At 42.6% G+C, this 53,888-nt stretch overlaps 2 protein-coding genes and 1 long non-coding RNA gene across 4 annotated transcripts in view; all 3 read right to left on the bottom strand.

Annotated features, from left to right (window-relative positions):
- Positions 1-896: 896 nt before the first annotated feature.
- On the bottom strand, positions 897-41,294 carry LOC124009481 (lysine-specific demethylase 4A-like). The gene is given in 23 exon segments (XM_046321300.1): positions 897-2,804; positions 6,323-6,415; positions 6,894-7,013; positions 7,695-7,865; positions 11,873-12,061; positions 13,381-13,489; positions 16,086-16,141; positions 19,871-19,947; positions 20,971-21,190; positions 21,435-21,613; positions 25,566-25,806; positions 26,041-26,705; positions 27,143-27,294; positions 27,427-27,647; positions 32,367-32,504; positions 32,604-32,707; positions 32,819-32,868; positions 33,088-33,281; positions 33,564-33,592; positions 33,595-33,677; positions 33,995-34,170; positions 34,275-34,431; positions 39,768-41,294. Coding segments are annotated over 22 exon segments (3,549 nt in total). The 5' UTR covers positions 34,416-34,431; positions 39,768-41,294; the 3' UTR covers positions 897-2,663.
- On the bottom strand, positions 19,108-19,524 carry LOC124009483. The gene is made up of 3 exons (XR_006834294.1): positions 19,471-19,524; positions 19,191-19,352; positions 19,108-19,150 (listed from the first exon to the last, which is right to left on the bottom strand). It is a non-coding gene; the product is annotated as an uncharacterized LOC124009483 (long non-coding RNA).
- Positions 41,295-45,871: 4,577 nt separating the features above from the next.
- Positions 45,872-53,888, bottom strand: part of LOC124010221 (protein ABHD8-like) — a 20,719-nt gene continuing 12,702 nt past the window's right edge. For both annotated transcript variants that reach the window (XM_046322657.1, XM_046322658.1), the window contains 3 exons: positions 53,668-53,838; positions 48,825-49,041; positions 45,872-48,593 (listed from right to left, as the gene is read on the bottom strand). In XM_046322657.1, the coding sequence (XP_046178613.1) occupies positions 48,378-48,593; positions 48,825-49,041; positions 53,668-53,838 (604 nt within the window). In that variant the 3' untranslated portion in view covers positions 45,872-48,377. The remainder of the gene's footprint in view (positions 48,594-48,824; positions 49,042-53,667; positions 53,839-53,888) is intronic.

The following is a 53,888-nucleotide window of genomic DNA, read 5'->3' as shown; positions in this document are numbered from 1 at the left end:
GCACCAACTGTCAGAGCAGCTCACATATTACTGCACCTGTACATAGCCCACCTATAATTTAGCCCAAACGACTACCTCTTTCCCTACTGTATTTAATTTATTTATTTTGCCTCTTTGCACCCCATTATTTTTATTTCTACTTTGCACATTCTTCCATTGCAAATCTACCATTCCAGTGTTTTACTTGCTATATTGTATTTACTTTGCCACCATGGCCTTTTTTTGCCTTTACCTCCCTTATCTCACCTCATTTGCTCACATCGTATATAGACTTGTTTATACTGTATTATTGACTGTATGTTTGTTTTACTCCATGTGTAACTCTGTGTCGTTGTATGTGTCAAACTGCTATGCTTTATCTTGGCCAGGTCACAATTGTAAATGAGAACTTGTTCTCAACTTGCCTACCTGGTTAAATAAAGGTGAAAAAAAAAATGAAATGTATTCCAGGTAACTACCTCATGAAGTTGGTTGAGATAATGCCAAGAGTGTGCCAAGACTTGTGCAAAACTGTCAAGGCAAAGAGTGGCTACTATAAAGAAATCTAAAATCTATTTTTGTAACACTTTTTTTGCTTACTACATGATTCCATGTGTTATTTCATAGTTTTTATGTCTTCAATATTATTCAACAATGTAGAAAATAGTAGTAAAAACCATTGAATGAGTAAGTCCATAGATATGGGCCAAACACATTAATTTAAATTGACTGAATTCCTCATGAACTGTAACTCAGTAAAATCTTTGAAATGGTTGCATATATATTTTTGTTCAGTATAGACCGGTAGACGTAATAAACTGGCCGGTGAGTGTATATCTTTCAATAGGATCTTACTCAAGTGAACTATGTCTGACAGGATGTTTGAAATTAGTGTATAAAGGGGACAGGAAACAAGATTTCTTAGTCCGGTCTTTACTGCAACAGTTGATGTTTACAAATGTAATGCACAGAGTTGACACTTCCCGTGTTCATACCAAATCAATCCAAGCGCTTCAAACAGTAGCTATGGAAACAAAACGTAAATCGGCGGTGCGGCTCAAGAGGTGGAGGGGGAGGTGTGTGTGTGTGTGTGTGTGTGTGTGTGTGTGTGTGTGTCCTCCTGAGATAGACTTTACAGCTTTAAATTAGCTACATATACAATACTATCCAAAGATGGGAACGATTTATGTCAACAAGAAACTTCGACAAAGCATTAGGAGGAAGAACATTCTTCTAATGATATGAAAATATATTTTTTCCTATAAAAACTTTATGCAGTTTTCTCACTGGTTGTGATAGGACCACAAACCAACTAGTATACACCTAGGCTGTAATTGACCAACTAACTTTTCTGCACATGCTCAGTTATGTACCTGAACTTAACAGCCACCTGCAAAAGCAATGATAGACATGCCATGGGTACTTTAGGGAGAGAAATAAGTGCTTTTTTCTGCAGGGAGTAGGAGGTTGACCCATGTTGGCATATTACTATAGAGAATGAGAGAGCCCTCTAGCAGCCACAGGGCCATTTTAGCATGGGCCTCACCAAAATGTATTGAACTGAGTGGGACTTCGAACTTCATTGGCCGATTCCTCCTCGTGAACCTGTTGGAGTCATGTCCAGCCAGGTCATCAGGAGGGATCAGCCAATCGGGAAGAAGAAAATGTACTACTTCAAAATGGAGATTGCACGGGGAACACCATTGAGGCAATCTAAGATGCTATAATGGGAACTATGTAGGAAAGCTCTCGTTCATTCTCTATGGCATATATACACACACACACACACTACCAATGCAACCCAGGATGGCTTAGAAAAAAAACAATAACAAGAATCGAGAACCAACTTGCGTCCAAAAACCTATCCACATAACAAATAAATACATCTTGGGGATTTTCTGAGATTGTAAGCACAGTGAGCTGTGGTATCAAACAGTTTCTCAAACTCATACAACTTACATAAATTAAATGCAATAAATCCAAAACTTTAAAGTTGTAAAGCTAAACTTAACAAGAAAACACTGCCCTTTGAACTTAAGGCTTGGGCTACTAACTTCTTCCTATTGTCACAGTAGACACTATCAAACCTGCACATTCCTATGAAGTCCATAAATGTATGTATTGCAAAGAGAATAAAGCAAAACATGTTTGGGGGATTAAAAATCAATCACTCAACAGCATATTACTGAAAATCGGATTGAATAATGGCCTGCATTGTGAAATACCATTGTTTTCATCGACCAATTAATGCTTTTGGATGGGTAAAGCTAGAGATTAAAATGCCACCTCAAGTTCAGAGGAGAAACACATTGTCCAAAGAGGGCAGGAGATAATGCAGGAATGAAATTCTAGAGTTGAGCAGGTCGTCATCGAAATATGTATATAAATAAAAACCTGCGGTTCCGGTTCAATGAGTCGTTCCAAATCCAACTTGTATATTTTATTGAACTATTTCAGCAGAATAGGATAAAGATAGCATTCACAGAAATAAGGGGAGGGTTCATGATGAGCAGAAACTCCCTTAAAGTCCCAGCCCTGGTTTACAAAAATGCCCAAGGGACATGGGAGAGTTTGTTCATACTGGTACCCAGAGTTGGAGCCACTTGTCAAGGCTGTGGGTGCCCAGAGATGCCCCACTCTCTGGGTGTGTGGTGAGTTTATAAGGAAGTAGAGAAAGAGGAGGGTTATTCCATGATAGCTCTGTATATGAGAGGCTCGATATAGTCCTCTCTGTAACGGGAGTTGATGACTCTCTGTCTTTTGGAGCCCTGCTTCACCTCCTTCTCCGTGAAGATGCCGTCGAAGCGCATGTCTGATGCCTTGGACTGAAGGAGTGAGAGAGACAGGCAATGAGAACGTTAGTGACGGCTTAGCTATGAGGTGGCGCCATTAAAAAAGGTAGTATCAACACAGTGGGGCAAAAAAGTATTTAGTCAGCCACCAATTGTGCATGTTCTCCCACTTAAAAAGATGAGGCCTGTAATTTTCATCATAGGTACACTTCAACTATGACAGACAAAATGAGAGAAAAAATCCAGAAAATCACATTGTAGGATTTTTTATGAATTTATTTGCAAATTATGGTGGAATATAAATATTTGGTCACCTACAAACAAGCAAGATTTCTGGCTCTCACAGACCTTCTTTAAGAGGCTCCTATGTCTTCCACTCGTTACCTGTATTAATGGCACCTGTTTGAACTTGTTATCAGTATAAAAGACAACTGTCCACAACAGTCACACTCCAAACTCCACTATGGCCAAGACCAAAGAGCTGTAAAAGGACACCAGAAACAAAATTGTAGACCTGCACCAGGCTGGGAAGACTGAATCTGCAATAGGTAAGCAGCTTGGTTTGAAGAAATCAACTGTGGGAGCAATTATTAGGAAATGGAAGACATACAAGACCACTGATAATCTCCCTCGATCTGGGGCTCCACGCAAGATCTCACCCCGTGGGGTCAAAATGATCACAAGAACAGTGAGCAAAAATGCCAGAACCACACGGGGGGCCCTAGTGAATGGCCTGCAGAGAGCTGGGATCAAAGTAACAAAGCCTACCATCAGTAATGCTCTAGTCGGCTGGCCCTCGCTACATATTCGTCGCCAGACCCACTGGCTCCAGGTCATCTACAAGTCCATGCTAGGTAAAGCTCCGCCTTATCTCAGTTCACTGGTCACGATGGCAACACCCATCCGTAGCACTCGCTCCAGCAGGTGTATCTCGCTGATCATCCCTAAAGCCAACACCTCAATTGGCCGCCTTTCGTTCCAGTTCTCTGCTGCCTGTGTCCCCCTGCTTAAGCCAGTACATGTCCAGGCCCGTCTGAAGTTTGCTAGAGAGCGTTTGGATGATCCAGAAGAAGATTGGGAGAATGTTATATGGACAGATGAAACCAAAATATAACTTTTTTTGGTAAAAACTCAACTCGTCGTGTTTGGAGGACAAAGAATGCTGAGTTGCATCAAAAGAACACCATACCTACTGTGAAGCGTGGGGGTGGAAACATCATGCTTTGGGGCTGTTTTTCTGCAAAGGGACCAGGACGACTGATCCGTGTAAAGGAAAGAATGAATGGGGCCATGTATCGTGAGATTTTGAGTGAAAACCTCCTTCCATCAGCAAGGGCATTGAAGATGAAACGTGGCTGGGTCTTTCAGCATGACAATGATCCCAAACACACCGCCCGGGCAACGAAGGAGTGGCTTCGTAAGAAGCATTTCAAGGTCCTGGAGTGGCCCAGCCAGTCTCCAGATCTCAACCCCATAGAAAATCTTTGGAGGGAGTTGAAAGTCTGTGTCGCCCAGCAACAGCCCCAAAACATCACTGCTCTAGAGGAGATCTGCATGGAGGAATGGGCCAAAATACCAGCAACAGTGTGTGAAAACCTTGTGAAGACTTACAGAAAACATTTGACCTCTGTTATATGCCCTTTGTTGGCAATGACAAAGTATTGAGAAACTTTTGTTTTTGACCAAATACTTATTTTCCACCATAATTTGCAAATAAATTCATAAAAAATCCTACAATGTGATTTTCTGGATTTTTTTTCTCATTTTGTCTGTCATAGTTGAAGTCTAACTATGATGAAAAATTACAGGCCTCTCATCTTTTTAAGTGGGAGAACTTGCACAAATGGCAGCTGACTAAATACTTTTTTGCCCCACTGTAAATAGAATTGAAGAAATACATTTACAGACAGTACCAGTCAAAAGTTTGGACACCTACTCATTCCAGGATTTTCTTTATTTTTACTATTTTCTACATGGTAGAATAATAGTGAAGACATCACAACTATGAAATTACACATATGGAATCATGTAGGAAAAGTGTTAAACAAACAGAATAGATTCTTCAAAGTAGCCACCCTTTAACTTCATGACAGCTTTGAACACTAAGCATTCTCTCAACCAGCTTCACGTGGTAGTCACCTGGAATGCATTTCAATTAAAAGGTGTGCCTTGTTAAAAAGTTAAATTCCACAAATGATTTCCTTCTTAATGTGTTTGAGCCAATCAGTTGTGTTGTGACATGGTAGGGGTGGTATACAGAAGATAGCCCTATTTGGTAAAAGACCAAGTCCATATTATGGCAAGAACAGCTCAAATAAGTCCATCAGTACTTTAAGACATGAAGGTCAGTCAATATGGAACATTTCAAGAACTTTTAAAGTTTCTTCAAGTGCAGTCACAAACCAATCAAGCACTATGATGAAACTGGCTCTCATGAGGACCGCCACAGGAAAGGAAGACCAGAGTTACCTCTGACGCAAAGGATAAGTTCATAAGAGTTACCAGCCTCAGAAATTGCAGCCCAAATAAATGCTTCAGAGTTCAAGCAACAGACACATTAACATAAACTGTTCAGAGGAGACTGAGTGAATCAGGCCTTCATGGTCGAATTGCTGCAAAGAAACCACTCCTAAAGGACAACAATAAGAAGAGACTTGCTTGGGCCAAGAAACACAAGCAAAGGGCATTAGACCGATAGAAATCTGTCCTTTGGTCTGATGAGTCCAAATGAGGTTTTTGGTCTTTGTGAGACGCAGAGTAGGTGAACGGATTATCTCTGCATGTGTGGTTCCCACCGTGAAGCATGGAGGAGGTGTGATGGAGCTTTGCTGGTGACATGGTTTGATTTATTTAGAATTCAAGGCACACTTAACCATCATGGCTACCACAGCATTCTGCAGCGATACGCCATCCCATCTGGTTTGCGCTTAGTGTGACTATCATTTGTTTTTCAACAGGACAATGACCCAACACACCTCCAGGTAGTGTAAGAGCAATTTGACCAAGGAGAGTGATGAGTGCTGCATCAGATGACCTGGCCTCCACAATTACCCACCTCAACCCAATTGAGATGGTTTGGAATGAGTCGGACCGCAGAGTGAAGGAAAAGCAGCCAACAAGTGCTCAGCATATTTGGGAACTAATTCAAGACGGTTGGAAAAGCATTCCTTATGAAGCTGGTTGAGAGAATGCCAAGAGTGTGCAAAGCTGTCATCAAGGCAAAGGGTGGCTACTTTGAAGAATCTAAAAACTCAAATAAATATTTTTGATTTGTTTAGCACCTTTTTGGTTACTACATGATACCATATGTGTTATTTCATAGTTTGGATGTCTTCTATTATTCTACAATGTAGAAAATAGTAAAAAATAAAGCAAAACCCTTGAATGAGTAGGTGTGTCCAAGCTTTTGACTGGTACTGTAGTGGGTATTATAAACAGGGACCGGATCCAATATTCCTTTGATAAATCGATGATTTGTGATCTCATTTCATATGACCTAATCTGATATAAATCAGTTCATATAAAGGAACATTGGGAGAGGCGCGTCTCACCATTCGGGACTTGACTCGTTTGGGCAGCTCCTCGTCTAGACTGTAGACTTCTTCCCTCTTGGCAGACAGCGACGACCCGTCCTCAAACTCCATCTGAGTCAGCGCACAAAACAATGATGACGTCGCGCAACAATTTCATATTTATTTTAATGCATGTGTTGTGTATGAAGTGCATGTAAAATATGGGAATTCGTATGTGAAAAGAGTAGCAAGAATAAGCTAAATGTTTACATTAAAGACGAAAACAACCCTGTTTCTGGAGAGCTACCCTCCTTGAGGTTTCCTCCAACCCCAGTTGTAACTAACAGCTTATCAACCAGCCAATTATTAGAATCAGGTGCGCTAGATTAGGGCTGGAGTGAAAACCTACAGGACCGTAACTCTACAGCAACAGGGTTGGAGAGCGCTGCTACAGAGCTTGAAACTGTGGACCACATCTGTGTTTGATGTGTTATTAGAACACCTGTACTTGCCACCCTTATTACAACCCACGCTTTCCCTGTAAAAGCTCAAACCCCGTAAATCTGATGAACGTGTTTGAGGCGAGGCAAGTTAATGTGGTCCCTATTACCTGGTACATAGGGATGGAGTGCGACGCGACAAACTTGGCCCCGTAAAGCAGGTTGTCGGTCCAGCGCACCTGCACTACGTCGCCCACTGTTGGCGGGCCCAGCCTCACGCAGTCCCGATTCTGAAACCAAACCATAGACAGGGTCATCATATAGGCCATATAAATACACCAGAGACGTAACACTAAAAAGCAGGATCAATGAGTCAGCTAGCTAACTGCTGAACAACCAACTATTGATTTTCTGGTTTGTTAATAAAAGCTAAACATAGATATGAGTTTTAGTTGTTGAGACAATGAGACCATACCGGTTTCAAAAATATATTTCAAAACATTTAAGCAAGATATCTGGCTAACTCATTGATCCTGCTTTGTAGTATACCTGTCTGGACCATTAAAGCATGTCAATATAGTCAACAGCCCAAATGGATTGATTTGTTGCCACTTTTTAGGATTGGTGAATTTCTATGATCAATACTACCACTGTTTTTGCCATACCACAGTAGCTCACAGCTTGTACTGATAAAAACAGATTGATCTATTGGCACTGTTGCATTAGGGCTCCTAATTGTAATACAATGACATTGAGAAAGGTAGAGTTACAGAAACGGTGTAGCATTTGTTGCCATGGCGACTGCAGCTCATTAAGCAGATATATATATATATATATATATTTTATATTCAATAAAACTTTACGGTCCATTTGTTACAGCGAACAAAAAATGTGTCTTTTGCTCCTTGTCAACACCTCCAGATAACATTTTATGACACCAGCAACCAACGATACCGGTGACGCTTCCTCACCTCAATGTCCTCTGGGAAGAGGTTGTCGCTGTAGGAGCCGTCATCGAAGACGACCTCGTAGAAGGTGGCGATGGTCAGCTCCAGCACCTCACACTGGTAGTAGCGGCCATTTTTGTGCTTACAGATAACATTCTGGCCAACCTCTAGCTCTCGCATGGCCGCCTTATTGCGCTAGGAGATAAGAGGACAATAAATCATACACCACTCCAAATAGCAAGGATGTTAGCCCCCAACAAAAACTGCTCCCCGGTGGCGATGATGTGGATTAAGGCAACCCCCCCCGCAGCTTTCTGTTTAATGTGCAGCCCACTGCACTGACTACATCAGAGCAGCCAAAGGCACAGAGACAACCAGCAGAGCAGAAGTGTTGATATTCGCTCCAACCAATTACAAGGAGTGTTAGTATAAAAGAAACATAAACCGTCCGGAATATTCTATCGTTCATAGATACAGCTTTTTAATACAGAACACATACACACATTGTGATATCTGTCTAACGTATGAGATTCTGAAAGTGTTTTCTGTATACTATATAATCATATTTGTAACCAGACTTACCTTTTGTAATGGCTCGAGGAGATAAAGTTGTACTGAATTGAATATAGTGTTGCGTTACAGCACTGAATGAACATAGAGGTTTAAACCGATGGCCTATACGACTGTAAACAAACCTTAGAACTCTAACCCGAGCTGAGAATGAATGACAGGCTAACCCCCCCCCACACACACACACACACACACACACACACACACACACACACAACCTTTTTTGGACTCACTCATGCAAATGCTCGCAACAACACTTCGCATAAGGTGGCTGACATAAAATAAGAATGTAAATGTTCCAAGAGTCACAGAATTCTTTCTTCATCATGTCAAAGTGTCTGTACCTGCTTGCAGGCATTCTAGGTCTCACTGTAAGGGATAGGACATCATGTTTCTATATGGTCACATGGTCTCTGGTTTGGAGTTTGTTGTTGCTGCGCAACATTTAGATGGGTATTTCATTAGGGAAGTGCGTTTTGATTTGTTTCGTCTAGTTTCAAACTGGCAACATTTAGATGGGTATTTCATTAGGGAAGTGCGTTTTGATTTGTTTCGTCTAGTTTCAAACTGGCAACATTTAGATGGGTATTTCATTAGGGAAGTGCGTTTTGATTTGTTTCGTCTAGTTTCAAACTGGCTTTCAACCTGAACACTAAGCTGCAGGTATTGTCTGCTGTGCAAACAACAGTGTCTTCAGAAAGTATCGACTTATTCCACATTTTGTAGTGTTACAGCCTGAATTCAAAATAGATTTGTTTTCCTCGCCCATCTACACACACACACACACACACACACACACAATACCCCATAACGACTAAGTCAAGTCAACCATGTCGACCATGTTTTTCAAAAAGTTTTCACATTTATTGAAAATGAAATACAGAAATACTTCATTTACATATGTATTCACGCCCTAGAGTCACAGATGTTAGAATCACTTTTGGCATTGATTAAAGCTGTGAGTCTTTTTGGGTATGTCTTTAATAAGAGTTTTGCACACCTGGAGAGCAGAATATTTGCATTTTTACAATTCTTCAAGCTCTGTCAATTTGGTTGCTGATCATTGATAGACAGCCATTTTCAAGTCTTGCAATAGCTTTTCAAGCTGAATTAAGCCAACATTCAGTGTGGTCTTGGTAAGCAACTCCAGTGTATATTTGGCATTGTCTTTTAGATTATTGTCCTGCTGAAAAGTGAATTTGTCTGCCAGTGTCTGTTGGAAAGCAGACTGAACCAGGTTTTCACTCTCTGATTTTGCCTGTGCTTAGCTATATTCATTTATTTTTATCAGCTCAAAAGACAGTCCTTGCCAATGACAAGCATACCCATAACATGATGCAGCCACCATCATGCTTGAAAATATGAAGTGGTAATTGGATTTAGTAACTTTCTGTAAACAAGTTGCATGTTTTGGAAAATTTGGATTCCGTACTGGCTGCCTTCTTTTCACTCTGTCATTTAGGTTAGTATTGTGGGTTAACTACAATGTTGTTGACCCATCCTCAGTTCTCTCCGATCACAGCTATTAAACTAAATGTTTGAAAGTCACCATTGGCCTCATGGTGAAAACCATGAGAGGTTTCCTTCCTCTCCGGCAACTGAGTTGGGAAGAACACCAGCGACTGGGTGTACAAAGTGCAATTAATACATTTACCATGCTCAAATGGACATTCAATGTCTGCTTTATTTTTACCCATCAACCAATAGGTGCCCTTCTTTGCGAGGCATTGGAAAACCTCCCTGGCCTTCATGGTTGAATCTGTACTTACAGATAACTGTAGTCCATGCAACCAATTATGCGACTTAAGCAAAGTTGGACTCCTGAACTTACTTAGGCTTGCAATAACAAAGGAGTAGAACACTTATTGACTCTAAAAATGCCTAAATAAATAAATCCACTGACATTATGGGGTATTGTGTGTGATAAATCCTCAATTTAATCAATTTTAAATTCAGGCTGTAACAAAATGTGGAAAAAGTCAAAGGGAAGGAATACTTACTGAAGGTACTTGATTGTGGAGGCAATAGAAAATGGCAACAAACTCAATATGCAGAGGTAAACCTGTGTGTAGGAATAATTGCTGATATATATGCTGATATATATACACACACACACACTGCTCAAAAATAACATCCTAGATCTAAATGAATGAAATATTCAAAATTAAAGTGGAAAATCACACTACAGGTTCATCCAACTTTGATGTAATGTCCTTAAAACAAGTCAAAATGAGGCTCCCTACAACGCCTGGGCATGCTCCTGATGAGGTGGCGGATGGTCTCCTGAGGGATCTCCTCCCAGACCTGGACTAAAGCATCCGCCAACTCCTGGACAGTCTGTGGTGCCTCGTGGCGTTGGTGGATGGAGCAAGACATGATGTCCCAGATGTGCTCAATTGGATTCAGGTCTGGGGAACAGGCGGGCCAGTCCATAGCATCAATGCCTTCCTCTTGCAGGAACTGCTGACACACTCCAGCCACATGAGGTCTAGCATTGTCTTGCATTAGGAGGAACCCAGGGCCAACCGCACCAGCATATGGTCTCACAAGGGGTCTGAAGATCTCATCTCGGTACCTAATGGCAGTCAGGCTACCTCTGGCGAGCACATGGACTGTACGGCCCCCCCAAAGAAATGCCACCCCACACCATGACTGACCCACCGCCAAACCGGTCATGCTGGAGGATGTTGCAGGCAGCAGAACGTTCTCCACGGCGTCTCCAGACTCTGTCACATGTGCTCAGTGTGAACCTGCTTTCATCTGTGAAGAGCACAGGGCGCCATTGGTGAATTTGCCAATCTTGGTGTTCTCTGGCAAATGCCAAACGTCCTGCACGGTGTTGGGCTGTAAGCACAACCCCCACCTGTGGATGTCAGGCCCTCATACCACCCTCATGGAGTCTATTTCTGACCGTTTGAGCAGACACATGCACATTTGTGGCCTGCTGGAGGTCATTTTGCAAGGCTCTGGCAGTGCTCCTCCTGCTCCTCCTTGCACAAAGGCGGAGGTAGCGGTCCTGCTGCTGGGTTGTTGCCCTCCTACGGCCTCCTCCACGTCTCCTGATGTACTGGCCTGTCTCCTGGTAGCGCCTCCATGCTCTGGACACTACGCTGACAAACACAGCAAACCTTCTTGCCACAGCTCGCATTGATGTGCCATCCTGGATGAGCTGCACTACCTGAGCCACTTGGGTGGGTTGTAGACTCCGTCTCATGCTACCACTAGAGTGAAAGCACCGCCAGCATTCAAAAGTGACCAAAACATCAGCCAGGAAGCATAGGAACTGAGAAGTGGTCTGTGGTCACCACCTGCAGAACCACTCCTTTATTGGGGGTGTCTTGCTAATTGCCTATAATTTCCACCTGTTGTCTATTCCATTTGCACAACAGCATGTGAAATTTATTGTCAATCAGTGTTGCTTCCTAAGTGGACAGTTTGATTTCACAGAAGTGTGATTGACTTGGAGTTACATTGTGTTGTTTAAGTGTTCCCTTTATTTTTTGAGCAGTGTATATATATATTTTTTTTAAAGAGTTAGAAAACTCTTATATAACCCTCTAGAAATATGTAATGCCCCAAAAGCGTATCATCATATGTTTGCACTACATGAACCCCTCCCCTGTAATAGCTACCTCCGGCAGGACGGGTGTCTTGTGCCTGTAGCAGGTGACGTGGACGATGAAGGGCCAGTCGTCAGGCTGCATGAGCTGGCCAGCAGCCTGGGCGCAGGTGGGGTGGACGGCGGTGGTGCAGCGGCCATGGGAACACTGCACACAACAGCCCACGTCCCTCTTCACCCGGCGCTTACAGTAGAAACACTTCTGCGGGGGGGGTTGGAAAAGGAGAAGAGGAACAGCAGTCGGAGGAGGAGAGAGAAGAGGGTCAGAGGGAGGGTGGGAAAAAACAAAAGAGGGGAGGTGGAAGGAGACATGGGAATTGAGAAGATTACAATGTCTCCTTTCTCACTGTTTCAAACTCCCAGGTGCCACCATTTCTGTCATTCCCAGTCCAGTCAGAAAATGGCCTTTTCTCATCTGGGCAAAAGCCTGTCGTCCGCGAGCCGATAAGTGGTCAAAGAGATGTCAGTTAGTTAGTAGGCAAACGGAAGAGTGTCCTCCCCGCCTTGATAGCAATCTTTCATAGAAGATACTCTTGTTTATCCTACACCGGAGTCCTCCGCAGAAGAGTTGAAATCTGCCACATTTAAAGACATTTTATCTATAAAAATGTCCTGCACAACAAAATTTTTAGCACTTTGCACATTTATTTGGGGCCCCACCCATGTAAACCTAATTTTCTCGATGATGTGCGAGTGGAGAAGGAGAGTAATTTCATACAAGCATACTTTCAATCAAGTTCCCTCTCCTAGATTACCTTTGACCTTTTTCAAAAAGGAGGCGAGAGAGGATGCACTGTAGACTAACATGGACAATCAAGTTCCCTCTCCTCGCCGGCTCTCTTCCATTGACCTTTGACCTTTTTCAAAAAGGAGGCGAGAGAAGACGCACTGTAGACTAACATGGACAATCAAAGGAACCATACAGAAGGGGTCAGGACCAGAGTGAGAAGTGAAAGCCATGAAAAAAAGACTTAAAACCAACTTGGCAGAAGTATGATTTTAGTATGAAAAAATGTAAGTTCGTGGTCATATGTACATCTTTAAAAACAGAGGTGCTGGGCTCATGAAGAATACTGAAGAAACAACAACAAACAGAAAGAACAGAGTGTACTACACTCATAATAAGGAAAACCAGTAGTCCTAAACTCACAACAGACAGTCTATACGGAACTTGAATTCAGTATCTCTCAACAGTTGAAAAAGAAACTGTGTCAAATGACTCAACACCGAAACTGCAATAACAGGAAGTTGATACACATCAGTCACGTAACCTTTATTTAACCAGGCAAGTCAGTTAAGAACATATTCTTATTTTCAATGACGGCCTGGGAACAGTGGGTTAACTGCCTGTTCAGGGGCAGAACGACAGATTTGTACCTTGTCAGCTCGGGGGTTTGAACTCACAACCTTACGGTTACTAGTCCAACGCTCTAACCACTAGGCTACATCACCATGTTTGGGCCCTGTAGTCTTGACTGTGTCTGTGGTGGAATAGTAGTAATAGTAATAATAGTAGCTCACCAGTTGGAACCTGGCCAGAGGGATGTAGCTGAGGTCCACGGGATTGCGGTGGGCGATGTTCACGAACCGCGCCTCCAGGACCGCGAGCGCACACAGCACATGCACCCACCTGTGTCACAGGAAACAGGACAGCACATCAAACACAGAGTATGTGTGTGACAGCAGGGGAGAGTATCCACCGAGGAATTTTACTGGGCTTTCATTCCACCACTCAAGGAAACGACAACGTAGAAACGTTATTAATAACTATCAGTATGGATCGGCTATATTAAAACATTTATTTGTATAAATACAAAAACGTTTGCGTCACATGTAGTCTAGACAAAAATGGTTTCATATTAGATCTTGTATATAGGACATCGCCCTCATGCTAAGCTACAGGACTGTTTTGATAGCACAGACTGGAATATATTCCATGATTCTTCCGATGGCATTGAGAGTACACCACATCAGTCACTGGCTTTATCAATAAGTGCATCAATGACGTCGTCCCCACAGTGACTGTACATACATACCCCAACCAGAAGCCATGGATTACAGACAACATCCACACTGAGATAAAGGGTAGAGCTGCCGGTTTCAAGGAGCGGGACTCTAACCCAGAAGCTTATAAGAAATCCTGTGGCAGGGCTTGCAAACTATTACTGACTACAAAGGGAAGTACAGCCGAGACCTGCCCAGTGGCACGAGCCTACCAGGCGAGCTAAATTACTTCTATGCTTCGAGGCAAGTAACACTGAAATGAGAGCATCAGCTGCTCCAGCAGACTGTGTGATCACGCTCTCCGCAGTCTATGTGAGTAAGACCTTTAGACAAGTCAACATTCACAAAGCTGTAGGGCCAGACGGATTACAAGGATGTGTACTCCGAGCATGCGCTGACCAACTGGCAAGTGTCTTCACTGACATTTTCAACCTCTCCCTGTCTGAGTCTGTAATAACAACATATTTCAAGCAGACCACCATAGTCCCTGTGACCAAGAACACTAAGGTAACCTGCCTAAATGACCCAGAAACCCTAGAACCACTTCAATTTGCATACTGCCCCAACAGATCCACAGATGATGCAATCTCTATTGCACTCCACACTGCCCTTTCCCACCTGGACAAAAGGAACACCTATGTGAGAATGCTATTAATTGACTAGAGCTCAGCGTTCAACACCATAGTGCCCTCAAAGCTCATCACTAAGCTAAGGACCCTGGGACTAAACACCTCCCTCTGCAACTGGATCCTGGACTTCCTGATGGGCCACCACCAGGAGGTAAGGGTAGGTAATAACATCCACCACACTGATCCTCAACCTGGCGCCCCTCAAGGGTGCATGCTCAGTCCCCTCCTGTACCCCCTGTTCACTCATGACTGCACGGCCAGGCTCAACTTCAACACCATCATTAAGTTTGCCGATGACACAACAGTGGTAGGCCTGATCACCAACAATGACGAGACAGCCTATAGGGAGGTCAGAGACCTGACAGTGTGGTGCCAGGACAACAACTCTCCCTCAACGTGACCAAGACTAAGGAGATGATTGTGGACTACCGGAAAAGGAGGACCGTGCATGCCCCCATTCTCATCGCCAGGGCTGTAGTGGAGCAGGTTGAGAGTTTCAAGTGCCTTGGCGTCCACATCACCAACAAACTAACAAGGTCCAAGCACACCAAGACAGTCGTGAAGAGGGCACGACAAAACCTATTCCCCCTCAGGAGACTGAAAAGATTTGGCATGGGTTCTCAGATCCTCAGAAGGTTCTACAGCTGCACCATCGAGAACATCCTGACGGGTTGCTTCACTGCCTGGTATGGCAACTGCTCGGCCTCCGACCGCAAGACACTACAGAGGGTACTGAATACGGCCAGTACATCACCGGGACCAAGCTTCCTACCATCCAGGACCTCTATACCAGGCGGTGTCAGAGGAAGGCCCTACAAATTGTCAAAGACTCCAGCCACCCTAGTCATACACTCTTCTCTCTGCTACCTCAAGGCAAGCAGTACCGGAGCATCAAGTCTAGGTCCAAGAGAAATCTAAACAGCTTCTACCCCCAAGACATTAGACTCCTGAACATCTAATCAAATAGCTACCCAGACTATTTGCATTGCCACCCCCCTTTTACACTGCTGCTTCTCTCAGTTATTAACTATGCATATTCACGTTAATAACTGTATCTAGACTACCGTTCAAAGGTTTGGGATCACTTAGAAATGTCCTTGTTTTTGAAAGAAAAGCACATTTGTTGTCCATTAGAATAACATCAAATTGATCAGAAACATTGTACACATTGTTAATGACTACTGTAGCTGGAAACAGTCAAGTTTTTAGGCCTATTATCAGCAACCATCACTCCTGTGTTCCAATGGCACATTGTGCTAGCTAATCCAAGTTTATCGTTTGAAAAGGCTAAACGATCATTAGAAAACAATTTTTCAAACTGTCGTACTGATTAAAGAAGCAATAAAAAAAAAACTTAAGACTAGTTGACCAGACACTTGACTAGACAGAGGAGAAAGCTAGCTTGGTCTGCAGGCATTTTCTGCCTTTTACCTTGACTGACATTGACTGATGTGTCCTAGCTGCAGCAGGTAGAGTAAAGTGAGACCACTGGCTGCAGACTAGAGTGGTTGTAGTGTTGTGTTTAACTACATGCATTTAGCCTGGACGCCTTCCATTAAAATCGGTAACGCCTCAAATCGCTGCACTACTCACTTGTCGTTGTTGGCTTTCTGTAGAGCTCCCCCCCGCAGTGAGCACAGGCAGCAGTCCTGAGGGAGAGAAAGACACACAGATGACTGACCTAGTGTTAAAACATCACATTTTGGTTACACATGATTTTACAGCCCTTTGCTTAGTATTTACAGTACATAGAAAAATGGCATAGAAAAATTGTAATTACAAAGTAATTCGCCTGATAATTGGCCCAGCATCGTCCGGGTTAGGGTTTGGCCCGGGGTAGGCAGTCATTGTAAATAATAATTTGTTCTTAACTGACTTGCCTAGTTAAATAAAAGGTGAAATAAAAACAATTATCACTTGTGTTTATTTGGGATTCATTAACTTTTTATGCCTGCAGGGGCATTATTGAGTAGCTTGGATGAAAAGGTGCCGATTGTAAACAGCCAGCTCCTCAGTCGCTAATATATGCATATTATTATTAGTATTGGATAGAAAACACCAAAGTTTCCAAAACTGTCAAAATATTGTCTGTGAGTAAAACAGAACTGATATTGCAGGCGAAACTCTGAGGAAAATCAAAAGAGGAAGTGGCTTCTATTTTGAAAACTCCATGTTCCATAGCCTCCCTTTGATCCATTCAAAAGGGATATGAACCAGATTCCTTTTCCTATCGCTTCCTCAAGGTGTCAGTCTTCAGACATAGTTTCAGGCTTTTATTTTGAAAAATGAGCAAGAACGATAACATCGCGTCAAGTGGTCACATGAGTTTTGCTTGCGCAACAGAGTTTGGATAGGTATTGCTTTTCCCTCTCCTACTGTAAAAGACATTTGCGGTTGATATATTATCGATGATATATTTTAAAAACAACCTGAGGATTGATTATAAAAAATGTTTGACATGTTTCTGTGGACAAAATGGAAACTATTTGGAATTTTCGTCTGCGTTGTCGTGACAGCTCTTTCCTGTGGATTTCTGAACATAACACGACAAACAAACGAACAAAGGTATTTTGGATCTAAAAATAATCTTTATGGAACAAAAGGAACATTTGTTGTGTAACTGGGAGTCTTGTGAGTGAAAACATCCAAAAAATCATCAAAGGTAAACGATTAATTTGATTGCTTTTCTGATTTTCGTGACCGAGCTACCTGATCCTAAGTGTACTTAATGTTTTATCGTGCGATCGATAAACTTACAAACGCTTGGATTGCTTTCGTTGTAAAGCACAATTTCAAAATCTGACACGACAGGTGGATTAACAAAAGGCTAAACTGTGTTTTCCTATATTGCACTTGTGATTTCATGAATATAAATACTTCTAGTAATATTTATTGAATGTAGCTCTATGCTATTCGGCGGTTGTTGATGACACTTATCCCGATATCGGGATTGCAGCTATAACAAGTTAACAGCTCGATTTGCCAAGGCAGGATACTCTGAGCGCAGCCCAATCCAGAAATCTGATATCGGGATTGCAGCCATAACAACAACATCCCCATTTCAACGTGGTGCCAGTCAGTTACTTATCAACTTAAATTCCTTCAAGTCATTACCAGAATCTACTCTTTAATTATTATTTTTTTAATTTTTTTTAAATACGAATGAATTTCTCCACATTGTCTATCGCAATACCCTTTTGCAAACAAAGCTGGCCAGAGTACTGCAACTTAAGGTCCTTGCTGTGCTGCCTGGCAGTGGTGACTATTATGGACCGAGGAAGCTAACTCTTGGGTTACCAGAGACAAGTACTAAGTGAGACCTTCTGTCATTTGTGCGGGTTTCAGATTGCCTAACTTGCAGTCAGGACTGCGCAAAATCACTGACCTATGAATACGATCAGCGATTCTGCACCTGGCTTTGCTTAAATACATTGGGTACACAGAGATAAAAGCCAGAATGTAAATCACTTCTCCCCTTTGAAAAAAACACTACCCTCTAGCGGTTAAACTTGGTTATAACAAGTTGGGACTTCATCCAAAATGGACATATTTCACAGCTTGACAAGTACTTGTATTCTGAGATAGAAATACGTTTCACTAAATAGTCCAATAATCAAGAACCATAGGAATTGAACTATCCAATATGGGGTCAGCAAATTTAATGAGGTTAAATCCAGTGTTGTCCCTCAATAATGTAGGAAGGGCACTGCGCCACCCTGTGGACTGGCTGCCACACTATGTAATACGACTCCTGGGGAGAACCCTGAAATCCGATTTGCCTGCTCTACCCAAAACAAGGAATGAAGTCGCTCTGGATAAGAGCGTCTGCTAAATGACTTAAATGTAAATGTAGCGGCTTTTTATTATGTTGTGTGTTTCAACTCTGGCGCCTGTTTTCACATCTAATCCCAGGGTGAAACTGAGTGACGTGCCAAATATCAGAACCTTATACACATCTAATCCCAGGGTGAAACTGAGTGACGTGCCAAATATCAGAACCTTATACACATCTAATCCCAGGGTGAAACTGAGTGACGTGCCAAATATCAGAACCTTATACACATCTAATCCCAGGGTGAAACTGAGTGATCAGAACCGTATACACATCTAATAGGGTGAAACAGAACCAAATATTATACACATCTAATCCCAGGGTGAAACTGAGTAACGTGCCAAATATCAGAACCTTATACACATCTAATCCCAGGGTGAAACTGAGTGACGTGACAAATATCAGAACCTTATACACATCTAATCCCAGGGTGAAACTGAGTGACGTGCCAAATATCAGAACCTTATACACATCTAATCCCAGGGTGAAACTGAGTGACGTGCCAAATATCAGAACCGTATACACATCTAATCCCAGGGTGAAACTGAGTAACGTGCCAAATATCAGAACCGTATACCATCTAATCCCAGGGTGAAACAGCCAAATATCAGAACCGTATACACATCTAATCCCAGGGGGAACGTGCCAAATATCAGAACCAAATAATCAGAACCAAATATACACATCTAATCCCAGGGTGAAAGTAACGTGCCAAATATCAGAACCTTATACACATCTAATCCCCGCCAAATATTATACACATCTAATCCCAGGGTGAAACATCTAATCCCAGGGTGAAACTGAGTAACGTGCCAAATATCAGAACCTTATACACATCTAATCCCAGGGTGAAACTGAGTCAGAACCTTATACACATCTAATCCCAGGGTGAAACTGAGTAACGTGCCAAATATCAGAACCTTATACACATCTAATCCCAGGGTGAAACTGAGTAACGTGCCAAATATCAGAACCTTATACACATCTAATCCCAGGGTGAAACTGAGTAACGTGCCAAATATCAGAACCTTATACACATCTAATCCCCAGGGCCAAATATCAGAACCTTATACACATCTAATCCCAGGGTGAAACTGAGTAACGCCAAATATCAGAACCAAATCTAATCAGAACAAATATCAGAACCTTATACACATCTAATCCCAGGGTGAAACTGAGTAACGTGCCAAATATCAGAACCAAATATCAGAACCGTGCCAAATATCAGAACACATCTAATCCCAGGGTGAAACTGAGTAACGTGCCAAATATCAGAACCTTATACACATCTAATCCCAGGGTGAAACTGAGTAACGTGCCAAATATCAGAACCTTATACACATCTAATCCCAGGGTGAAACTGAGTGCCAAATATCAGAACCTTATACACATCTAATCCCAGGGTGAAACTGAGTAACGTGCCAAATATCAGAACCTTATACAGAAATTTGTGAAAGGGCTACATTCAACCTAACACTCTTTTCTTAAGAGTGTTAGTGGGGCTAGTGATATGGCTTCAGGTGTACTTGATTGCAGTACTACTGACCTCAGTTAAAGCGTTGGCCTCACAGCGGGCACACATCCACTCATCTGACACTTGGTCTGCAGAAACTCCATAGCAACCTGTGGGGCCAGGAAAAACATTTAGAGGCCACTTTCCTATTTAAAAGAGGTGTCTTTTCATATCATTTATTAGTACGGTAAATCCATTGACGAAAGTGCAAATTATTGTTGAATATTTATGTAGATTTTGGAACGCTTGTTTGTAATTGTAAATTCTGAACTATGGAATTAACTGGATTTTCCCTGAGGACAAATCATTGATTACAGCAAACATATTGAACACGTGCACTGTCCTCTAAACTAGGGCATGCCGTTTGGGTCTTTGCATGGCAAAAATATATACGTTAAACATCAGTATTTGACGAGTCAAATAAGCTTGTTGACCAATCAGGACCTGAATATAACACATACTTTAAAGTGGTCACATTATGTTTCTTACGTAGTTATTACACAATCACTCGTATTTCATATATGTCACTGCGATTCACCGATATGTAAGCTATGATGCTGGTAAAGTTGTGTCTAGCACACCTGTCGCTGCCGCACGAGCGCAGACAAACTTCCTCAAGCTCTGGGACTGCGGTCATAAAAAAAAGCTAGCTAGCGGATGGATGCAAACCATGTTTTCCCCTAAAAACATAGCAGAACGACAATCTGTTTTCAGTAGCTATAGTTCTCTTGCTAGGTGTCATCTAAAACCCCCCCCCTCCATTATTTTTTAAACAGGCTTGCATGTGCAAATTCAGCACACACAACATTCTACAATAGAACGTTACTGACGTGTCAAATTAAAAGCTTAATTGACGTAGGTGTTACTTGACATTGATCTTTTTTGACACACAAAGACCCAGACGGCGTCCCATACTAAACAATGGTGTTAAACGGACTGCAGGCATGAATTAACTGGGATTCAGCAAGAGCAAATCATTCGTCATCAATGGAAAACCGTGCTAAGAACCCGGTGTAAATGAACTAGAATTCATTGAAAGCGTAGCCTACAACACTACAATCAATTACTAATGAAATAAATGCTCAATCTAACAGGCTGTAAAACATGGCGATGGCGAATGAAGCTGTACTCACTGGCGTGAACACGGACACAGCACTGGGAGCAACTGACCAGGAGGCTGGTACCGTCCTCCTCCAGGTGAGGGGTGGAAAGTTGGCCCTCGCCGCTGTTGCTGCTGTTGTTGGTCTTGTCATTGGTGGTGCTGAAACACATCTCCGGGATCAGGGGCTTGGACCTCTGTCTGCCCCCTCGCCGGCCTTTTAGAGTGTAGCTGGGGTTGCCGCTAGACTCCGACTGTCCGGGAGGAGGGAAAAGGGACCCGTATTAGTAGGGTTAAATAGTCATTTATGTGATTGTTATTATGCTGACAGGTACTTGTTAGCTGAATGGTTTCAGTAAATCAAAATCGTTAAAAAAAAAAAACATTTTTTTGGACCTTATTATTATGCTTTGCGTTATCAGTCAAATAAAAACATTGTTTTGGGTGCCTATGAACAACAGCTGAACTGCAGTTCAAGCAAGACAATGGAGTTCTTACCTGGTCATATGTGTGGAAAAGCAGGCAGATGGAGCAGTAGGGGGCCTGCAGGCCCATGAGTTGGTTGTATTCCCTCTCCGCCTGGGGGTTGTAGGGTCTACTCTGCCAGAGCTGGGCAAGGGGCTTGGCCCACTCCTCCGTCTCCTCTGGTTCATCCTCCATATTCACATACAGCTCATCTGTAGGAGAGAATAATCGGGAGAGAGAAAGAAACAGCGTGAGAAAAATGAACGAGAGTGGTGAAGTGAAAGGAGAAACAAAGAGTAAGGCTCTGATCGAACACTCTGAATATGTACAGAACTTGCGTCGAGGGCTTGAGATTTGTTTTTTTTGCCACTTATCCTTCCGACAAGTAGAACTGAGTTTTTTACTTGCCCAAAAGCTCAAGTCACAAAGAAAAAAAAATTGGTCTGTAACCATTCTGTGCATGACACAAGCAATTTTTCCAACAATTGTTTACAGACAGATTATTTAACTTATAATTCACTGTATCACAATTCCAGTGGGTCAGAAGTTTGCATATACTAAGTTGATTTTGAGTCAATTGGAGGTGTACCTGTGGATGTATTTCAAGGCCTACCTTCAAACACAATGCCTCTTTGCTTGACATCATGGGAAAATCAAAAGAAATCAGCCAAGACCTCAGAAAAAATCAATTGTAGACCTCCACAAGTCTGGTTCATCCTTGGGAGTAATTTTCAAACGCCTAAAAAAAGGTACCACATTCATCAGTACAAACAATAGTACGCAAGTATAAACACCATGGGACCACGCAGCCGTCATACCGCTCAGGAAGGAGACGCGTTCTGTCTCCTAGAGATGAACATACTTTGATGCGAAAAGTGCAACTCAATCCCAGAACAACAGCAATGGACCATGTGAAGATGCTGGAGGAAACCGGTACAAAAGTATCTATATCCACAGTAAAATGAGTCCTATATCGACATAACCTGAAAGGCTGCTCAGCAAGGAAGAAGCCACTGCTCCAAAACCGGCATAAAAAAAGCCAGACTACGGTTTGCAACTGCACATGGGGACAAAGATCGTACATTTTGGAGATATGTCCTCTGGTCTGACGTAACAAAAATAGAACTGTTTTGGCCATAATGGCCATTGTTATGTTTGGAGGAAAAAGGGGGATGCTTGCAAGCCAAAGGTCACCATCCCAACCGTGAAGTACGGGGGTGGCAGCATCATGTTGTGGGGGTGCTTTGCTGCAGGAGGGACTGGTGCACTTCACAAAATAGATGGCATCATGAGGGGGAAATTATGTGGATACAGTGCCGTGTGAAAGTATTCGGCCCCCTTCAACTTTGTGACCTTTTGCCACATTTCAGGCTTCAAACAAAGATATAAAACTGTATTTTTTTGTGAAGAATCAACAACAAGTGGGACACAATCATAAAGTGGAACGACATTTATTGGATATTTCAAACTTTTTTAACAAATCAAAAACTGAAAAAAATTGGGCGTGCAAAATTATTCAGCGCCTTTACTTTCAGTGCAGCAAACTCTCTCCAGAAGTTCAGTGAGGATCTCTGAATGATCCAATGTTGACCTAAATGACTAATGATGATAAATACAATACACCTGTGTGTAATCAAGTCTCCGTATAAATGCACCTGCACTGTGATAGTCTCAGAGGTCTGTTAAAAGCGCAGAGAGCATCATGAAGAACAAGGAATACACCAGGCAGGTCCGAGATACTGTTGTGAAGAAGTTTAAAGCCGGATTTGGATACAAAAAGATTTCCCAAGCTTTAAACATCCCAAGGAGCACTGTGCAAGCGATAATATTGAAATGGAAGGAGTATCAGACCACTGCAAATCTACCAAGACCTGGCCGTCCCTCTAAACTTTCAGCTCTTACAAGGAGAAGACTGATCAGAGATGCAGCCAAGAGGCCCATGATCGCTCTGGATGAACTGCAGAGATCTACAGCTGAGGTGGGAGACTCTGTCCATAGGACAACAATCAGTCATATATTGCACAAATCTGGCCTTTATGGAAGAGTGGCAAGAAGAAAGCCATTTCTTAAAGATATCCATAAAAAGTGTCATTTAAAGTTTGCCACAAGCCACCTGGGAGACACCCCAAACATGTGGAAGAAGGTGCTCTGGTCAGATGAAACCAAAATTGAACTTTTTGGCAACAATGCAAAACGTTATGTTTGGCGTAAAAGCAAAACAGCTCATCACCCTGAACACACCATCCCCACTGTCAAACATGGTGGTGGCAGCATCATGGTTTGGGCCTGCTTTTCTTCAGCAGGGACAGGGAAGATGGTTAAAATTGATGGGAAGATGGATGGAGCCAAATACAGGACCATTCTGGAAGAAAACCTGATGGAGTCCGCAAAAGACCTGACACTGGGACGGAAAATTTGTCTTCCAACAAGACAATGATCCAAAACATAAAGCAATATCTACAATGGAATGGTTCAAAAATAAACATATCCAGGTGTTAGAATGGCCAAGTCAAAGTCCAGACCTGAATCCAATCGAGAATCTGTGGAAAGAACTGAAAACTGCTGTTCACAAATGCTCTCCATCCAACCTCACTGAGCTCGAGCTGTTTTGCAAAGAGGAATGGGAAAAGATTTCAGTCTCTCGATGTGCAAAACTGATAGAGACATACCCCAAGCGACTTACAGCTGTAAATCGCAGCAAAAGGTGGCACTACAAAGTATTAACTTAAGGGGGCTGAATAATTTTGCACGCACAACTTTTCAGTTTTTGATTTGTTAAAAAGTTTGAAATATCCAATAAATGTCGTTCCACTTCATGATTGTGTCCCATTTGTTGTTGATTCTTCACAAAAAAATACAGTTTTATATCTTTATGTTTGAAGCCTGAAATGTGGCAAAAGGTCGCAAAGTTCAAGGGGGCCGAATACTTTCGCAAGGCACTGTATATTGAAGCAACATCTCAAGACATCATTCAGGAAGTTAAAGATTGGTCGCAAATGGGTCTTCCAAATGGACAATGACCCCAAGCATACTTCCAAAGTTGTGTCAAAATGGCTTAAGGACAACAAAGTCAAGGTATTGGAGTGGCCATCACAAAGCCCTGACCTCAATTCTATAGAAAATACGTGTGCAAAACTGAAAAAGCATGTGCGAGCAAGGAGGCCTACAAACCTGACTCAGTTAAACCAGCTGTCAGGAGGAAATGGGCCAATATTCACCCAACTTATTGTGGGAAGCTTGTGGAAGGCTACCCAAACGTTTGACCCAAGATAAACAATTGAAAGGCAATGCTACCAAATAATAATTGAGTGCATGTAAACTTCTGACCCACTGGGAATGTGATGAAAGAAATAAAAGCTGAAATAAATCACCTAACTGACCTAAGACCGGTTATTTTTACTAGGATTAAATGTCAGGAATTGTGAAACACTGAGTTTAAATGCATTTGGCTAAGGTGTATGTAAACTTCCGACTTCAAATGTAAGTTTATGGTTAAATAGTTTCAAAATGCTGACTGCCTCCGCTCAGATTCAAGGTAGGTGATGTGCGGTGCGCAGCAGGCACCGTCCTTCACTCTCCGGTCTTGTAACCATTAAATCCGAATGAACCGTGCCTCAAGTACAGCGCATTCGGAATGTACTCAGACCCCTTGACCTTTTCCAATATATGAGAGGAAAAAAACTATTTAATACATTTTAGAATAAGGCTGTAACGTAACAAAATGTGGAAAAGGTGAGTAGGTCTGAATACTTTCCGAAAACACCATGTCAACAGAACCAAGCCTATGGATAATGTTAAGTATCCTTCATTATATTTGTCAAACATGACTGACGTTTAGCCTATATTTCTGTAATTAAAAGCCTCATTAAAGTTTGGCTACATTTTCTGGCACCTCATGTCAGCATCGACATGAGGCTGTAGCCAATATGCATCACCTACACTTTGACATGTAGGCTTTTGTAGTAAAAACAGATTTGAATATCATTTAAATGTTGGCCTCACTGATCCAATTCTGATCGGAGTAATTGTTATGTGTGCATTTAAAAAAACTTCATCTATAGTCTTGTCCGACAATTTCTTTTACTTGTCCCAGAGTTAATATCGAGCCCTGCAAATGGTTGCTTGTTGTAAAAGTCCATGACGGCAACACATCCAGGTACTCACCGTCATCACTAGAGCTTTCCCTGGGCCTGAGTAGTGGGTGCTGTTTGGGCAGCTTGCGGAGGAGAGGATGCGGTTTGCTCTTCGTGCGCTTGCATTCCGTCTGCTTAATCTGACTGGAATCCGTCTGCTTACTTGGACTTAAGTTTGTCAGCTTACTTGGACGTAAGATCGTCGGCTTACTTGGACGTACGTTTGCCTGCTTCATTAAAGTTACCTCCGCCTGCACAGGGGAAAGACATTGCTGTGGAAAGAGAGGGGAAGAGGATGAGTCGCCATCAGCTGGCTCGTGTCGATCCACATCTAATTACATTTTCTGCTGTATGGCAAGTGTGGAAACATCCATGTCACATTTTCATTTTTAACATATCCACCTCTTCATATCACTCTCAACCATCACCACAAACTACACTACTAACTTATAACCAAACAGCAATAACTTCAAAAAAGATAACGCCATGAAAGAGGGCAAACAAACCTTCCGCCTGTCCCTTCGGACCTCCGCCTCGACCCTCTTGACTGCCCTGGTGTGTGCTTGGGTCTGGACAGGCTCTGGACTGCTAGGGGATCTGGCTTCGGACCTCTCCTCCCAAGCCTGGGCCTCGCCAGGATGCTGCCGCCACTTACCGAGGCCTTGGGTCTGGGCTTTGGTTTCAACCGGTTCTCCCTTACAGGGAATCTGTGCGTCGGCCTGGTTCTGCTCTCCTTTAGTAGATGGGACGTGGGACTCCTGCTGCTCGGCCTTGACTTGGGCCTGGGGCTTAGCCCTGAGTTGGAGGTGGGGTTGGAGGTGCCGTGGCAGGTGCTCCCTGGCGTAACTGTGCACATGGAGGTGGGTGTGGTGAATCTGCTGCTGGTTCTCACGGGCGTAGCTGTGGCCCTGCAGGGCCTCGTTAGGGCTCTGGGTCTTATGAAAGAGCAGGCTGGCCACCCCTAGCTTTCTGATCGGCTGGGTGGAGGGGCCGGTCCTGGCTGGAGGAGCCACTACTGGAAGGTGCCTGTTTCTGTGCGACTGGGGTTGAGCCAAAATGGCCGTCGCATGATTGCTGATGGAGGGGGTGGTGACTTTTTGCGGAGTAGTGCTTCTGCTGCGGTTGCCCTGCATTGGGTCCGTCTTTACATTAGGGAGGTCCATCAAGGTGACTGAAATACAAACTTGTATAAGGAGGAGCAATGGGGATAGCATTTCCAAGTATCAGAGTCCCATTGAGAATCACCGATGCAGATCTATTTACTACAATCTTATTTTTCACTTTAAAAAATGTATAACAAACAAAAACCATTGATTTCAAAGTTTAACAAACCATATAATTCTATGCACAAGGACTAATTTGAACAGTATCAGTGAAATTCCGCTACAGGATAATTTCCCTAATACAAACATAAGAGGCCTAGATTCAAACAATTTGACATTTGGTGGTGGGATTTGAACACAAGCCTCCAGAGGCGCTGACATGATACATTAGTAAAATCAGAGGTAACATGAAAAGTATCATACCATGCATCATCTGTGTGGAGTTTTAAATTGTGAAATGAAGTGATGAGGTCGAAAAGCACAGCCTTACAGTCAGTGTGGTTACCTGTATCTTTGCACTCCTCTGCTCCTGTGCCCTGAGTGGTGAGGCCAAGTCTGGCTTTCTTTCCATACTCCTCTTCCTCATCTTTAGGGACCACCTCGTCAGGTACATCCAGACACACTCTGTGCCTCTTGGTCCCTATCCTCTGTGTGGGGCTGATGGGCCACAAAACATTAAAAAGTTAATTCGTTTTTCATGTCAAGCATTTTAGAATGGGAATTTAAATCCATATACCGTAAAACAAAAAACTGCTCAACCAACATAAAAATGAACAGATCTCTTCTGACCTCTTTCTCTCCCCCTCCGTGTTGAGCTCCTCCACACAGGGCTCATGGGAAGGACTGCATCTCCCCTCCTCCCCCAGGAACTCCTTGGCCTCTGGGGTGGGTCGTGAGTGGTCAATGGACCCCGTGTCCCGACCAGCCAGCCACTGCTCGTAGCGTTCCGGCTGGTACTTCTTCACAAACAGGTCCATGGAGATCTTCACCATGTCCTTCCTGCATGAACACTGTAGGCAAGAGGAAGTTTTCCCAGTTTTCCTCATTTAATATAACAATGTTACTACTGTAGCAGTCCTTGATAATGACATTAATGTACAGTGGGGCAAACAAGTATTTAGTCAGCCACCAATTGTACAAGTTCTCCCACTTAAAAAGATGAGGCCTGTAATTTTCATTATAGGTACACTTCAACGATGACAGACAAAATGAGAAATAATTTATTTGCAAATTATGGTGGAAAATAAGTATTTGGTCAATAACAAAAGTTTCTCAATACTTTGTTATATACCCTTTGTTGACAATGACAGAGGTCAAACGTTTTCACAAGGTTTTCACACACTGTTGCTAGTATTTTGGCCCATTCCTCCATGCAGATCTCCTCTAGAGCAGTGATGTTTTGGGGCTGTTGCTGGGCAACACAGACTTTCAACTCCCTCCAAAGACTTTCTATGGGGTTGAGATCTGGAGACTGGCTAGGCCACTCCAGGACCTTGAAATGCTTCTTACGAAGCCACTCCGTTGCCCGGGCGGTGTGTTTGGGATCATTGTCATGCTGAAAGACCCAGCCACGTTTCATCTGAATACAAACAGTGTAGCTATTCCCTCCGCAAGGCTATTAAACAAGCTAAGCGTCAGTACAGAGACAAAGTGGAATCTCAATTCAATGGCTCAGACACAAGAGGCATGTGGCAGGGTCTACAGTCAATCACGGACTACAAGATGAAATCCAGCCCAGTCACGGCCCAGGATGTCTTGCTCCCAGGCAGACTAAATAACTTTTTTGCCCTCTTTGAGGACAATACAGTGCCACTGACACGGCCTGCAACGGAAACATGCGGTCTCTCCTTCACTGCAGCCGAGGTGAGTAAGACATTTAAACGTGTTAACCCTCGCAAGGCTGCAGGCCCAGACGGCATCCCCAGCCGCGCCCTCGGAGCATGCGCAGACCAGCTGGCCGGTGTGTTTACGGACATATTCAATCAATCCCTATACCAGTCTGCTGTTCCCACATGCTTCAAGAGGGCCACCATTGTTCCTGTTCCCAAGAAAGCTAAGGTAACTGAGCTAAACGACTACCGCCCCGCGTAGCACTCACTTCCGTCATCATGAAGTGCTTTGAGAGACTAGTCAAGGACCATATCACCTCCACCCTACCTGACACCCTAGACCCACTCCAATTTGCTTACCGCCCAAATAGGTCCACAGACGATGCAATCTCAACGACACTGCACACTGCCCTAACCCACCTGGACAAGAGGAATACCTATGTGAGAATGCTGTTCATCGACTACAGCTCGGCATTCAACACCATAGTACCCTCCAAGCTCGTCATCAAGCTCGAGACCCTGGGTCTCGACCCCGCCCTGTGCAACTGGACTTCCTGACGGGCCGCCCCCAGGTGGTGAGGGTAGGCAACAACATCTCCTCCCCGCTGATCCTCAACACGGGGGCCCCACAAGGGTGCGTTCTGAGCCCTCTCCTGTACTCCCTGTTCAACCACGACTGCGTGGCCACGCACACCTCCAACTCAATCATCAAGTTTGCGGACGACACAACAGTGGTATGCTTGATTACCAACAACGACGAGACGGCCTACAGGGAGGAGGTGAGGGCCCTCGGAGTGTGGTGTCAGGAAAATAACCTCACACTCAACGTCAACAAAACTAAGGAGATGATTGTGGACTTCAGGAAACAGCAGAGGGAACACCCCCCTATCCACATCGATGGAACAGTAGTGGAGAGGGTATCTAGTTTTAAGTTCCTCGGCATACACATCACAGACAAACTGAATTGGTCCACTCACACTGACAGCGTCGTGAAGAAGGCGCAGCAGCGCCTATTCAACCTCAGGAGGCTGAAGAAATTCGGCTTGTCACCAAAAGCACTCACAAACTTCTACAGATGCACAATCGAGAGCATCCTGGCGGGCTGTATCACCGCCTGGTACGGCAACTGCTCCGCCCTCAACCGTAAGGCTCTCCAGAGGGTAGTGAGGACTGCACAATGCATCACCGGGGGCAAACTACCTGCCCTCCAGGACACCTACACCACCCGTTGTTACAGGAAGGCCATAAAGATCATCAAGGACATCAACCACCCGAACCACTGCCTGTTCACCCCGCTATCATCCAGAAGGCGAGGTCAGTACAGGTGCATCAAAGCTGGGACCGAGAGACTGAAACAGAGCTTCTATCTCAAGGCCATCAGACTGTTAAACAGCCACCACTAACATTGAGTGGCTGCTGCCAACACACTGTCATTGACACTGACCCAACTCCAGCCATTTTAATAATGGGAATTGATGGGAAATTATGTAAATATATCACTAGCCACTTTAAACAATGCTACCTTATATAATGTTACTTACCCTACATTATTCATCTCATATGCATATGTATATACTGTACTCTACATCATCGACTGCATCCTTATGTAACACATGTATCACTAGCCACTTTAACTATGCCACTTTGTTTACTTTGTCTACACACTCATCTCATATGTATATACTGTACTCGATACCATCTACTGTATGCTGCTCTGTACCATCACTCATTCATATATCCTTATGTACATGTTCCTTATCCCCTTACACTGTGTATAAGACAGTAGTTTTGGAATTGTTAGTTAGATTACTTGTTGGTGATCACTGCATTGTTGGAACTAGAAGCACAAGCATTTCGCTACACTCGCATTTAACATCTGCTAACCATGTGTATGTGACAAATAAAATTTGATTTGATTTGATCTTCAATGCCCTTGCTGATGGAAGGAGGTTTTCACTCAAAATCTCACGATACATGGCCCCATTCATTCTTTCCTTTACAAGGATCAGTCGTCCTGGTCCCTTTGCAGAAAAACAGCCCCAAAGCATGATGTTTCCACCCCCACAGTAGGTATGGTGTTCTTTGGATGCAACTCAGCATTCTTTGTCCTCCAAACACGATGAGTTGAGTTTGAACCAAAAAGTTATATTTTGCTTTCATCTGACATTCTCCCAATCTTCTTCTGGATCATCCAAATGCTCTCTAGCAAACTTCAGACGGGCCTGGACATATACTGGCTTAAGCAGGGGGACACGTCTGGCACTGCAGGATTTGCGTCCCTGGCGGCGTAGTGTGTTACTGATGGTAGGCTTTGTTACTTTGGTCCCAGCTCTCTGCAGGTCATTCACTAGGTCCCCCCGTGTGGTTCTGGGATTTTTGCTCACGGTTCTTGTGATCATTTTTACCCCACGGGGTGAGATCTTGCGTGGAGCCCCAGATCGAGGGAGATTATCAGTGTTCTTGTATGTCTTCCATTTCCTAATAATTGCTCCCACAGTTGATTTCTTCAAACCAAGCTGCTTACCTATTGCAGATTCAGTCTTCCCAGCATGGTGCAGGTCTACAATTTTGTTTCTGCTGTCCTTTGACAGCTCTTTGGTCTTGGCAATAGTGGAGTTTGGAGTGTGACTGTTGTGGACAGGTGTCTTTTATACTGATAACAAGTTCAAACAGGTGCCATTAATACAGGTAACGAGTGGAGGACAGAGGAGCCTCTTAAAGAAGAATTTACAGGTCTGTGAGAGCCAGAAATCTTGTTGTTTGTAGGTGACCAAATACTTATTTTCCACCATATTTTGCAAATAAATTCATTAAAAATCCTACAATGTGATTTTCTGGATTTATCTTCTCATTTTGTCTGTCATAGTTGAAGTGTACCTATGATGAAAATTACAGGCCTCATCTTTTTAAGTGGGAGAACTTGCACAATTGGTGGCTGACTAAATACCCTCCCCCTCCCTCCACTGTACATGGCTGTTTAAAAGTGCTACATGTAGAATCTCAGAATGGCTCCCCTATGTGGAAGGTAGGGGATTGCAACAGCACTAAGCTGCATTCCAAACAAATCTCCCCCTCCCCCGCATCCCATTTCCTCATAACATGTCGGAGACTCATGCTTAAGCCTTTTATTTTTGGTCCACCAGCGCCAAACACCTGTAGAAACTATACTGAGCAAAAAAATGTAAAACCCAACATGTAAAGTGTTTGTCACATTTTTCCTGAGCTGAAATAAAAGATCCCGGAAATGTTCCATTTGAACCAAAACCACATTCCAGAGGCCACAATCAACAGCCTGATCAACTCTACACAAATGAAATGTGACTTGCTGCATGAGGCAAATGGTGGTCACACCAGATTCCGACTGGTTTTCAGATCAAACTTATAAATTATATATATTTTTATATATATTTTTTAAACATAAGTGACTAACAGATATCTGTATTCCCAGTCACATGAAATTCATAGATTAGGGCCTAATTCATTTATTTCAACTGACTGATTTCCTTGAACTGTGACTTTGAAATTGTTGCATGTGGAGTTTATATTTTTGCTCAGTGTATATTTTTTTGTTATTGATAAGATATTTAAAAATGATTCCCTACAGAATTCAGTGCTTGTTTTCTCACATCAATTGAAATTGAGTGAACAGTGTAGAATTTTAGAAACCAGGAAATGACAGAGGGATTTCTACATTGGCTGCTTGCCCTGGTTTCCACTAGATAACCACCCCATTTTTAAAATGAGCCCATCTGGCGGGAGAAATCAATAGCGAATAAGGTTAAAACTTATCATTCCACCATTACTGCAGATATGAGAAATTTCTGAAATGCCCCAAAATATACAAATCCTATGTATAGCACCTATAAAGGAGGAAACAAAGAAAATGAACCTCTTCCTTACCAGTATGGCTCGCTTTCCATACTCAATCCATCTTTCAGTGGCAAAATTAGTGGACTCTGCACAGTTATAGCCGTGGTTAAAGCCGGCGTGGTAGCTATAGGGAAACGTCACCATGAATTCACCTGGCTCCTGAGTGATCTGGAAAACAAATAGGAAATATCAATGATATACTAGACTCTGTACAATGCTTTATACATCAGCATAAGAGTTTGACATCACACATTAGGCTAGTATTACCTTCTCAAATGGAATGCCATATTTCCTCAATATGGAGGGAGAGATGAGGGTCATCTTGTGCCTCAGGAAGGCTTCGCAATTTTGGTGGCTTCCAGGGAAAAACCCTGCAGGGGAAAAACAGAAAACAGTATGTTGGATTAAAGCTTGTTAAAAATGAGTTGTTTTCTAATCTGAAGGATTAGCATCAAAACGTCACACATTATCATCCCTCTCACCTTGAGCCAAGCGCTCCATTCTTTTCCCATGCTCTGGAGGAACGCAGTACCTGTGAGGGCGTCACAACATCACCAAATCAGTTAGCACACGGACATCACAACAGCTGCCATTTATTTTTTACTCGTTGAGTGTTGCTCCGATAACGACAGAGTCCCCAAACCACAGCTACATGAATGTCGGCTGTATGTTGATGCTTAATAATGTGGCTCTTACACACACAAAAACTACCAGGTAAATGTATTATGTGAGTAAGAGTGTAGTTACTTACCAGGACTTGGGCGCTCCAAAGTGGAGGTAGTTGATACTGTAGAGATCCATGTCTTCAGTGTGCCAGGCAAAGGTGGTCTTCCACATGCCAAAGTACAGGTAGGGCGTGTTCACCCCCTCGATGGTGATGCCACTCTCGTGCTCCACCGTGTCCAGGATGGTGCTCAGTTTGCCGATGTTCCAATCGGTCACATCCTGGAGAGAACGACAGAATAACGTAACTATTGTCACTGGAGATTTGTCATCGCTGCAGTGAAACAAAACCATTGCAACCTTGTGTATTTGTAGTGAATTCAAATTGCGGGTGCAACACATGATTCTGAGAGAAACACTTACAAGTAATCTACACAACCGTCCATCTACACAACCACAAAACATCTCACTCTCATCAGCCAACATCCTTATAACTAGGAACGATAACAACATTAAAAAGATAGAACATTAAAAACAACCCAGAGGGGATTCATTATTACTCACGGGGTCATAGAGCGTTCCATTTACATCAGCCCGTAGATGGGCGGGTTAAAAGTCACATTCTTCCAGTACTTCCTCTCCAGCTCTTCAAAGTCGGTATAGCGAGGACTGCAGAACCTATGTTGGGGTGGGGGGTAAATAGGGCCAATCAGCAGAGCTGAGTAGACATTTTTAAATGTGTCTGTAAAGCCACAGTTTGGTTTCTTGAGAAACAAGAACTAATCTTTCTAACATAAAGATGATCATACAAACCCCATACTTTCAACCATATTAACTTTTGTAGCTGTATCATTTCCTCAATCATATAGGATGGCCACAGAGTGGCTTTCCTAACCACAGACCGAACATACAGTAGAGCTTATTCATACACTAGGTTCAGTATGTTATAAAAATATATGTTACAGATGTTACAGTGTTGGTGCAGTCAGACTCACTTGTCGCTGTTGGCCGTCTTGCGGAACTCTCGGACGGTCATGGGCTTCTTCTGGATGTTGTACTGGGTGAACAGACCTGACTGGCCCGTCACTACCTGCTGGATGGGAGCTGGGATCACCAGGTCATCTATATCGTCATAGGACTTCCTGGGTTTCCAATCCTTTGGTGGCACGATCTGTAAAAACAAGCATTTTGCACCACAAAGTTACAGTTCTGAAAGCAGGTAAAGGTAATGCAAAATAATCGTCACAAGGCAGAAGGGGTTGTGTCGTTACTTACTTTAGCCAGACCGGCTTTGTGTGCTCCCTGGGACTCCATGTAGGCAATGTAGCGGCTGAAGTTCTGGAACTCCTCAGCGGTGGGGTGAAAGGTCATGATCCCTTTGGAGCCGGGAGCCTGAGGCCCCGAATCGGATGCCATGCTAAATAGAATGGCCCTGCAGATCAGAATTAAACAAGTTTCAAGATCACAAGAATAGCGACAGTTTAACAACAGTAGTCCGGGAGGATGCACGCTATTGATAATGGTGACTGGGTGGCCAGATGGTGGAAAAACCATCTGCGTGATGCTTAATATTGCCAAAATGCTGGTTCATGACCAAGTCACAGCCCTTTGTTCGGCTGCTGAGTGTTTACAATGTGTAGGTCAGTTGTAAATAGCTATGTAAACTACAAGTCAGTCGAAGCTGATTTAGTCCTTTGTCTCATGCATGTTCCCATTGAGATCCTATTAAAATAATATGAGGGCTATGTCATAATCCCTCAGTCCCAGAATGGGGTCAAAATGGCAGCCATATTAGTCTGTGAGAAATCCAAACCAGTCTAATTGGAATGAATGGCAGTAGAGGCATAATACTGATTTTACTAAATAAATAAATAAATAAAATAAATAAAATTTAAAAAAGGCATGTGATATCAGAATAGTGTAATAGAATTATTGTCAACCTAAAATATTGTAAAATATAGTTTGAGTTTTATACCAATTTTCAGTATAATAACCTCTAAAATATATGTAAACAGACCATTTTTGTTTTCTTGGAAAGCTGTGAGTGCTATTATACGTATGATACAATATCAGTACTTGCTGACCTAAGTAATATCATCAACTGATTTCAGTCAGTGTATGGCTGTGGATTGACTGCATTGTTTGAATGGAACGTTGGCATATTGTCAGTTAATTTGAAAAAATTATTGCTGTAAAACTGGCTGGCAAGCTAGCTAACAGAAAATGTCAATCTTAAAATGTCCATATCCGTGGAAATCCACTTTTGAGAGGTGAAAGACAAATGGCCAGAGCTTACCCACAAAGTTGCACAACAAGTCATCGTTTTAGACTTAAGTACGATATTTTTGGGCTTGAAGTGACAAAAACCGAACTGCCCGCTTCATGCAAATTCGTGCCAATGATGTGAGTTTTCCTAATAAAATGACATGTAAATCATTTTTAGTCTGTTTCATTTATGTGCTGGATTCCATTTGAATGGTGCCTAGACACCAATGCAATAGCAGCTGGGTGTGGCCTACTTAACTTGGCTGCCTGAGCCATGGAACAAATTAAAATAGGGGGTGTAAACTTGTGCGCCCCCACTTATTTTCCCCTGCAAATTAACATGTCAAGTTACAGCTTATCTGTATAAAAAAAATACATCTTTTTTTTTTTTTTTAATGTTAGAACCCCGCTCCACCCAAATAAATCTTCACCCACACAGGGCACCAGGCCATGCAAAACTAACTAACAGTGGTCCTTCTGTAGCTCAGTTGGTAGAGCATGGCGCTTGTAACGCCAGGGTAGTGGGTTCGATCCCCGGGACCACCCATACGTAGAATGTATGCACACATGACTGTAAGTCGCTTTGGATAAAAGCGTCTGCTAAATGGCATATATTATTATTATTATATTATATTACTAACTTGCCTATTGCTTCATTAGTTAGGCTATCCATATTACCGGAGCTTATAATATTTATATGGCAGATTCACAGCCATAGAATAAAGCATTGATATATATAGTGCCTTTGGAAAGTATTCAGACCCCTTGACTTTTTCCACATTGTTACGTTACAGCCTTATTCTAAAATATTTTTCCCATCACCAATCTACACACAATACCCCATAATGACAAAGCGAAAAGTTGTTAGAAATGTTTGGAAATGTATTAAACAAAAAAAACAGAAACAGCTTATTTACATAAATTTTCAGCTCAGGTACATCCTATCTCCGTTGATCATCCTTGAGATATTTCTACAACTTGATTGGAGTCCACCTGTGGAAAATTCAATTGATTGGACGTGATTTGGAAAGGCACACACAACTGTCTATATAAAGGTCCCACAGTTGACAGTGTATGTCAGAGCAAAAACCAAGCCATGAGGTTGAAGGAATTGTCCATAGAGCTCAGAGAAAGGATTGTGTCAAGGCACAGATCTGGGGATGGGTACCAAAACATTTCTGCAGCATTGAAGGTCCTCAAGAACACAGTCTCCTCCATCATTCTTAAATGGAAGAAGAAGTTTGGAACCACCAAAACTCTTCCAAGAGCTGCCCGCCTGGCTAAACTGAGCAATCGGGGGAGAAGGTCCTTGGTCAGGGAGGTGACCAAGAACCCGATAATGGTCACTAAGTGAGCTCGAGAGTTCCTCTGTGGAGATGGGATAACCTTCCAGAAGGACAACCATCTCTGCAGCACTCCACCAATCAGGCCTTTATGGTGGAGTGGCCAGGCGGAAGCCACTCCTCAGTAAAAGGCATGACAGCCCCCTTGAAGTTTGCCAAAAGGCACCTAAAGACTCTCAGACCATGAGAAACAAGATTCTCTGGTCTGGTGAAACCAAGATTGAACTCTTTGGCCTGAATGCCAAGCGTCATGTCTGGAGGAAACCTGGCACCATCACTACAGTGAAGCATGGTGGAGGCAGCATCATGCTGTGGGGATGTGATTCAGCGGAAGGGATTGGGAGACTAGTCAGAATCAAGGCAAAGATGAAAAGAGCTAGGTACAGAGGGATCCTTGATGAAAACCTGCTCCAGAGCGCTCAGGACCTCAGACTGGGGCGAAGGTTCAACTTCCAACAGGACAACGGCCCTAAGCACACAGCCAAGACACTGCTTCGGGACATGTCTCTGAATGTCCTTGAGTGTCCCAGCCAGAGCCCGGACTTGAACCAGATCTAACATCTCTGGAGAGACCTGAAAATAGCTGTGCAACGCTCCCCATCCAACCTGACAGAGCTTGAGAGGATCTGCAGAGAGGAATGGGAGAAACTCTCCAAATAAAAAGGTGTGCCAACCCGAGAAGACTCGAGGCTGTAATCGCTGCCAAAGGTGCTTCAACAAAGTACTGAGTAAAAGGTCTGAATACTTATGTAAAATGTGATATCAGTTTATAAATTTGCTAACCATTTCTAAAAACCTGTTTTTGCTTTGTCATTATGGGGTCTTGTGTGTAGATTGATGAGGAATAAAAAACAATTGAATACATTCTAGAATAAGGCTGTAACGTAACAAAATGTGGAAAAGGTCAAGGGGTCTGAATTTTTTTTCTGAATGCACCGTAGTTAGCTCGCTGAAATGAGAGAACGAAGAACATAGCTATTTGATGTCTGTGTGCATGTCCAAATATTAATAACGTGTGGAATCCGACACAGCTTCACGAGAATTATCCAAAGGGCAATGTCAAATCAGACATGTCAACAGCACATACAGGCATGGTTTAGCTGAGACTCATCTTTTGACAGGTAAGCTGGTAGTCTTCTTCTGAAATTTATATTTTTACTTGACTTAAGGCATGCTTCAGTACGGCTAGCGCCTAGCCGCGTTCGAACGAGTGTGCTCGCATACTGCCTAAAAAGACCTTTTTTTGAAAAACTAGAAAAAAAGGCTAAATATTACAGTTTGCCCATTTTGAGACAGTAGACACTCACTCAAAATAATCCGAATGAATATAAGAATTCAAGAAATCTGTCATTAATTTTGCAGTTTTTGCTGAGGAGAGTTTGACGTTTTTGTTTAGTCGCGCAATTTTACATCAACTACAAAATGTGCAAGGAAACGAGTCGACTCTCACTGAATGACAACAAAGACTTTATTGAATAATCCCTACTGTTGACCAATCACTGATGAAGGGGCGTAGACTTTATTGAATAATCCCTACTGTTGACCAATCACTGATGAAGGGGCGTAGACTTTATTGAATAATCCCTACTGTTGACCAATCACTGATGAAGGGGCGTAGACTTCGGGCTACCGACTTCAGCTTCCCTCAAGAAAAAAAAAATGTGCCAGAAAAGCTTGAATACCTTTACCGAAGACCAAAATTAACAAAAACGTTGTCATAATATATGCGCCAACTCTTCCGAACTGTTTTGGTGAGAAACACACGGACGCCTTAACAGTATGCCCGTCTTAACTGAAATGGTGCTCACTTTACTTTTGGGGTGGCAGGTAACCTAGTGGTTAGAGTGTTGGGCCAGTAACTGAAAGGTTGCTGGATCGAATCCCTGAGCTGACATGGTAAAAATCTGTCGTTCTGCTGCTGAACGAGGCAGTTAACCCACTGTTTTCAGGTGGACTGTCATTGTAAATAAGAATTTGTTCTTAATTAACTGACTTGCCTAGTTAAATAAATTGTAAAAAAAAAATTTTTTTTACTTGCTATGGTTAGTTTAGCATGCTAGCTAGTTACATTGACAGCTGTCATTCAGTGCCCTATGTGTTGACATATCTCTGCTACAAGTGAAAAGCACCAGAACATTCCCACCCAAAATTCCTGAATATGTATTTGCAGCCTGTGTCAGTGTTTGAGGTGGAACCAATTATTTATATACACTAGATGACTGACAGGGGGCGTTGTTTTGAAGCCACCGTGCCACCCTCTTGGCACTCTACCACCGTTGTAAAAAATATTTCTGGAAGCTATTGAAATATATACATTTGTTTTTGGCATATTTATTCTATTACAGAGCTAAACATGAAAATAAAATAAAAATATATAAAAACATTTTTTAAAGTATACTGTAGAATGTGCAATTATTACTGTCTCCAGCACAACAACAAAAATACATGTAATGTTATCCAAGAAGCATTTAAATACTGTCGAATTCGATTTATTCCTATGGAGAAATACTTTTCTGAGGACTGCCAATATGACCGACCAGTGGCTTCAAAGCCTCTCCTTAGCCAATACATAGCATCAGCAATATATTAATCCTAAACGAGAATTCACGCTCTAGGACTGAAATTACTCAAAATAGATGTGGCAACTTCCTCTGAGGTGGGCCTTTAAAAATTATTATTTTACACAATATACAGCATTGGCCAACCATAGTTGACCAACTCCCTGACCAAAATGGCTGACATTTATCATATCATAAGAAGGTTCATGTCCATTCTAGTATTATAATTATATATGTACCTAACGGACCAAAAGAAAAGCAGCAGCCTGATTGGTCGAGATTAGCGTCTCTTAAAGTCAAGTTCGGCCTACCCTGAAGTGTATCTAGTTAACAGCTCTAGTTAACGGCTAACAGCTTATAGCAAATGTTCTAGCCTAATGTTATGCGTGTCATAAACAATATAAATAATAACAAGTCAATAAGAAATCATATTTTATGCTAACTAAATCTCGCTTACAATACATAGAAAATAGCTAAGTTAGCTAACCATTTTATTGCTAACGTCTGCTAGCTAGCTAGCCATTGCAATTTTAACGACGTGTTCAATGAACTACAAATCCACATATGGCGTTAAGTTACACCTTTAAAATACTATAACTTACCACCAATGTTAAACAGCTTCAACCGATAATCATTGGGCAGTTGTTGTCTTGATATCGATGGTAATTCCGATTTTACCCCGAAGAGAAGGACCTGTCGTCCATTACTACCAGTACGCAAGCGCACGCTCAGATGTTTACCATCCTACGCACAAGTTCAGACGTCGCCTGTGAGCCAATCAGTGAACGATTTTTGTCGACGTGCAATATCAGGCAACATTTTTCCCCCAAATAAATTAGATTTTTATCACTACACAAATATAGAAAGAGACGGGTTTTAAAAAAAACGACATTATCGTTGGTTGATGCATGGTGGCATCTGATGTGAAAATTACTCGTCTCTTGATGAAGGAACACTAACCGTTCTAAAACGGTATGATAAGAATACAGTAAGTAGTCTAACGAAACACCTGAAACTAGATCGGGCACATACTGAGGTGCGTTCAGTTCGCTTAAACGTTTGCTACGTTGCCGAACCACAGTTCTTGAACAGACTTTTGGGGTACGTTTGCTCCGGTTTGGTGGGTGGGTGTGGTTTGAAGCAACGAGTTGCGTGTTTAAAGGGCAGTGGCCATGCTGACACCTTTGTGATTTGCTGAACTAAAAGGACTACAGTTCCCAAAGTACAATTGATGTTACCAAGCTACGACTGTGTCAAATCGGTGTTGTGTGATTGCGTTGTGTTGAACAGAAAATATCATACAACTGTCTCCTGAAGTGCACGTATGCGACCGACCGACTCTTTTTGGTCTTATGTAGCAACATTTTACATGTAGTTTTTTGCATTTGATAAACTTGTAACAACACGTTTGAGAAAATTGCCCTTAAATGTTTTGGTGCATCTACTGTAGAGCTTTTCTCTGCCAACACAATCATCCAGCATGGTTCACACAATCTAAAGCCTTAGCCCCAGACATCTCTTTAAGGATTCACATGTGAGGCCAAGTGCTAAACAGTGAGTATGGCAGTGTACTAAACAACCAAAGATTTCAAGACTAAAGGCTGGTTAAAACTACATCTATCGACATGTTTGTATAAGTTGCATGACATCAGCAGCCTGGTGGTCCAAGATAGCATAAATTGTGTAATTTAACACCAATAAACCAATAACGCATTCCCTTAACCTGAAACTAAAGCATGTAGAAAATGTAAATGTAATTTCGAGTGTTTCAGGTTAGTTTCAGGTTAAGGGAATGTGTTATGATCTAAAAAAAAACGAATTTGAGCCACCGGGAAGGAGAACCAAGTCAGAATGTACTGAACCCTACACCAAAGTCTGATGAACTGTTATCTTTCTGATTTGGTGAGATCAGTCTTCAACAACAACAAAAATGAAACAAAATGAAAAACACCTTTGTGATTTTCTGAACTAAGAGGACTACAGTTCCCAGAGTACACCTGAAGCTGTCAAGTCGATGGTTGTGTGATTGCGTTGTGTACATTAAATAATACATTTTCTTTCATTCACCCCAACTGACATAAGTGTAACTCTTGCGATTGCTATATCAACAGAGTTGATTGGACTTTGTTTCAACACAGCTCATGCAAATAAGAACAGTACACAGTAAAAATCTAAACACCATAAAAGCATTCACATTTCATCAATACTCTAGATATTGAGGGCCACTGTTCATACTAGTGACAACTGCTAACCAGAAGAGTATTGTCCTCACTAAAGTGCCTGTGAGAGGAAGCTACTAGACTATTGAGACGTAGCCCCAGTGTGTCCTCAAGGTGAGGTGTTGAATGTGCCCCCCAGGGATCGGCAGGATGCGAAGGGAGAGAAGTCCTTGTGGGCGAACATGATGACGTCGCTCGTTATTTTGTAGTAACCGGAAGTATTCTGCAAGAAGTCGGCCATCGTGGCGGCGGAGATCCGGCTACTGCCGTAAGTACGAGACGTGTTCCGCCTTCAGCTCCTCCTGTAACACCATGTATAACACACACATAAGTCAGGTCATGTTGGAAAATTAGGGGTTAGTGGTTTGAGAGTAAGGGGCTAGGCCAGGGTGAGAGTAGGGGAGTAATGGTAGGGTATAGGGAAATAATAATAATATGGCACCTTTCTGTTCATGAAAGTGCATCTACATGTCCTCCTAAACACACCAGACACGTCTTCTCAAACACTGGCTTATCATCCATCACCTCAGACACACGTACACCCAAACATATACATAAGGGAACACTCTTAATTAGAGGTCGACCGATTATGATTTTTCAATGCCGATACCGATTATTGGAGGACCAAAAAAAAAAGCAGATGCCGATTAATCGTCCGATTTAAAAAAAAAATTGTATTTGTAATAATGACAATTACAACAATACTGAATGATCACTTATTTTAACTTAATATAATACATCAATAAAAATCTATTTAGCCTCAAATAAATAATGAAACATGTTCAATTTGGTTTAAATAATGCAAAACAAAGTGTTGGAGACGTAAAAATGCAATATGTGCCATGTAAAAAAGCTAACGTTTTGAGTTCCTTGCTCAGAACATGAGAACATATGAAAGTTGGTGGTTCCTTTTAACATGAGTCTTCAATATTCCCAGGTAAGAAGTTTTAGGTTGAAGTTAATATAGGAATTATAGGACTATTTCCCTCTATACCATTTGTATTTCATTTGGATGTTCTTATAGTCACTATAGTATTGCCAGTGTAACAGTATAGCTTCTGTCCCTCTCCTCACCCCTACCTGGGCTCGAACCAGGAACACATCGACAACAGCCACACTCGAAGCAGCGTTACCCATCGCTCTACAAAAGCCGCGGCCCTTGCAGAGCAAGGAGAATAACTACTCCAAGTCTCAGAGCGAGTGACGTTTGAAACGCTATTAGCGCACACCCAGCTAACTAGCTAGCCATTTCACATTGGTTACACCAGCCATCAGGCTGATAGGTTTGAAGTCATAAACAGTGCTGTGCTTGCGAAGAGCTGCTGGCAAAACGGCACAAAAGTGCTGTTTGAATGAATGCTTACGAGCCTGCTGCTGCCTACCATCACTCAGTCAGACTGCTCTATCAAATCATAGACTTAATTATAACATAATAACACACAGAAATACGAGCCTTTGGTCATTAATATGTTCGAATCTGGAAACTATCATTTCAAAAACAAAATGTTTATTATTTCAGTGAAATACGGAACTGTTGTGTATTTTATCTAACGGGTGGCATCCCTAAGTCTAAATATTCTTGTTACATTGCACCACCTTCAATGTTATGTCATAATTATTAAAAATTATGGCAAATTAGTTCGCAATGAGCCAGGCTGCACAAACTGTTGCATATACCCTGACTCTGCGTGCAATGAACGCAAGAGAAACGACACAATTTCACCTGGTTAATATTGCCTGCTAACCTGGATTTCTTTTAACTAAATATGCAGGTTTAAAAATATATACTTCTGTGTATTTATTTTAAGAAAGGCATTGGTGTTTATGGTTAGGTACAGTCGTCCAACGATTGTGCTTTTTTTCCCGCAAATGTGCTTTAGTTAAATCATCCCCCAGCGTTGCATCGATTATATGCAACGCAGGACACGCTAGATAAACTAGTAATATCAACCATGTGTAGTTATAACTAGTGATTATGATTGATTGTTTTTTATAAGAAAAGTTTCATGCTAGCTAGCAACTTACCTTGACTTCTACTGCATTTGCATAACAACCAGGCTCCTCGTGGAGTGCAATGAGAGGCAGGCGGTTGGAGCATTGGACTAGTTAACTGTAAGGTTGCAAGATTGGATCCCCCGAGCTGACAAGGTAAAAATCTGTCGTTCTGCCCCTGAACAAGGCAGTTAACCCACCATTCCTAGACCGTCATTGAAAATAAGAATGTGTTCTTAACTGACTTGCCTAGTTAAATAAAGGTTTAAATAAATAAAAATGGGCAAAATCAGAGCCCAAAAATACAGATTTCCGATTGTTATGAAAACTTGAAATCGGCCCTAATTAATCGCCATTCCGATTAATCGGTCGACCTCTACTCTTAATAGTGTGTGTGTGTGTGTAGTCCTCTTACCTGTCAGGTAGTTAGTAACAGTGCCAACACTGAGGGAGGTCTATTAACCTGAGCCACGGTGCACCCGGCTACAGCCCGTAACGTGAACAAGAAAAAGTGGTGACGGAGGAGTGCCCTTCTCAAGTCGAACAGTATTCTGCGCCGCTTGGTCAACAGTAGTAGGCTTGATCACCAACAATGATGAGACGGCCTATAGGGTGGAGGTGCGGGCACTCGGAGTGTGGTGTCAGGAAAACAACCTCTCACTCAATGTCAACAAATCAAAGGAGATGATCGTGGACTTCAGTAAACAGCAGAGGGAGCACCCCCTTATCCACATTGATGGGACAGCAGTGGAGAAGGTGGAAAGTTCCTCGGTGTACACATCACGGACAAATTTAAATGGTCCACCCACACAGACAGTGTGGTGAAGAAGGCGCAACAGCGCCTCTTCAACCTCAGGAGGCTGAAGAAATTTGGCTTGTCACCTAAAACCCTCACAAACATTTACAGATGCACAATTGAGAGCATCCTGTCGGGGTGTATCACCGCCTGACACGGCATCTTCACCACCCACAACCGCAGGACTCCACAGAGGGTGGTGAGGTCTGCACAACGCATCACCGGGGGACAACTACCTGACCTCCAGGACACCTGCACCACCCGATGTTACAGGAATGCCAAAAATATAATCAAGGACAACAACCACCCGAGCAACTGCCTGTTCAACCCGCTACCATCCAGAAGGCAAGGTCAGTACAGGTGCATCAAAGCTGGGACCGAGAGACAGAAGCTATTTTTCAATCTCAATGCCATCAGACTGTTAAACAGCCATCACTAACACAGAGAGGCTGTGGTACAGACTTGAAACCATTGGCCACTCTAACAAATGGATCACTAGTCACTTCATTAATGACACTTTAATAATGTTTACATATCTTGCATTACTCATCTCATATGTATATACTGTATTTTATACCATCTGTGCTGCTCAGTCACAGCTCATCCATATATGTATATGTAATATAATAATAATATACATATTGTTATTCCATCCTTTTAGTAGTTTTTGTGCAATTGTTAGATTTACTTGTTGATATTGCTGCAGTGTCGGAACTAGAAGCACAAGCATTTCTCTACAGTCGCAATAACATCTGCTAACCATGTGTATTAGACCAATACATTTTGATTTGATTAGTCAACAAGGCAGCATGGTGCATCGTTCAGAAACATCTCTTTTCCATTAAATATGTCTTAGAATTTTCAAACTCATTTTTCTTTGGGAAGGCAGATAAAGTGTTTTTATCAAAAGCAATCCTACTCACTACTCCGTGTGCTTTAACCTACGTCACTTTTGTTTTGAGCTGACTTCGATGTCGGCCAGAGCGGGGCACCTGGCTGATGCCCGGGAGGCCTTTGCAAAACACCTTCACGGGCGCCCAGGCGATATTAATCAACAATCTCACTGCCAAGTGGCTGGGATGTCCTCAACTGAGTCCACCGTCCTCTTCACCCCATACCACTCCACTGTTTCCAAATACATAGACAGTTAGGCTGTTTGGAAGGAGAAACAGAGTAGATTCCTCTTAGTCCTGAATAATTTACTTGCAGACAACAACAAAAAATCTACTTTTTCCAGTGGTTGTGTCACGGTTGCGTGGTGGTGCTTAGCAGCTGCAGATTTGCCCTCCACATTAATCAAGATCCACGACCCCGCTCGAGCTTGCGCTGGAATGCATGTCCCTGCTCGTGCACATGCTAGGCTTGGGCTCACAGGCTGGGCTCAGCTGGCCTCCAGTGCTAGCGGGCATGTAGTAATGCGATCCTGATACCGGAACGAGCAAGATGTCAGCCCCCAAGAATCGACGTAGGCGACGCTAAAAACAGCGTCACGGGCTCTCTTTCCAAAACGGGATCATCCGGTTGTTGTGGACTCGGCAGAGGCAACAGTAGCCTAAACAGAGGTGGCTCCCCAGGCCTCAGAGCCAGAAATGTACACTCAAAAAGTCATGGTTACTTTTGTCTGTCACAACAAAATTGTCCTCATTCATTCGTTCATACAGTCATTCACAGAAGAACAAATACAACCATATAATGCAAACATTTGTTTTAATTCATGCCAGGAAAGGCACATTCATACACTCAATTGAACAGTTCGATATATCAGAATTTTATATGCATATACAATCAGGCAGTGCATGAGTTCTGATGTCCATCAATAAATGTATCAATTACATTTAAACATTTTGAACCACAAATGATAGCACACTGGATAGGAACACTGACCGATTTGTATACATTTAGCGGAGGAAGCAAATGTGAGCGCCCTGCAGTCCATATTACTGTTGGATCAATCTATACAGTGCAAAAACAGACATTGCATCAGAAGCACTTCATGGTGGTGGACAGTCCACATGAATTCATTTTCTTTTCAACAGCTGGGTCGAACTAGTTTGTTCCTCAACCTATTCGTTTCCATTACTTATTAGTACATTATCTAGGTCTACAGTTCATAACTCCTCTTTTCTCTGTTGAAATTGCATTATCATCGTGCATCTTTTCTCAGAATAATGCATATGCAATAAACAGTGTGCAGCAGTCGAAACGACCGAACCGGAAAAATTCCTTACTGTACTTCATACTTCTTAATCGCAGATTAATCACACATTCTCATTATGAGACACGAAAACATTCACAAATGAGCACCTGATAATGTTATGTCCTTTAGCTTATTATCATGGTTGACCTTTGACATTGCAAGCAGTAAGCACATACAGATTGACTGGAGGGCAGTGAAGGAAAATGCTTTGCTACACTAGCTTGTAGACTGGAGAACAACATCATTCTAAATGGTGTTACATCAAATTCTGAGGTAAAACGAGTTGAACTTGTGAAGGAAAATGCTTTGCTACACTAGCTTGTAGACTGGAGAACAACATCATTCTAAATGGTGTCACATCAAATTCTGAGGTAAAACGAGTTGAAGATTGGGCGTTTAATAACTGGCATCACTATTATTAAATAATAGTTATGGAATACTCTTACATCATTTCGATGACTACTTTATCACTAAAGCTTTGGTCCAACTTCTTCTCTGTCCATAATGTCCCTTAGATTATACACTCAGAGGACACGGGAGGATTTTGGATTTCTCGACTGTCAAAGTTTGTTGTCAAGAAAATCCTTGAAATATCTTTAAAAATCCCATTCATGAAAGAACTTCAAATGGTCTAGTAAGGTTAGATAATGCATACGCAAGTGTAGACACATACAGTAAGCATAGGCTTCTAAATACATAACATTGGACAACACCGCAAAATGTTCTTAAAGGCAAAATACTCCACTCCATGTTGTGCATAGATGAATCGTTAGGTTTCAAAAGCAAACCGATACCCTAAACTTCAAGCGTGAGTTAATGCACAGTGTACAGCAAAATTGACCGATGCTGACTGTAACTGACAAATACGTAGTTTGCTCAAGGATATGTTTTAACAGCTTTCCTTTGGCCTGATGATATTTGATGAGGCTGTTGAAATTGTATGGTGAATTTGTTTAGGTGTGTGGTGTGGTGCATGTCTTTATTATGCCTGCAACATACTTTATTTAATTACTTATTGCATGTTTATTTGCCATAACAATTTCCAATCCATTCACCACTACTTCCATCCAGTCAACGCTTGAGTCTATAACCTGGTTAACCTGCGGGGCGGCAGGGTAGCCTAGTGGTTAGAGCGTTGGACTAGTAACCGGAAGTTCACACCCCCGAGCTGACAAGGTACAAATCTGTCGTTCTGCCCCTGAACAGGAAGTTAACCCACTGTTCCTAGGCCAATCATTGAAAATAAGAATTTTTCTTAACTGACTTGCCTAGTTAAATAAAGGTAAAATAAAAAATAAAATAAAAAATAGGGGATGATTACTGAGGATGAACTCATGCAAACTGGGCGATCTTATTCCCATAACACACCACAGTCACCCATTGGCTAGCATTATCTGGATAGTTTCTCAGTTATCCTATTTAGTTTATGGTTCACTTGAAGAGAATTCATAATATGGACCCAGTCTTGTAAGATCTTTAACTTTAAACTGATGACAGAAGGACACCAACCAGCAGTGATATATTATTCACAAGAGAATGAACGATAGATAGTAAGGCAATCCACAGACCATTTAATAGTCATGCCCTCCTCACTTTGGTTGACAATGGCCCACTCACCAACCCAAGTTTGGTACTTCCGAGCATTACGAATGGATATTGTGTTTTAAAAACGTCCTCTGGACCCAAGGTCTATCTGATTACAAACACCACATTACAAACAGCACAGACAGCTGTCAAAGGGGAAACAGAAACACCCATCTCTGTCATTCTATTCGATTCCGCCTCTCTTCTTTCCATAATTTCCTGTCTTCTTTCGACAGTCCCAAGTCCCATTTCAAATGCCACTCTAAGCTTGGCGCACCAGTTGCCTCCCCTCCACTTCAACAACCAACTCTGGCCCGGTTAATAACAGCTCTCAGCCTGCGAGCAGCCCTAAAGACCACATGCCACCTGCCAAAGACAGGCCGTCGGATTGGGTTTGCTCATGTAAAATGAAACTCCTTACTGGTTATTTGTCCATGGGCTTGTTTGGTTTTGGTGTCTGGATGACAATGCCATTGACCGTAACAGTTTTGTCAGGATCAGTCTTAGCTGTGTCCTTTTTGGACATGTCGGGCTCCCATAGGAAAAACTCGTGCAGGAGGGTGTTGACTGTGTCAGGGCACTCCATCATCACCATGTGACTGCCCTCCTCAATGACTTTCAGGAACGCAAACAGAAGGATCTGAAATGAAAAGGATAATAGTTACAATCAAGATACAAAACAGTGGTACAGATTATGTTGACCATGTTCAATCTAATATTAGATTAGATGAGAGGCTTGTGATATGATAGGAACTGTTCGTAATTCATATCGTAAAACATGAATTATATCAATTTATCTTTCGTTCATGAATAGTAGAGCTTCTGAACTAAATTCACATGGATTGGTATTCATTCGTTGATGTCTCCTTACCTCTGCCATGCGTTGGTCCTCATCCATAGGCACAAACTTGTCGTACATGCCGTGCACCAACAGGATGGGCACAGTAAGCTCAGCATGGTACACCTCATCCCCCTCGGGCCAATACTGCCCACTCATCATGGCTCGCAGCACAAATGGATTCACGTTGAAGGCATTGCCCTGCTTCAGCAGCTGCTTCTCTTTGGCTCCCTGACGGGCAAACCCAGCCCTGAACACGTTGGAAAAAGAGGTCAGACTCATAGCCCAATGATATATGTATATATATATGTTTTTTTTGTATACCCTTATTTTTCCAGGTAAGTTGACTGAGAACACATTGTCATTTATAGCAACAACCTGGGGAATAGTTACAGGGGAGAGGAGGGGGGATGAATGAGCCAATTGGAAGCCATCAGTATTATCTGATATTCTAAATTTGTGCAAATTCCCCTTACTTTGTGTATGCAGTAGTAGTTAAGCATTGACGGTGTATATCAGGGGTCCCCAATTACATTCAGCCGTGGGACGATTTTACCATGGATGGTCAGGGAGCCAGAACATAGTTATAAATACCTTGTGCACTACAAAAAAGGTACCGCAAGAACCCCAAATAGATATATTATTTGTCAAAAACAGAATAATTTCAAATCTTGATTACATGGGGATACGATCACATATGCGTCTCTATTACTTGGGAACAGATTTCCTAAATTAAAATAACTTTGAGCTGATTTCCTGGATCCTCATGTATAACATTTGTGTAAATATCTGCATGCGTAATTTCTGAAAAATAATGAGATTATTCAGTTTGGCGCACACTAGAGTTCGACCGATTATGATTTTTCAATGCAGATGCAGATACCGATTATTGGAGGACCACAAAAAACAGATACCGTTTAAATCGGACGATTTTTATATATATATTTGTAATAATGACAATTACAACAATATTGAATGAACAATGAATACTTTTATTTAAACTTAATATAATACATAAATAAAATCAATTTAGTGTCAAATAAATAATGAACATTTTTCAATTTGGTTTAAATAATGCAGTGGTTCCTTTTAACATGAGTCTTCAATACTCCCAGGTAAGAAGTTTTGGGTTGTAGTTATTATAGGAATTATAGGACTATTAGTGGCGCCGGAGGAGATGGCCACCGTTTCACGGTCTCCTAACCAATTGTGCTATTATGTGTTTTTTTCGCGATATTTGTAAATTATTTTGTACATAATGTTTCTGCAACCGTATCTTACAGAAGAAAAGAGCTTCTGGATATCAGGACAGCGATCACTCACCTCGGATTAGACAAACATTTCTTCAACAACAACAACAGCAGCAAGCAGGACTCACACGATATTCTCCAAACACCCCACAGGGCAGACTTTCCAATTATTCGCAAAAAGAAGCGACACAGAGGACGAAGAGCCGGATGCCTCGTCCGGACCCGCAGAAGGCAACTGGGAAAGCTGCCATTACCGTCAATATTACACGCCAACGTGCAATCATTGGACAATAAACTAGACGAGGTACGATCACGAATATCCTACCAACGGGACATCAAAAACTGTAATATCCATGTTTCACGGAATCGTGACTGAATGACAACATGGATATTCAGCTAGCGGGATACACGCTGCACCGGCAGGATAGAACAGCACACTCCGGTAAGACGAGGAGGGCCGGTCAGTGCATATTTGTAAAAAAAACAGCTGGTGCACGAAATCTGAGAAAGTCTCTAGATTTTGCTAGCGTGAAGTTGAGTATATTGTGATAAACTGCAGGCCACACTACTTGCCTAGAGAGTTCTCAGCTATACTTTTCATGGCTGTTTATTTACCAGCACAGACAGATGCTGGCACTAAGACCGCACACAGTCAGCTGTATAAGGAAATAAGCAAACAGGAAACCACTCACCCAGAGGCGGCGCTCCTAGTGGCCAGAGACTTTAATGCAGGGAAACTTAAATCAGTTCTACCAAATCTCTATCAACATGTTAAATGTGCAACCAGAGGGAAAAAAATACTAGATCACCTGTACTCCACACACAGACACCCGTACAAAGCTCTCCCTCGCCCTCCATTTGGTAAATCCGACCACAACTCTATCCTCCTGATTCCTGCTTACAAGCAAAAATTAAAGCAGGAAGCACCAGTGACTCGGTCTATAAAAAAATGGTCAGATGAAGCAGATGCTAAGCTACAGGACTGTTTTGCTATCACAGACTGGAACATGTTCCGGGTTTCTTCCGATGACATTGAGGATTACATCACATCAGTCACTGGCTTTATCAATAAGTGCATTGAGGACGTCGTCCCCACAGCGACTGTACGTACATACCCTAACCAAAAGCCATGGATTACAGCCAACATTCGCACTGAGCTAAAGGGTAGAACTGCCACTTTCAAGGTGCGGGACTCTAACCCGGAAGCTTACAAGAAATCCAGCTATGCCCTGCGACGAACCATCAAACAGCCAAAGCGTCAATACAGGGCTAAGATTGAATCATACTACACCGGCTCTGACGCTCGTCGAATGTGGCAGGGCTTGAAAACTATTACAGACTACTAAGGGAAGCTCAGCCGCGAGCTGCCCAGTGACATGAGCCTACCAGACGAGCTAAATCACTCCTATGCTCGCTTCGAGGCAAGCAACACTGAGGCATGCATGAGAGTATCAGCTGTTCCGGACGACTGTGTGATCACGCTCTCCATGGCCGACGTGAGTAAGACGTGTGCTCCGGGCATGTGCTGACCAACTGGCAGGTGTCTTCACTGACATTTTCAACATGTCCCTGATTGAGTCTGTAATACCAACATGCTTCAAGCAGACCACCATAGTCCCTGTGCCCAAGAACACAAAGGTAACCTGTCTAAATGACTACAGACCCGTAGCACTCATGTCCATAGCCCTGAAGTGCTTTGAAAAGCTGGTAATGGCTCACATCAACACCATCCCAGAAACCCTCGACCCACTCCAATTTGCATGCCGCCCAAACAGATCCACAGATGATGCAATCTCTATTGCACTCCACACTGCCCTTTCCTACCTGGACAAAAGGAACACCTATGTGAAAATGCTGTTTGTTGACTACACCTCAGCGTTCAACACCATAGTACCCTCAAAGCTCATCACCAAGCTAAGGATCCTGGGACTAAACACCTCCCTCTGCAACTGGATCCTGGACTTCCTGACCGGCCACCCCAAGGTGGGGAGGGTAGGTAGCAACACATCTGCCACGCTGATCCTCAACACTGGAGCTCCCCAGGGGTGCGTGGTCAGTCCCCTCTTGTATTCCCTGTTCACCCACGACTGCATGGCCAGGCATGACTCCAACACCATCATTAAGTTTGCTGACGACACAACAGTGGTAGGCCTGATCAACGACGAGACAGGGAGGAGGTCAGAGACCTGGCCGGGTGGTGCCAGAATAACAACCTATCCCTCAACGTAACCAAGACTAAGGAGATGATTGTGGACTACAGGAAAAGGACCACCGAGCACGTCCCCATTCTCATCGATGGGGCTGTAGTGGAGCAGGTTGAGAGCTTCAAATTCCTTAATGTCCACATCAACAACCAACTAGATTGGTCCAAACACACCAAGACAGTCGTGAAGAGGGTACGACAAAGGCTATTCCCCTTCAGGAAACTAAAAAGATTTGGAATGGGTCCTGAGATCCTCAAAAGGTTCTACAGCTGCAACATCGAGAGCATCCTGACCGGTTGCGTCACTGCCTGGAGCTCGGCTTCCGACCCCAAGACACTTCAGAGAATAGTGCGTACGGCCCAGTACATCACTGGGGCAAAGCTGCCTGCCATCCAGGACCTCTACACCAGGTGGTGTCAGAGGAAGGCCCTACAAATTGTCAAAGACCCCAGCCACCCCAGTCATAGACTGTTCTCTCTACTACCAAGCGGTACCGGAGTGCCAAGTCTAGGACAAAAAGGCTTGTCAACACTTTTTACCCCCAAGCCATAAGACTCCTGTCTGCATTGTGTACCCCCCCCCCATATACTTAATTCTAATATAATAAACACACAGAAATTATGAGCCTTTGGTCATTAATATGGTCAAATCATTTCGAAAACAAAACGTTTATTCTTTCAGTGAAATACAGAACCCGTTCCTTATTTTATCGAATAGGTGGCAACCCTAAGTCTAAATATTGCTGTTACATTGCACAACCTTCAATGTTGTGTCATAATTATGTCAAATTAATTAATTAATTACGGTCTTTGTTTTCAATGAACAGTTTTCAACGAACCAGGCAGCCCAAACTGCTGCATATACCTTGACTCTGCTTGCACTGAACGCAAGAGAAGTGGCACAATTTCCCTAGTTAATATTGCCTGCTAACATGAATTTCTTTTAACTACATATGCAGGTTTAAAAATATATACTTGTGTATTGATTTTAAGAAAGGCATTCATGTTTATGGTTAGGTACATTTGTGCAACAATTGTGTTTTTTTTTTGCAAATGCGCTTTTGTTAAATCATCACCCGTTTGGCAAAGTTGAAGTAGGCTCTGATTCGATGATAAATTAACAGGCACCGTATTGATTACATTCAACGCAGAACAAGCTTGTTAACCTAGTAATATCATCAACCATGTGAGCACATGTTCCTTGTGGGCAGCCGACTATTCGGAAACCGCAGTGTACAGTATACTTTCTGTATGAAGAGTTTCTTGGTTTTGTTTTGTCTACAGCGATAGATTGGTGTTCTCTTTGTTAAGCGATGTGTTGTTATTTCATCTACAAAATGTTGTTTTGTCTAGCAACGGGTTGATGTTTTGTCTAGCAACGGGTTGTTGTTTTGTCTACAAAGAGATGGGATGATTTACTTACTTGAGAAAGCTCCAGGCCAGACAGGGGGAGAGGCAGTGCAACACACAGGAAGGCAGCTGGAAGATGGAACAGAGGTTGGGCTCCAGAGCTGTGGGCCCCCCTCCATTGATCATCACCACCTTGTGAACCTGGTCTGGATACTCATGGGCCAGGAAGGTACAGAACGATACCCTGAAAGCGATATAATCAAACCAGTGAAAATAACATCTTGGGAACCTGCT

Source organism: Oncorhynchus gorbuscha, linkage group LG22 (genome assembly GCF_021184085.1).
Source record: "Oncorhynchus gorbuscha isolate QuinsamMale2020 ecotype Even-year linkage group LG22, OgorEven_v1.0, whole genome shotgun sequence".
NCBI classification, from domain to species: domain Eukaryota; kingdom Metazoa; phylum Chordata; class Actinopteri; order Salmoniformes; family Salmonidae; genus Oncorhynchus; species Oncorhynchus gorbuscha.
This window is presented reverse-complemented; position numbering and strand designations above follow the sequence as displayed.